We start from the raw sequence: 70,491 nt of genomic DNA, 5'->3' as shown, positions 1-70,491 counted from the left end.
AAAGCAAACCACGGCAGCTGTTCCCTGCCTGCCGAAGAAGCAAAGCGCCATAGCTGTTGGCCGCCTCGCAAACGAGCAAACCAGTGCATCTCTTCGCTGCCTTGCAAACTAACCAACGCCTGCGTCTCTTCACTGCCTCGCCAACAAGCACACCGCTCTATGTGTTTGCCGCCTGGCAAAAAAGCAAAGCACGGCCACTCTTCGCTGCCCGGCGAACACGCAGACCGCTGCGTCTCTTCGCTACCTCGCAAACAAGAAGACCGCTTCGTCTGTTCGCTCCCTCGCAAAGAAGCAAAGCGCTGCGTCACTTCGCTGTGTTGCGAGCAAGCAAGCTGCTGCATGTGTTCGCTGCCTCGCCAACTAACTAAGCGGTGCGTCTCTTCGCTGCCTCGCAGAAGAACTAACCTCTGTGCAGGTTCCCTGTCTCACAGACAAGCAGACTGCTGCGTCTGTTCACTGCCTCGCCAGCTAGCAAAGTGCCTCCTCGGTTCTCTTCCAGGCGAAAAGCCATCCGCGATGCCACTACGCCACCTGGTGCACAAGCAAAGTGCTGCATCTCTTCGCTGCCTCACAGAATGAGCAACCAGGGAGGATGTTCGCTGTCTCACAAACAAGCAGGCTGCTGAATCTCTTTGCTGCCTCGCCAACAAGCAAACCGGTGGACCTCTTCGCTGCCTAACGAACAAGCAAACCGCTGTATCTGTTCGCTGCCTGGCGAACAAGCACACCGCTGCGCCTCTTCACTGCCTGGCGAAAAAAGTACATTGTCACGTCTCTTCGCCACACGGCCAACTAACTACGCGCTGCTTTTCTTCGACGCCTCGCAAACAAGCACAGCGCTGCATCTCTTGGATGCCTCTCAAACTAACTCACGCCTTGTCTCTTTGCTCCCTCGCCATGAAGCAAACCGCTGCGTCTCTTCGCTGCCTGGCGAACAAGCACACCGCTGCGCCTCTTCACTGCCTGGCGAACAAGCACACCTTCGCGTCTCTTCGCCACACGGCCAACTAACTACGCGCTGCTTTTCTTCGACGCCTCGCAAACAAGCACAGCGCTGCATCTCTTGGATGCCTCGCAGACTAAGCAACCGCCTTGTCCCTTTGCTGCCTCGCCATGAAGCAAACCGCGATAGCTCTTCAGTGCCTCGCAAACTAGACGCTGCGTCTGTTCACTTCCTCGCAAAAAAGCAGACCGCTGCGTCTCTTCGCTGCCTCGCAGAAAGCAAACCACGGCAGCTGTTCCCTGCCTGCCGAAGAAGCAAAGCGCCATAGCTGTTGGCCGCCTCGCAAACGAGCAAACCAGTGCATCTCTTCGCTGCCTTGCAAACTAACCAACGCCTGCGTCTCTTCACTGCCTCGCCAACAAGCACACCGCTCTATGTGTTTGCAGCCTGGCAAAAAAGCAAAGCACGGCCACTCTTCGCTGCCCGGCGAACACGCAGACCGCTGCGTCTCTTCGCTACCTCGCAAACAAGAAGACCGCTTCGTCTGTTCGCTCCCTCGCAAAGAAGCAAAGCGCTGCGTCACTTCGCTGTGTTGCGAGCAAGCAAGCTGCTGCATGTGTTCGCTGCCTCGCCAACTAACTAAGCGGTGCGTCTCTTCGCTGCCTCGCAGAAGAACTAACCTCTGTGCAGGTTCCCTGTCTCACAGACAAGCAGACTGCTGCGTCTGTTCACTGCCTCGCCAGCTAGCAAAGTGCCTCCTCGGTTCTCTTCCAGGCGAAAAGCCATCCGCGATGCCACTACGCCACCTGGTGCACAAGCAAAGTGCTGCATCTCTTCGCTGCCTCACAGAATGAGCAACCAGGGAGGATGTTCGCTGTCTCACAAACAAGCAGGCTGCTGAATCTCTTTGCTGCCTCGCCAACAAGCAAACCGCTGCACCTCTTCGCTGCCTCACGAACAAGCAAACCGCTGTATCTGTTCGCTGCCTGGCGAACAAGCACACCGCTGCGCCTCTTCACTGCCTGGCGAAAAAAGTACATCGTCGCGTCTCTTCGCCACACGGCCAACTAACTACGCGCTGCTTTTCTTCGACGCCTCGCAAACAAGCACACCGCTGCATCTCTTGGATGCCTCTCAAAATAACTCACGCCTTGTCTCTTTGCTCCCTCGCCATGAAGCAAACCGCTGCGTCTCTTCGCTGCCTGGCGAACAAGCACACCGCTGCGCCTCTTCACTGCATCGCGAACAAGCACACCGTCGCGTCTCTTCGCCACACGGCCAACTAACTACGCGCTGCTTTTCTTCGACGCCTCGCAAACAAGCACACCGCTGCATCTCTTGGATGCCTCGCAAACTAACTCACGCCTTGTCTCTTTGCTCCCTCGCCATGAAGCAAACCGCTGCGTCTCTTCACTGCCTCGCCAACAAGCACACCGCTCTATGTGTTCGCCGCCTGGCAAACAAGCAAACCGCTGCGTCTCTTTGCTGCCTTGTGAACAAGCAAACCAAAGCGTCTCTTCGCTCCCTCGCCAACATACAAGCCGCTGCGTCTCTTCACTGCCTGGCGAACAAGAACACCGCTGCGTCTGTTTGCTGCCTCACGAACAAGCAAGCCGCTGCATCTGTTCGCCGCCTCGCCAACATACAAACCGCTGCGCCTCTTCACTGCCTGGCGAACAAGCACACCTTCGCGTCTCTTCGCCACACGGCCAACTAACTACGCGCTGCTTTTCTTCGACGCCTCGCAAACAAGCACAGCGCTGCATCTCTTGGATGCCTCGCAGACTAAGCAGCCGCCTTGTCCCTTTGCTGCCTCGCCATGAAGCAAACCGCGATAGCTCTTCAGTGCCTCGCAAACTAGACGCTGCGTCTGTTCACTTCCTCGCAAAAAAGCAGACCGCTGCGTCTCTTCGCTGCCTCGCAGAAAGCAAACCACGGCAGCTGTTCCCTGCCTGCCGAAGAAGCAAAGCGCCATAGCTGTTGGCCGCCTCGCAAACGAGCAAACCAGTGCATCTCTTCGCTGCCTTGCAAACTAACCAACGCCTGCGTCTCTTCACTGCCTCGCCAACAAGCACACCGCTCTATGTGTTTGCCGCCTGGCAAAAAAGCAAAGCACGGCCACTCTTCGCTGCCCGGCGAACACGCAGACCGCTTCGTCTGTTCGCTCCCTCGCAAAGAAGCAAAGCGCTGCGTCACTTCGCTCTGTTGCGAGCAAGCAAGCTGCTGCATGTGTTCGCTGCCTCGCCAACTAACTAAGCGGTGCGTCTCTTCGCTGCCTCGCAGAAGAACTAACCTCTGTGCAGGTTCCCTGTCTCACAGACAAGCAGACTGCTGCGTCTGTTCACTGCCTCGCCAGCTAGCAAAGTGCCTCCTCGGTTCTCTTCCAGGCGAAAAGCCATCCGCGATGCCACTACGCCACCTGGTGCACAAGCAAAGTGCTGCATCTCTTCGCTGCCTCACAGAATGAGCAACCAGGGAGGATGTTCGCTGTCTCACAAACAAGCAGGCTGCTGAATCTCTTTGCTGCCTCGCCAACAAGCAAACCGCTGCACCTCTTCGCTGCCTCACGAACAAGCAAACCGCTGTATCTGTTCGCTGCCTGGCGAACAAGCACACCGCTGCGCCTCTTCACTGCATCGCGAACAAGCACACCGTCGCGTCTGTTCGCCACACGGCCAACTAACTACGCGCTGCTTTTCTTCGACGCCTCGCAAACAAGCACACCGCTGCATCTCTTGGATGCCTCTCAAAATAACTCACGCCTTGTCTCTTTGCTCCCTCGCCATGAAGCAAACCGCTGCGTCTCTTCGCTGCCTGGCGAACAAGCACACCGCTGCGCCTCTTCACTGCATCGCGAACAAGCACACCGTCGCGTCTCTTCGCCACACGGCCAACTAACTACGCGCTGCTTTTCTTCGACGCCTCGCAAACAAGCACACCGCTGCATCTCTTGGATGCCTCGCAAACTAACTCACGCCTTGTCTCTTTGCTCCCTCGCCATGAAGCAAACCGCTGCGTCTCTTCACTGCCTCGCCAACAAGCACACCGCTCTATGTGTTCGCCGCCTGGCAAACAAGCAAACCGCTGCGTCTCTTCGCTGCCTTGTGAACAAGCAAACCAAAGCGTCTCTTCGCTCCCTCGCCAACATACAAGCCGCTGCGTCTCTTCACTGCCTGGCGAACAAGAACACCGCTGCGTCTGTTTGCTGCCTCACGAACAAGCAAGCCGCTGCATCTGTTCGCCGCCTCGCCAACATACAAACCGCTGCGCCTCTTCACTGCCTGGCGAACAAGCACACCGTCGCGTCTCTTCGCCACACGGCCAACTAACTACGCGCTTCTTTTCTTCGACGCCTCGCAAACAAGCACAGCGCTGCATCTCTTGGATGCCTCGCAGACTAAGCAACCGCCTTGTCCCTTTGCTGCCTCGCCATGAAGCAAACCGCGATAGCTCTTCAGTGCCTCGCAAACTAGACGCTGCGTCTGTTCACTTCCTCGCAAAAAAGCAGACCGCTGCGTCTCTTCGCTGCCTCGCAGAAAGCAAACCACGGCAGCTGTTCCCTGCCTGCCGAAGAAGCAAAGCGCCATAGCTGTTGGCCGCCTCGCAAACGAGCAAACCAGTGCATCTCTTCGCTGCCTTGCAAACTAACCAACGCCTGCGTCTCTTCACTGCCTCGCCAACAAGCACACCGCTCTATGTGTTTGCCGCCTGGCAAAAAAGCAAAGCACGGCCACTCTTCGCTGCCCGGCGAACACGCAGACCGCTGCGTCTCTTCGCTACCTCGCAAACAAGAAGACCGCTTCGTCTGTTCGCTCCCTCGCAAAGAAGCAAAGCGCTGCGTCACTTCGCTCTGTTGCGAGCAAGCAAGCTGCTGCATGTGTTCGCTGCCTCGCCAACTAACTAAGCGGTGCGTCTCTTCGCTGCCTCGCAGAAGAACTAACCTCTGTGCAGGTTCCCTGTCTCACAGACAAGCAGACTGCTGCGTCTGTTCACTGCCTCGCCAGCTAGCAAAGTGCCTCCTCGGTTCTCTTCCAGGCGAAAAGCCATCCGCGATGCCACTACGCCACCTGGTGCACAAGCAAAGTGCTGCATCTCTTCGCTGCCTCACAGAATGAGGAACCAGGGAGGATGTTCGCTGTCTCACAAACAAGCAGGCTGCTGAATCTCTTTGCTGCCTCGCCAACAAGCAAACCGGTGGACCTCTTCGCTGCCTAACGAACAAGCAAACCGCTGTATCTGTTCGCTGCCTGGCGAACAAGCACACCGCTGCGCCTCTTCACTGCCTGGCGAAAAAAGTACATCGTCACGTCTCTTCGCCACACGGCCAACTAACTACGCGCTGCTTTTCTTCGACGCCTCGCAAACAAGCACACCGCTGCATCTCTTGGATGCCTCTCAAACTAACTCACGCCTTGTCTCTTTGCTCCCTCGCCATGAAGCAAACCGCTGCGTCTCTTCGCTGCCTGGCGAACAAGCACACCGCTGCGCCTCTTCACTGCCTGGCGAACAAGCACACCTTCGCGTCTCTTCGCCACACGGCCAACTAACTACGCGCTGCTTTTCTTCGACGCCTCGCAAACAAGCACAGCGCTGCATCTCTTGGATGCCTCGCAGACTAAGCAACCGCCTTGTCCCTTTGCTGCCTCGCCATGAAGCAAACCGCGATAGCTCTTCAGTGCCTCGCAAACTAGACGCTGCGTCTGTTCACTTCCTCGCAAAAAAGCAGACCGCTGCGTCTCTTCGCTGCCTCGCAGAAAGCAAACCACGGCAGCTGTTCCCTGCCTGCCGAAGAAGCAAAGCGCCATAGCTGTTGGCCGCCTCGCAAACGAGCAAACCAGTGCATCTCTTCGCTGCCTTGCAAACTAACCAACGCCTGCGTCTCTTCACTGCCTCGCCAACAAGCACACCGCTCTATGTGTTTGCCGCCTGGCAAAAAAGCAAAGCACGGCCACTCTTCGCTGCCCGGCGAACACGCAGACCGCTTCGTCTGTTCGCTCCCTCGCAAAGAAGCAAAGCGCTGCGTCACTTCGCTCTGTTGCGAGCAAGCAAGCTGCTGCATGTGTTCGCTGCCTCGCCAACTAACTAAGCGGTGCGTCTCTTCGCTGCCTCGCAGAAGAACTAACCTCTGTGCAGGTTCCCTGTCTCACAGACAAGCAGACTGCTGCGTCTGTTCACTGCCTCGCCAGCTAGCAAAGTGCCTCCTCGGTTCTCTTCCAGGCGAAAAGCCATCCGCGATGCCACTACGCCACCTGGTGCACAAGCAAAGTGCTGCATCTCTTCGCTGCCTCACAGAATGAGCAACCAGGGAGGATGTTCGCTGTCTCACAAACAAGCAGGCTGCTGAATCTCTTTGCTGCCTCGCCAACAAGCAAACCGCTGCACCTCTTCGCTGCCTCACGAACAAGCAAACCGCTGTATCTGTTCGCTGCCTGGCGAACAAGCACACCGCTGCGCCTCTTCACTGCATCGCGAACAAGCACACCGTCGCGTCTGTTCGCCACACGGCCAACTAACTACGCGCTGCTTTTCTTCGACGCCTCGCAAACAAGCACACCGCTGCATCTCTTGGATGCCTCTCAAAATAACTCACGCCTTGTCTCTTTGCTCCCTCGCCATGAAGCAAACCGCTGCGTCTCTTCGCTGCCTGGCGAACAAGCACACCGCTGCGCCTCTTCACTGCATCGCGAACAAGCACACCGTCGCGTCTCTTCGCCACACGGCCAACTAACTACGCGCTGCTTTTCTTCGACGCCTCGCAAACAAGCACACCGCTGCATCTCTTGGATGCCTCGCAAACTAACTCACGCCTTGTCTCTTTGCTCCCTCGCCATGAAGCAAACCGCTGCGTCTCTTCACTGCCTCGCCAACAAGCACACCGCTCTATGTGTTCGCCGCCTGGCAAACAAGCAAACCGCTGCGTCTCTTCGCTGCCTTGTGAACAAGCAAACCAAAGCGTCTCTTCGCTCCCTCGCCAACATACAAGCCGCTGCGCCTCTTCACTGCCTGGCGAACAAGAACACCGCTGCGTCTGTTTGCTGCCTCACGAACAAGCAAGCCGCTGCATCTGTTCGCCGCCTCGCCAACATACAAACCGCTGCGCCTCTTCACTGCCTGGCGAACAAGCACACCTTCGCGTCTCTTCGCCACACGGCCAACTAACTACGCGCTGCTTTTCTTCGACGCCTCGCAAACAAGCACAGCGCTGCATCTCTTGGATGCCTCGCAGACTAAGCAACCGCCTTGTCCCTTTGCTGCCTCGCCATGAAGCAAACCGCGATAGCTCTTCAGTGCCTCGCAAACTAGACGCTGCGTCTGTTCACTTCCTCGCAAAAAAGCAGACCGCTGCGTCTCTTCGCTGCCTCGCAGAAAGCAAACCACGGCAGCTGTTCCCTGCCTGCCGAAGAAGCAAAGCGCCATAGCTGTTGGCCGCCTCGCAAACGAGCAAACCAGTGCATCTCTTCGCTGCCTTGCAAACTAACCAACGCCTGCGTCTCTTCACTGCCTCGCCAACAAGCACACCGCTCTATGTGTTTGCCGCCTGGCAAAAAAGCAAAGCACGGCCACTCTTCGCTGCCCGGCGAACACGCAGACCGCTGCGTCTCTTCGCTACCTCGCAAACAAGAAGACCGCTTCGTCTGTTCGCTCCCTCGCAAAGAAGCAAAGCGCTGCGTCACTTCGCTCTGTTGCGAGCAAGCAAGCTGCTGCATGTGTTCGCTGCCTCGCCAACTAACTAAGCGGTGCGTCTCTTCGCTGCCTCGCAGAAGAACTAACCTCTGTGCAGGTTCCCTGTCTCACAGACAAGCAGACTGCTGCGTCTGTTCACTGCCTCGCCAGCTAGCAAAGTGCCTCCTCGGTTCTCTTCCAGGCGAAAAGCCATCCGCGATGCCACTACGCCACCTGGTGCACAAGCAAAGTGCTGCATCTCTTCGCTGCCTCACAGAATGAGGAACCAGGGAGGATGTTCGCTGTCTCACAAACAAGCAGGCTGCTGAATCTCTTTGCTGCCTCGCCAACAAGCAAACCAGTGGACCTCTTCGCTGCCTAACGAACAAGCAAACCGCTGTATCTGTTCGCTGCCTGGCGAACAAGCACACCGCTGCGCCTCTTCACTGCCTGGCGAAAAAAGTACATCGTCACGTCTCTTCGCCACACGGCCAACTAACTACGCGCTGCTTTTCTTCGACGCCTCGCAAACAAGCACACCGCTGCATCTCTTGGATGCCTCTCAAACTAACTCACGCCTTGTCTCTTTGCTCCCTCGCCATGAAGCAAACCGCTGCGTCTCTTCGCTGCCTGGCGAACAAGCACACCTTCGCGTCTCTTCGCCACACGGCCAACTAACTACGCGCTGCTTTTCTTCGACGCCTCGCAAACAAGCACAGCGCTGCATCTCTTGGATGCCTCGCAGACTAAGCAGCCGCCTTGTCCCTTTGCTGCCTCGCCATGAAGCAAACCGCGATAGCTCTTCAGTGCCTCGCAAACTAGACGCTGCGTCTGTTCACTTCCTCGCAAAAAAGCAGACCGCTGCGTCTCTTCGCTGCCTCGCAGAAAGCAAACCACGGCAGCTGTTCCCTGCCTGCCGAAGAAGCAAAGCGCCATAGCTGTTGGCCGCCTCGCAAACGAGCAAACCAGTGCATCTCTTCGCTGCCTTGCAAACTAACCAACGCCTGCGTCTCTTCACTGCCTCGCCAACAAGCACACCGCTCTATGTGTTTGCCGCCTGGCAAAAAAGCAAAGCACGGCCACTCTTCGCTGCCCGGCGAACACGCAGACCGCTTCGTCTGTTCGCTCCCTCGCAAAGAAGCAAAGCGCTGCGTCACTTCGCTCTGTTGCGAGCAAGCAAGCTGCTGCATGTGTTCGCTGCCTCGCCAACTAACTAAGCGGTGCGTCTCTTCGCTGCCTCGCAGAAGAACTAACCTCTGTGCAGGTTCCCTGTCTCACAGACAAGCAGACTGCTGCGTCTGTTCACTGCCTCGCCAGCTAGCAAAGTGCCTCCTCGGTTCTCTTCCAGGCGAAAAGCCATCCGCGATGCCACTACGCCACCTGGTGCACAAGCAAAGTGCTGCATCTCTTCGCTGCCTCACAGAATGAGCAACCAGGGAGGATGTTCGCTGTCTCACAAACAAGCAGGCTGCTGAATCTCTTTGCTGCCTCGCCAACAAGCAAACCGCTGCACCTCTTCGCTGCCTCACGAACAAGCAAACCGCTGTATCTGTTCGCTGCCTGGCGAACAAGCACACCGCTGCGCCTCTTCACTGCATCGCGAACAAGCACACCGTCGCGTCTGTTCGCCACACGGCCAACTAACTACGCGCTGCTTTTCTTCGACGCCTCGCAAACAAGCACACCGCTGCATCTCTTGGATGCCTCTCAAAATAACTCACGCCTTGTCTCTTTGCTCCCTCGCCATGAAGCAAACCGCTGCGTCTCTTCGCTGCCTGGCGAACAAGCACACCGCTGCGCCTCTTCACTGCATCGCGAACAAGCACACCGTCGCGTCTCTTCGCCACACGGCCAACTAACTACGCGCTGCTTTTCTTCGACGCCTCGCAAACAAGCACACCGCTGCATCTCTTGGATGCCTCGCAAACTAACTCACGCCTTGTCTCTTTGCTCCCTCGCCATGAAGCAAACCGCTGCGTCTCTTCACTGCCTCGCCAACAAGCACACCGCTCTATGTGTTCGCCGCCTGGCAAACAAGCAAACCGCTGCGTCTCTTCGCTGCCTTGTGAACAAGCAAACCAAAGCGTCTCTTCGCTCCCTCGCCAACATACAAGCCGCTGCGTCTCTTCACTGCCTGGCGAACAAGAACACCGCTGCGTCTGTTTGCTGCCTCACGAACAAGCAAGCCGCTGCATCTGTTCGCCGCCTCGCCAACATACAAACCGCTGCGCCTCTTCACTGCCTGGCGAACAAGCACACCGTCGCGTCTCTTCGCCACACGGCCAACTAACTACGCGCTTCTTTTCTTCGACGCCTCGCAAACAAGCACAGCGCTGCATCTCTTGGATGCCTCGCAGACTAAGCAACCGCCTTGTCCCTTTGCTGCCTCGCCATGAAGCAAACCGCGATAGCTCTTCAGTGCCTCGCAAACTAGACGCTGCGTCTGTTCACTTCCTCGCAAAAAAGCAGACCGCTGCGTCTCTTCGCTGCCTCGCAGAAAGCAAACCACGGCAGCTGTTCCCTGCCTGCCGAAGAAGCAAAGCGCCATAGCTGTTGGCCGCCTCGCAAACGAGCAAACCAGTGCATCTCTTCGCTGCCTTGCAAACTAACCAACGCCTGCGTCTCTTCACTGCCTCGCCAACAAGCACACCGCTCTATGTGTTTGCCGCCTGGCAAAAAAGCAAAGCACGGCCACTCTTCGCTGCCCGGCGAACACGCAGACCGCTGCGTCTCTTCGCTACCTCGCAAACAAGAAGACCGCTTCGTCTGTTCGCTCCCTCGCAAAGAAGCAAAGCGCTGCGTCACTTCGCTCTGTTGCGAGCAAGCAAGCTGCTGCATGTGTTCGCTGCCTCGCCAACTAACTAAGCGGTGCGTCTCTTCGCTGCCTCGCAGAAGAACTAACCTCTGTGCAGGTTCCCTGTCTCACAGACAAGCAGACTGCTGCGTCTGTTCACTGCCTCGCCAGCTAGCAAAGTGCCTCCTCGGTTCTCTTCCAGGCGAAAAGCCATCCGCGATGCCACTACGCCACCTGGTGCACAAGCAAAGTGCTGCATCTCTTCGCTGCCTCACAGAATGAGCAACCAGGGAGGATGTTCGCTGTCTCACAAACAAGCAGGCTGCTGAATCTCTTTGCTGCCTCGCCAACAAGCAAACCGGTGGACCTCTTCGCTGCCTAACGAACAAGCAAACCGCTGTATCTGTTCGCTGCCTGGCGAACAAGCACACCGCTGCGCCTCTTCACTGCCTGGCGAAAAAAGTACATCGTCACGTCTCTTCGCCACACGGCCAACTAACTACGCGCTGCTTTTCTTCGACGCCTCGCAAACAAGCACACCGCTGCATCTCTTGGATGCCTCTCAAACTAACTCACGCCTTGTCTCTTTGCTCCCTCGCCATGAAGCAAACCGCTGCGTCTCTTCGCTGCCTGGCGAACAAGCACACCGCTGCGCCTCTTCACTGCCTGGCGAACAAGCACACCTTCGCGTCTCTTCGCCACACGGCCAACTAACTACGCGCTGCTTTTCTTCGACGCCTCGCAAACAAGCACAGCGCTGCATCTCTTGGATGCCTCGCAGACTAAGCAACCGCCTTGTCCCTTTGCTGCCTCGCCATGAAGCAAACCGCGATAGCTCTTCAGTGCCTCGCAAACTAGACGCTGCGTCTGTTCACTTCCTCGCAAAAAAGCAGACCGCTGCGTCTCTTCGCTGCCTCGCAGAAAGCAAACCACGGCAGCTGTTCCCTGCCTGCCGAAGAAGCAAAGCGCCATAGCTGTTGGCCGCCTCGCAAACGAGCAAACCAGTGCATCTCTTCGCTGCCTTGCAAACTAACCAACGCCTGCGTCTCTTCACTGCCTCGCCAACAAGCACACCGCTCTATGTGTTTGCCGCCTGGCAAAAAAGCAAAGCACGGCCACTCTTCGCTGCCCGGCGAACACGCAGACCGCTTCGTCTGTTCGCTCCCTCGCAAAGAAGCAAAGCGCTGCGTCACTTCGCTCTGTTGCGAGCAAGCAAGCTGCTGCATGTGTTCGCTGCCTCGCCAACTAACTAAGCGGTGCGTCTCTTCGCTGCCTCGCAGAAGAACTAACCTCTGTGCAGGTTCCCTGTCTCACAGACAAGCAGACTGCTGCGTCTGTTCACTGCCTCGCCAGCTAGCAAAGTGCCTCCTCGGTTCTCTTCCAGGCGAAAAGCCATCCGCGATGACACTACGCCACCTGGTGCACAAGCAAAGTGCTGCATCTCTTCGCTGCCTCACAGAATGAGCAACCAGGGAGGATGTTCGCTGTCTCACAAACAAGCAGGCTGCTGAATCTCTTTGCTGCCTCGCCAACAAGCAAACCGCTGCACCTCTTCGCTGCCTCACGAACAAGCAAACCGCTGTATCTGTTCGCTGCCTGGCGAACAAGCACACCGCTGCGCCTCTTCACTGCATCGCGAACAAGCACACCGTCGCGTCTGTTCGCCACACGGCCAACTAACTACGCGCTGCTTTTCTTCGACGCCTCGCAAACAAGCACACCGCTGCATCTCTTGGATGCCTCTCAAAATAACTCACGCCTTGTCTCTTTGCTCCCTCGCCATGAAGCAAACCGCTGCGTCTCTTCGCTGCCTGGCGAACAAGCACACCGCTGCGCCTCTTCACTGCATCGCGAACAAGCACACCGTCGCGTCTCTTCGCCACACGGCCAACTAACTACGCGCTGCTTTTCTTCGACGCCTCGCAAACAAGCACACCGCTGCATCTCTTGGATGCCTCGCAAACTAACTCACGCCTTGTCTCTTTGCTCCCTCGCCATGAAGCAAACCGCTGCGTCTCTTCACTGCCTCGCCAACAAGCACACCGCTCTATGTGTTCGCCGCCTGGCAAACAAGCAAACCGCTGCGTCTCTTCGCTGCCTTGTGAACAAGCAAACCAAAGCGTCTCTTCGCTCCCTCGCCAACATACAAGCCGCTGCGCCTCTTCACTGCCTGGCGAACAAGAACACCGCTGCGTCTGTTTGCTGCCTCACGAACAAGCAAGCCGCTGCATCTGTTCGCCGCCTCGCCAACATACAAACCGCTGCGCCTCTTCACTGCCTGGCGAACAAGCACACCGTCGCGTCTCTTCGCCACACGGCCAACTAACTACGCGCTTCTTTTCTTCGACGCCTCGCAAACAAGCACAGCGCTGCATCTCTTGGATGCCTCGCAGACTAAGCAACCGCCTTGTCCCTTTGCTGCCTCGCCATGAAGCAAACCGCGATAGCTCTTCAGTGCCTCGCAAACTAGACGCTGCGTCTGTTCACTTCCTCGCAAAAAAGCAGACCGCTGCGTCTCTTCGCTGCCTCGCAGAAAGCAAACCACGGCAGCTGTTCCCTGCCTGCCGAAGAAGCAAAGCGCCATAGCTGTTGGCCGCCTCGCAAACGAGCAAACCAGTGCATCTCTTCGCTGCCTTGCAAACTAACCAACGCCTGCGTCTCTTCACTGCCTCGCCAACAAGCACACCGCTCTATGTGTTTGCCGCCTGGCAAAAAAGCAAAGCACGGCCACTCTTCGCTGCCCGGCGAACACGCAGACCGCTGCGTCTCTTCGCTACCTCGCAAACAAGAAGACCGCTTCGTCTGTTCGCTCCCTCGCAAAGAAGCAAAGCGCTGCGTCACTTCGCTCTGTTGCGAGCAAGCAAGCTGCTGCATGTGTTCGCTGCCTCGCCAACTAACTAAGCGGTGCGTCTCTTCGCTGCCTCGCAGAAGAACTAACCTCTGTGCAGGTTCCCTGTCTCACAGACAAGCAGACTGCTGCGTCTGTTCACTGCCTCGCCAGCTAGCAAAGTGCCTCCTCGGTTCTCTTCCAGGCGAAAAGCCATCCGCGATGCCACTACGCCACCTGGTGCACAAGCAAAGTGCTGCATCTCTTCGCTGCCTCACAGAATGAGCAACCAGGGAGGATGTTCGCTGTCTCACAAACAAGCAGGCTGCTGAATCTCTTTGCTGCCTCGCCAACAAGCAAACCGGTGGACCTCTTCGCTGCCTAACGAACAAGCAAACCGCTGTATCTGTTCGCTGCCTGGCGAACAAGCACACCGCTGCGCCTCTTCACTGCCTGGCGAAAAAAGTACATCGTCACGTCTCTTCGCCACACGGCCAACTAACTACGCGCTGCTTTTCTTCGACGCCTCGCAAACAAGCACACCGCTGCATCTCTTGGATGCCTCTCAAACTAACTCACGCCTTGTCTCTTTGCTCCCTCGCCATGAAGCAAACCGCTGCGTCTCTTCGCTGCCTGGCGAACAAGCACACCGCTGCGCCTCTTCACTGCCTGGCGAACAAGCACACCTTCGCGTCTCTTCGCCACACGGCCAACTAACTACGCGCTGCTTTTCTTCGACGCCTCGCAAACAAGCACAGCGCTGCATCTCTTGGATGCCTCGCAGACTAAGCAACCGCCTTGTCCCTTTGCTGCCTCGCCATGAAGCAAACCGCGATAGCTCTTCAGTGCCTCGCAAACTAGACGCTGCGTCTGTTCACTTCCTCGCAAAAAAGCAGACCGCTGCGTCTCTTCGCTGCCTCGCAGAAAGCAAACCACGGCAGCTGTTCCCTGCCTGCCGAAGAAGCAAAGCGCCATAGCTGTTGGCCGCCTCGCAAACGAGCAAACCAGTGCATCTCTTCGCTGCCTTGCAAACTAACCAACGCCTGCGTCTCTTCACTGCCTCGCCAACAAGCACACCGCTCTATGTGTTTGCAGCCTGGCAAAAAAGCAAAGCACGGCCACTCTTCGCTGCCCGGCGAACACGCAGACCGCTGCGTCTCTTCGCTACCTCGCAAACAAGAAGACCGCTTCGTCTGTTCGCTCCCTCGCAAAGAAGCAAAGCGCTGCGTCACTTCGCTGTGTTGCGAGCAAGCAAGCTGCTGCATGTGTTCGCTGCCTCGCCAACTAACTAAGCGGTGCGTCTCTTCGCTGCCTCGCAGAAGAACTAACCTCTGTGCAGGTTCCCTGTCTCACAGACAAGCAGACTGCTGCGTCTGTTCACTGCCTCGCCAGCTAGCAAAGTGCCTCCTCGGTTCTCTTCCAGGCGAAAAGCCATCCGCGATGCCACTACGCCACCTGGTGCACAAGCAAAGTGCTGCATCTCTTCGCTGCCTCACAGAATGAGGAACCAGGGAGGATGTTCGCTGTCTCACAAACAAGCAGGCTGCTGAATCTCTTTGCTGCCTCGCCAACAAGCAAACCGGTGGACCTCTTCGCTGCCTCACGAACAAGCAAACCGCTGTATCTGTTCGCTGCCTGGCGAACAAGCACACCGCTGCGCCTCTTCACTGCCTGGCGAAAAAAGTACATCGTCGCGTCTCTTCGCCACACGGCCAACTAACTACGCGCTGCTTTTCTTCGACGCCTCGCAAACAAGCACACCGCTGCATCTCTTGGATGCCTCTCAAAATAACTCACTCCTTGTCTCTTTGCTCCCTCGCCATGAAGCAAACCGCTGCGTCTCTTCGCTGCCTGGCGAACAAGCACACCGCTGCGCCTCTTCACTGCATCGCGAACAAGCACACCGTCGCGTCTCTTCGCCACACGGCCAACTAACTACGCGCTGCTTTTCTTCGACGCCTCGCAAACAAGCACACCGCTGCATCTCTTGGATGCCTCGCAAACTAACTCACGCCTTGTCTCTTTGCTCCCTCGCCATGAAGCAAACCGCTGCGTCTCTTCACTGCCTCGCCAACAAGCACACCGCTCTATGTGTTCGCCGCCTGGCAAACAAGCAAACCGCTGCGTCTCTTTGCTGCCTTGTGAACAAGCAAACCAAAGCGTCTCTTCGCTCCCTCGCCAACATACAAGCCGCTGCGTCTCTTCACTGCCTGGCGAACAAGCACACCGCTGCGTCTGTTTGCTGCCTCACGAACAAGCAAGCCGCTGCATCTGTTCGCCGCCTCGCCAACATACAAACCGCTGCGCCTCTTCACTGCCTGGCGAACAAGCACACCTTCGCGTCTCTTCGCCACACGGCCAACTAACTACGCGCTGCTTTTCTTCGACGCCTCGCAAACAAGCACAGCGCTGCATCTCTTGGATGCCTCGCAGACTAAGCAACCGCCTTGTCCCTTTGCTGCCTCGCCATGAAGCAAACCGCGATAGCTCTTCAGTGCCTCGCAAACTAGACGCTGCGTCTGTTCACTTCCTCGCAAAAAAGCAGACCGCTGCGTCTCTTCGCTGCCTCGCAGAAAGCAAACCACGGCAGCTGTTCCCTGCCTGCCGAAGAAGCAAAGCGCCATAGCTGTTGGCCGCCTCGCAAACGAGCAAACCAGTGCATCTCTTCGCTGCCTTGCAAACTAACCAACGCCTGCGTCTCTTCACTGCCTCGCCAACAAGCACACCGCTCTATGTGTTTGCCGCCTGGCAAAAAAGCAAAGCACGGCCACTCTTCGCTGCCCGGCGAACACGCAGACCGCTGCGTCTCTTCGCTACCTCGCAAACAAGAAGACCGCTTCGTCTGTTCGCTCCCTCGCAAAGAAGCAAAGCGCTGCGTCACTTCGCTCTGTTGCGAGCAAGCAAGCTGCTGCATGTGTTCGCTGCCTCGCCAACTAACTAAGCGGTGCGTCTCTTCGCTGCCTCGCAGAAGAACTAACCTCTGTGCAGGTTCCCTGTCTCACAGACAAGCAGACTGCTGCGTCTGTTCACTGCCTCGCCAGCTAGCAAAGTGCCTCCTCGGTTCTCTTCCAGGCGAAAAGCCATCCGCGATGCCACTACGCCACCTGGTGCACAAGCAAAGTGCTGCATCTCTTCGCTGCCTCACAGAATGAGCAACCAGGGAGGATGTTCGCTGTCTCACAAACAAGCAGGCTGCTGAATCTCTTTGCTGCCTCGCCAACAAGCAAACCGGTGGACCTCTTCGCTGCCTAACGAACAAGCAAACCGCTGTATCTGTTCGCTGCCTGGCGAACAAGCACACCGCTGCGCCTCTTCACTGCCTGGCGAAAAAAGTACATCGTCACGTCTCTTCGCCACACGGCCAACTAACTACGCGCTGCTTTTCTTCGACGCCTCGCAAACAAGCACAGCGCTGCATCTCTTGGATGCCTCGCAGACTAAGCAACCGCCTTGTCCCTTTGCTGCCTCGCCATGAAGCAAACCGCGATAGCTCTTCAGTGCCTCGCAAACTAGACGCTGCGTCTGTTCACTTCCTCGCAAAAAAGCAGACCGCTGCGTCTCTTCGCTGCCTCGCAGAAAGCAAACCACGGCAGCTGTTCCCTGCCTGCCGAAGAAGCAAAGCGCCATAGCTGTTGGCCGCCTCGCAAACGAGCAAACCAGTGCATCTCTTCGCTGCCTTGCAAACTAACCAACGCCTGCGTCTCTTCACTGCCTCGCCAACAAGCACACCGCTCTATGTGTTTGCAGCCTGGCAAAAAAGCAAAGCACGGCCACTCTTCGCTGCCCGGCGAACACGCAGACCGCTGCGTCTCTTCGCTACCTCGCAAACAAGAAGACCGCTTCGTCTGTTCGCTCCCTCGCAAAGAAGCAAAGCGCTGCGTCACTTCGCTGTGTTGCGAGCAAGCAAGCTGCTGCATGTGTTCGCTGCCTCGCCAACTAACTAAGCGGTGCGTCTCTTCGCTGCCTCGCAGAAGAACTAACCTCTGTGCAGGTTCCCTGTCTCACAGACAAGCAGACTGCTGCGTCTGTTCACTGCCTCGCCAGCTAGCAAAGTGCCTCCTCGGTTCTCTTCCAGGCGAAAAGCCATCCGCGATGCCACTACGCCACCTGGTGCACAAGCAAAGTGCTGCATCTCTTCGCTGCCTCACAGAATGAGCAACCAGGGAGGATGTTCGCTGTCTCACAAACAAGCAGGCTGCTGAATCTCTTTGCTGCCTCGCCAACAAGCAAACCGCTGCACCTCTTCGCTGCCTCACGAACAAGCAAACCGCTGTATCTGTTCGCTGCCTGGCGAACAAGCACACCGCTGCGCCTCTTCACTGCCTGGCGAAAAAAGTACATCGTCGCGTCTCTTCGCCACACGGCCAACTAACTACGCGCTGCTTTTCTTCGACGCCTCGCAAACAAGCACACCGCTGCATCTCTTGGATGCCTCTCAAAATAACTCACGCCTTGTCTCTTTGCTCCCTCGCCATGAAGCAAACCGCTGCGTCTCTTCGCTGCCTGGCGAACAAGCACACCGCTGCGCCTCTTCACTGCATCGCGAACAAGCACACCTTCGCGTCTCTTCGCCACACGGCCAACTAACTACGCGCTGCTTTTCTTCGACGCCTCGCAAACAAGCACAGCGCTGCATCTCTTGGATGCCTCGCAGACTAAGCAACCGCCTTGTCCCTTTGCTGCCTCGCCATGAAGCAAACCGCGATAGCTCTTCAGTGCCTCGCAAACTAGACGCTGCGTCTGTTCACTTCCTCGCAAAAAAGCAGACCGCTGCGTCTCTTCGCTGCCTCGCAGAAAGCAAACCACGGCAGCTGTTCCCTGCCTGCCGAAGAAGCAAAGCGCCATAGCTGTTGGCCGCCTCGCAAACGAGCAAACCAGTGCATCTCTTCGCTGCCTTGCAAACTAACCAACGCCTGCGTCTCTTCACTGCCTCGCCAACAAGCACACCGCTCTATGTGTTTGCCGCCTGGCAAAAAAGCAAAGCACGGCCACTCTTCGCTGCCCGGCGAACACGCAGACCGCTGCGTCTCTTCGCTCCCTCGCAAAGAAGCAAAGCGCTGCGTCACTTCGCTCTGTTGCGAGCAAGCAAGCTGCTGCATGTGTTCGCTGCCTCGCCAACTAACTAAGCGGTGCGTCTCTTCGCTGCCTCGCAGAAGAACTAACCTCTGTGCAGCTTCCCTGTCTCACAGACAAGCAGACTGCTGCGTCTGTTCACTGCCTCGCCAGCTAGCAAAGTGCCTCCTCGGTTCTCTTCCAGGCGAAAAGCCATCCGCGATGCCACTACGCCACCTGGTGCACAAGCAAAGTGCTGCATCTCTTCGCTGCCTCACAGAATGAGCAACCAGGGAGGATGTTCGCTGTCTCACAAACAAGCAGGCTGCTGAATCTCTTTGCTGCCTCGCCAACAAGCAAACCGGTGGACCTCTTCGCTGCCTAACGAACAAGCAAACCGCTGTATCTGTTCGCTGCCTGGCGAACAAGCACACCGCTGCGCCTCTTCACTGCCTGGCGAAAAAAGTACATCGTCGCGTCTCTTCGCCACACGGCCAACTAACTACGCGCTGCTTTTCTTCGACGCCTCGCAAACAAGCACACCGCTGCATCTCTTGGATGCCTCTCAAACTAACTCACGCCTTGTCTCTTTGCTCCCTCGCCATGAAGCAAACCGCTGCGTCTCTTCGCTGCCTGGCGAACAAGCACACCGCTGCGCCTCTTCACTGCATCGCGAACAAGCACACCGTCGCGTCTCTTCGCCACACGGCCAACTAACTACGCGCTGCTTTTCTTCGACGCCTCGCAAACAAGCACACCGCTGCATCTCTTGGATGCCTCGCAAACTAACTCACGCCTTGTCTCTTTGCTCCCTCGCCATGAAGCAAACCGCTGCGTCTCTTCACTGCCTCGCCAACAAGCACACCGCTCTATGTGTTCGCCGCCTGGCAAACAAGCAAACCGCTGCGTCTCTTCGCTGCCTTGTGAACAAGCAAACCAAAGCGTCTCTTCGCTCCCTCGCCAACATACAAGCCGCTGCGTCTCTTCACTGCCTGGCGAACAAGAACACCGCTGCGTCTGTTTGCTGCCTCACGAACAAGCAAGCCGCTGCATCTGTTCGCCGCCTCGCCAACATACAAACCGCTGCGTCTCTTCGCTGCCTGGCGAACAAGCACACCGCTGCGCCTCTTCACTGCCTGGCGAACAAGCACACCTTCGCGTCTCTTCGCCACACGGCCAACTAACTACGCGCTGCTTTTCTTCGACGCCTCGCAAACAAGCACAGCGCTGCATCTCTTGGATGCCTCGCAGACTAAGCAACCGCCTTGTCCCTTTGCTGCCTCGCCATGAAGCAAACCGCGATAGCTCTTCAGTGCCTCGCAAACTAGACGCTGCGTCTGTTCACTTCCTCGCAAAAAAGCAGACCGCTGCGTCTCTTCGCTGCCTCGCAGAAAGCAAACCACGGCAGCTGTTCCCTGCCTGCCGAAGAAGCAAAGCGCCATAGCTGTTGGCCGCCTCGCAAACGAGCAAACCAGTGCATCTCTTCGCTGCCTTGCAAACTAACCAACGCCTGCGTCTCTTCACTGCCTCGCCAACAAGCACACCGCTCTATGTGTTTGCCGCCTGGCAAAAAAGCAAAGCACGGCCACTCTTCGCTGCCCGGCGAACACGCAGACCGCTGCGTCTCTTCGCTACCTCGCAAACAAGAAGACCGCTTCGTCTGTTCGCTCCCTCGCAAAGAAGCAAAGCGCTGCGTCACTTCGCTGTGTTGCGAGCAAGCAAGCTGCTGCATGTGTTCGCTGCCTCGCCAACTAACTAAGCGGTGCGTCTCTTCGCTGCCTCGCAGAAGAACTAACCTCTGTGCAGGTTCCCTGTCTCACAGACAAGCAGACTGCTGCGTCTGTTCACTGCCTCGCCAGCTAGCAAAGTGCCTCCTCGGTTCTCTTCCAGGCGAAAAGCCATCCGCGATGCCACTACGCCACCTGGTGCACAAGCAAAGTGCTGCATCTCTTCGCTGCCTCACAGAATGAGCAACCAGGGAGGATGTTCGCTGTCTCACAAACAAGCAGGCTGCTGAATCTCTTTGCTGCCTCGCCAACAAGCAAACCGCTGTATCTGTTCGCCGCCTCGCCAACATACAAACCGCTGCGTCTCTTCGCTGCCTGGCGAACAAGCACACCGCTGCGCCTCTTCACTGCATCGCGAAAAAAGTACATCGTCGCGTCTCTTCGCCACACGGCCAACTAACTACGCGCTGCTTTTCTTCGACGCCTCGCAAACAAGCACACCGCTGCATCTCTTGGATGCCTCTCAAAATAACTGACGCCTTGTCTCTTTGCTCCCTCGCCATGAAGCAAACCGCTGCGTCTCTTCGCTGCCTGGCGAACAAGCACACCGCTGCGCCTCTTCACTGCATCGCGAACAAGCACACCGTCGCGTCTCTTCGCCACACGGCCAACTAACTACGCGCTGCTTTTCTTCGACGCCTCGCAAACAAGCACACCGCTGCATCTCTTGGATGCCTCGCAAACTAACTCACGCCTTGTCTCTTTGCTCCCTCGCCATGAAGCAAACCGCTGCGTCTCTTCACTGCCTCGCCAACAAGCACACCGCTCTATGTGTTCGCCGCCTGGCAAACAAGCAAACCGCTGCGTCTCTTCGCTGCCTTGTGAACAAGCAAACCAAAGCGTCTCTTCGCTCCCTCGCCAACATACAAGCCGCTGCGTCTCTTCACTGCCTGGCGAACAAGCACACCGCTGCGTCTGTTTGCTGCCTCACGAACAAGCAAGCCGCTGCATCTGTTCGCCGCCTCGCCAACATACAAACCGCTGCGTCTCTTCGCTGCCTGGCGAACAAGCACACCGCTGCGCCTCTTCACTGCCTGGCGAACAAGCACACCTTCGCGTCTCTTCGCCACACGGCCAACTAACTACGCGCTGCTTTTCTTCGACGCCTCGCAAACAAGCACAGCGCTGCATCTCTTGGATGCCTCGCAGACTAAGCAACCGCCTTGTCCCTTTGCTGCCTCGCCATGAAGCAAACCGCGATAGCTCTTCAGTGCCTCGCAAACTAGACGCTGCGTCTGTTCACTTCCTCGCAAAAAAGCAGACCGCTGCGTCTCTTCGCTGCCTCGCAGAAAGCAAACCACGGCAGCTGTTCCCTGCCTGCCGAAAAAGCAAAGCGCCATAGCTGTTGGCCGCCTCGCAAACGAGCAAACCAGTGCATCTCTTCGCTGCCTTGCAAACTAACCAACGCCTGCGTCTCTTCACTGCCTCGCCAACAAGCACACCGCTCTATGTGTTTGCCGCCTGGCAAAAAAGCAAAGCACGGCCACTCTTCGCTGCCCGGCGAACACGCAGACCGCTGCGTCTCTTCGCTACCTCGCAAACAAGAAGACCGCTTCGTCTGTTCGCTCCCTCGCAAAGAAGCAAAGCGCTGCGTCACTTCGCTGTGTTGCGAGCAAGCAAGCTGCTGCATGTGTTCGCTGCCTCGCCAACTAACTAAGCGGTGCGTCTCTTCGCTGCCTCGCAGAAGAACTAACCTCTGTGCAGGTTCCCTGTCTCACAGACAAGCAGACTGCTGCGTCTGTTCACTGCCTCGCCAGCTAGCAAAGTGCCTCCTCGGTTCTCTTCCAGGCGAAAAGCCATCCGCGATGCCACTACGCCACCTGGTGCACAAGCAAAGTGCTGCATCTCTTCGCTGCCTCACAGAATGAGCAACCAGGGAGGATGTTCGCTGTCTCACAAACAAGCAGGCTGCTGAATCTCTTTGCTGCCTCGCCAACAAGCAAACGGCTGTATCTGTTCGCCGCCTCGCCAACATACAAACCGCTGCGTCTCTTCGCTGCCTGGCGAACAAGCACACCGCTGCGCCTCTTCACTGCCTGGCGAAAAAAGTACATCGTCGCGTCTCTTCGCCACACGGCCAACTAACTACGCGCTGCTTTTCTTCGACGCCTCGCAAACAAGCACACCGCTGCATCTCTTGGATGCCTCTCAAAATAACTCACGCCTTGTCTCTTTGCTCCCTCGCCATGAAGCAAACCGCTGCGTCTCTTCGCTGCCTGGCGAACAAGCACACCGCTGCGCCTCTTCACTGCATCGCGAACAAGCACACCGTCGCGTCTCTTCGCCACACGGCCAACTAACTACGCGCTGCTTTTCTTCGACGCCTCGCAAACAAGCACACCGCTGCATCTCTTGGATGCCTCGCAAACTAACTCACGCCTTGTCTCTTTGCTCCCTCGCCATGAAGCAAACCGCTGCGTCTCTTCACTGCCTCGCCAACAAGCACACCGCTCTATGTGTTCGCCGCCTGGCAAACAAGCAAACCGCTGCGTCTCTTCGCTGCCTTGTGAACAAGCAAACCAAAGCGTCTCTTCGCTCCCTCGCCAACATACAAGCCGCTGCGTCTCTTCACTGCCTGGCGAACAAGAACACCGCTGCGTCTGTTTGCTGCCTCACGAACAAGCAAGCCGCTGCATCTGTTCGCCGCCTCGCCAACATACAAACCGCTGCGTCTCTTCGCTGCCTGGCGAACAAGCACACCGCTGCGCCTCTTCACTGCCTGGCGAACAAGCACACCTTCGCGTCTCTTCGCCACACGGCCAACTAACTACGCGCTGCTTTTCTTCGACGCCTCGCAAACAAGCACAGCGCTGCATCTCTTGGATGCCTCGCAGACTAAGCAACCGCCTTGTCCCTTTGCTGCCTCGCCATGAAGCAAACCGCGATAGCTCTTCAGTGCCTCGCAAACTAGACGCTGCGTCTGTTCACTTCCTCGCAAAAAAGCAGACCGCTGCGTCTCTTCGCTGCCTCGCAGAAAGCAAACCACGGCAGCTGTTCCCTGCCTGCCGAAGAAGCAAAGCGCCATAGCTGTTGGCCGCCTCGCAAACGAGCAAACCAGTGCATCTCTTCGCTGCCTTGCAAACTAACCAACGCCTGCGTCTCTTCACTGCCTCGCCAACAAGCACACCGCTCTATGTGTTTGCCGCCTGGCAAAAAAGCAAAGCACGGCCACTCTTCGCTGCCCGGCGAACACGCAGACCGCTGCGTCTCTTCGCTACCTCGCAAACAAGAAGACCGCTTCGTCTGTTCGCTCCCTCGCAAAGAAGCAAAGCGCTGCGTCACTTCGCTCTGTTGCGAGCAAGCAAGCTGCTGCATGTGTTCGCTGCCTCGCCAACTAACTAAGCGGTGCGTCTCTTCGCTGCCTCGCAGAAGAACTAACCTCTGTGCAGGTTCCCTGTCTCACAGACAAGCAGACTGCTGCGTCTGTTCACTGCCTCGCCAGCTAGCAAAGTGCCTCCTCGGTTCTCTTCCAGGCGAAAAGCCATCCGCGATGCCACTACGCCACCTGGTGCACAAGCAAAGTGCTGCATCTCTTCGCTGCCTCACAGAATGAGCAACCAGGGAGGATGTTCGCTGTCTCACAAACAAGCAGGCTGCTGAATCTCTTTGCTGCCTCGCCAACAAGCAAACCGCTGCACCTCTTCGCTGCCTCACGAACAAGCAAACCGCTGTATCTGTTCGCTGCCTGGCGAACAAGCACACCGCTGCGCCTCTTCACTGCCTGGCGAAAAAAGTACATCGTCGCGTCTCTTCGCCACACGGCCAACTAACTACGCGCTGCTTTTCTTCGACGCCTCGCAAACAAGCACACCGCTGCATCTCTTGGATGCCTCTCAAAATAACTCACGCCTTGTCTCTTTGCTCCCTCGCCATGAAGCAAACCGCTGCGTCTCTTCGCTGCCTGGCGAACAAGCACACCGCTGCGCCTCTTCACTGCATCGCGAACAAGCACACCGTCGCGTCTCTTCGCCACACGGCCAACTAACTACGCGCTGCTTTTCTTCGACGCCTCGCAAACAAGCACAGCGCTGCATCTCTTGGATGCCTCGCAGACTAAGCAACCGCCTTGTCCCTTTGCTGCCTCGCCATGAAGCAAACCGCGATAGCTCTTCAGTGCCTCGCAAACTAGACGCTGCGTCTGTTCACTTCCTCGCAAAAAAGCAGACCGCTGCGTCTCTTCGCTGCCTCGCAGAAAGCAAACCACGGCAGCTGTTCCCTGCCTGCCGAAGAAGCAAAGCGCCATAGCTGTTGGCCGCCTCGCAAACGAGCAAACCAGTGCATCTCTTCGCTGCCTTGCAAACTAACCAACGCCTGCGTCTCTTCACTGCCTCGCCAACAAGCACACCGCTCTATGTGTTTGCCGCCTGGCAAAAAAGCAAAGCACGGCCACTCTTCGCTGCCCGGCGAACACGCAGACCGCTGCGTCTCTTCGCTACCTTGCAAAGAAGCAAAGCGCTGCATCACTTTGCTCTGTTGCGAGCAAGCAAGCTGCTGCATGTGTTCGCTGCCTCGCCAACTAACTAAGCGGTGCGTCTCTTCGCTGCCTCGCAGAAGAACTAACCTCTGTGCAGCTTCCCTGTCTCACAGACAAGCAGACTGCTGCGTCTGTTCACTGCCTCGCCAGCTAGCAAAGTGCCTCCTCGGTTCTCTTCCAGGCGAAAAGCCATCCGCGATGCCACTACGCCACCTGGTGCACAAGCAAAGTGCTGCATCTCTTCGCTGCCTCACAGAATGAGCAACCAGGGAGGATGTTCGCTGTCTCACAAACAAGCAGGCTGCTGAATCTCTTTGCTGCCTCGCCAACAAGCAAACCGCTGCACCTCTTCGCTGCCTCACGAACAAGCAAACCGCTGTATCTGTTCGCTGCCTGGCGAACAAGCACACCGCTGCGCCTCTTCACTGCATCGCGAACAAGCACACCGTCGCGTCTCTTCGCCACACGGCCAACTAACTACGCGCTGCTTTTCTTCGACGCCTCGCAAACAAGCACACTGCTGCATCTCTTGGATGCCTCGCAAACTAACTCACGCCTTGTCTCTTTGCTCCCTCGCCATGAAGCAAACCGCTGCGTCTCTTCACTGCCTCGCCAACAAGCACACCGCTCTGTGTGTTCGCAGCCTGGCAAACAAGCAAACCGCTGCGTCTCTTCGCTGCCTTGTGAACAAGCAAACCAAAGCGTCTCTTCGCTCCCTCGCCAACATACAAGCCGCTGCGCCTCTTCACTGCCTGGCGAACAAGCACACCTTCGCGTCTCTTCGCCACACGGTCAACTAACTACGCGCTGCTTTTCTTCGACGCCTCGCAAACAAGCACAGCGCTGCATCTCTTGGATGCCTCGCAGACTAAGCAACCGCCTTGTCCCTTTGCTGCCTCGCCATGAAGCAAACCGCGATAGCTCTTCAGTGCCTCGCAAACTAGACGCTGCGTCTGTTCACTTCCTCGCAAAAAAGCAGACCGCTGCGTCTCTTCGCTGCCTCGCAGAAAGCAAACCACGGCAGCTGTTCCCTGCCTGCCGAAGAAGCAAAGCGCCATAGCTGTTGGCCGCCTCGCAAACGAGCAAACCAGTGCATCTCTTCGCTGCCTTGCAAACTAACCAACGCCTGCGTCTCTTCACTGCCTCGCCAACAAGCACACCGCTCTATGTGTTTGCCGCCTGGCAAAAAAGCAAAGCACGGCCACTCTTCGCTGCCCGGCGAACACGCAGACCGCTGCGTCTCTTCGCTACCTCGCAAAGAAGCAAAGCGCTGCATCACTTTGCTCTGTTGCGAGCAAGCAAGCTGCTGCATGTGTTCGCTGCCTCGCCAACTAACTAAGCGGTGCGTCTCTTCGCTGCCTCGCAGAAGAACTAACCTCTGTGCAGGTTCCCTGTCTCACAGACAAGCAGACTGCTGCGTCTGTTCACTGCCTCGCCAGCTAGCAAAGTGCCTCCTCGGTTCTCTTCCAGGCGAAAAGCCATCCGCGATGCCACTACGCCACCTGGTGCACAAGCAAAGTGCTGCATCTCTTCGCTGCCTCACAGAATGAGCAACCAGGGAGGATGTTCGCTGTCTCACAAACAAGCAGGCTGCTGAATCTCTTTGCTGCCTCGCCAACAAGCAAACCGGTGGACCTCTTCGCTGCCTCACGAACAAGCAAACCGCTGTATCTGTTCGCTGCCTGGCGAACAAGCACACCGCTGCGCCTCTTCACTGCATCGCGAACAAGCACACCGTCGCGTCTCTTCGCCACACGGCCAACTAACTACGCGCTGCTTTTCTTCGACGCCTCGCAAACAAGCACACTGCTGCATCTCTTGGATGCCTCGCAAACTAACTCACGCCTTGTCTCTTTGCTGCCTCGCCATGAAGCAAACCGCTGCGTCTCTTCACTGCCTCGCCAACAAGCACACCGCTCTGTGTGTTCGCAGCCTGGCAAACAAGCAAACCGCTGCGTCTCTTCGCTGCCTCGTGAACAAGCAAACCAAAGCGTCTCTTCGCTCCCTCGCCAACATACAAGCCGCTGCGCCTCTTCACTGCCTGGCGAACAAGCACACCTTCGCGTCTCTTCGCCACACGGTCAACTAACTACGCGCTGCTTTTCTTCGACGCCTCGCAAACAAGCACAGCGCTGCATCTCTTGGATGCCTCGCAGACTAAGCAACCGCCTTGTCCCTTTGCTGCCTCGCCATGAAGCAAACCGCGATAGCTCTTCAGTGCCTCGCAAACTAGACGCTGCGTCTGTTCACTTCCTCGCAAAAAAGCAGACCGCTGCGTCTCTTCGCTGCCTCGCAGAAAGCAAACCACGGCAGCTGTTCCCTGCCTGCCGAAGAAGCAAAGCGCCATAGCTGTTGGCCGCCTCGCAAACGAGCAAACCAGTGCATCTCTTCGCTGCCTTGCAAACTAACCAACGCCTGCGTCTCTTCACTGCCTCGCCAACAAGCACACCGCTCTATGTGTTTGCCGCCTGGCAAAAAAGCAAAGCACGGCCACTCTTCGCTGCCCGGCGAACACGCAGACCGCTTCGTCTGTTCGCTCCCTCGCAAAGAAGCAAAGCGCTGCGTCACTTCGCTCTGTTGCGAGCAAGCAAGCTGCTGCATGTGTTCGCTGCCTCGCCAACTAACTAAGCGGTGCGTCTCTTCGCTGCCTCGCAGAAGAACTAACCTCTGTGCAGGTTCCCTGTCTCACAGACAAGCAGACTGCTGCGTCTGTTCACTGCCTCGCCAGCTAGCAAAGTGCCTCCTCGGTTCTCTTCCAGGCGAAAAGCCATCCGCGATGCCACTACGCCACCTGGTGCACAAGCAAAGTGCTGCATCTCTTCGCTGCCTCACAGAATGAGCAACCAGGGAGGATGTTCGCTGTCTCACAAACAAGCAGGCTGCTGAATCTCTTTGCTGCCTCGCCAACAAGCAAACCGCTGCACCTCTTCGCTGCCTCACGAACAAGCAAACCGCTGTATCTGTTCGCTGCCTGGCGAACAAGCACACCGCTGCGCCTCTTCACTGCATCGCGAACAAGCACACCGTCGCGTCTGTTCGCCACACGGCCAACTAACTACGCGCTGCTTTTCTTCGACGCCTCGCAAACAAGCACACCGCTGCATCTCTTGGATGCCTCTCAAAATAACTCACGCCTTGTCTCTTTGCTCCCTCGCCATGAAGCAAACCGCTGCGTCTCTTCGCTGCCTGGCGAACAAGCACACCGCTGCGCCTCTTCACTGCATCGCGAACAAGCACACCGTCGCGTCTCTTCGCCACACGGCCAACTAACTACGCGCTGCTTTTCTTCGACGCCTCGCAAACAAGCACACCGCTGCATCTCTTGGATGCCTCGCAAACTAACTCACGCCTTGTCTCTTTGCTCCCTCGCCATGAAGCAAACCGCTGCGTCTCTTCACTGCCTCGCCAACAAGCACACCGCTCTATGTGTTCGCCGCCTGGCAAACAAGCAAACCGCTGCGTCTCTTCGCTGCCTTGTGAACAAGCAAACCAAAGCGTCTCTTCGCTCCCTCGCCAACATACAAGCCGCTGCGTCTCTTCACTGCCTGGCGAACAAGAACACCGCTGCGTCTGTTTGCTGCCTCACGAACAAGCAAGCCGCTGCATCTGTTCGCCGCCTCGCCAACATACAAACCGCTGCGTCTCTTCGCTGCCTGGCGAACAAGCACACCGCTGCGCCTCTTCACTGCCTGGCGAACAAGCACACCTTCGCGTCTCTTCGCCACACGGCCAACTAACTACGCGCTGCTTTTCTTCGACGCCTCGCAAACAAGCACAGCGCTGCATCTCTTGGATGCCTCGCAGACTAACCAACCGCCTTGTCCCTTTGCTGCCTCGCCATGAAGCAAACCGCGATAGCTCTTCAGTGCCTCGCAAACTAGACGCTGCGTCTGTTCACTTCCTCGCAAAAAAGCAGACCGCTGCGTCTCTTCGCTGCCTCGCAGAAAGCAAACCACGGCAGCTGTTCCCTGCCTGCCGAAGAAGCAAAGCGCCATAGCTGTTGGCCGCCTCGCAAACGAGCAAACCAGTGCATCTCTTCGCTGCCTTGCAAACTAACCAACGCCTGCGTCTCTTCACTGCCTCGCCAACAAGCACACCGCTCTATGTGTTTGCCGCCTGGCAAAAAAGCAAAGCACGGCCACTCTTCGCTGCCCGGCGAACACGCAGACCGCTGCGTCTCTTCGCTACCTCGCAAACAAGAAGACCGCTTCGTCTGTTCGCTCCCTCGCAAAGAAGCAAAGCGCTGCGTCACTTCGCTGTGTTGCGAGCAAGCAAGCTGCTGCATGTGTTCGCTGCCTCGCCAACTAACTAAGCGGTGCGTCTCTTCGCTGCCTCGCAGAAGAACTAACCTCTGTGCAGGTTCCCTGTCTCACAGACAAGCAGACTGCTGCGTCTGTTCACTGCCTCGCCAGCTAGCAAAGTGCCTCCTCGGTTCTCTTCCAGGCGAAAAGCCATCCGCGATGCCACTACGCCACCTGGTGCACAAGCAAAGTGCTGCATCTCTTCGCTGCCTCACAGAATGAGCAACCAGGGAGGATGTTCGCTGTCTCACAAACAAGCAGGCTGCTGAATCTCTTTGCTGCCTCGCCAACAAGCAAACCGCTGTATCTGTTCGCCGCCTCGCCAACATACAAACCGCTGCGTCTCTTCGCTGCCTGGCGAACAAGCACACCGCTGCGCCTCTTCACTGCATCGCGAAAAAAGTACATCGTCGCGTCTCTTCGCCACACGGCCAACTAACTACGCGCTGCTTTTCTTCGACGCCTCGCAAACAAGCACACCGCTGCATCTCTTGGATGCCTCTCAAAATAACTCACGCCTTGTCTCTTTGCTCCCTCGCCATGAAGCAAACCGCTGCGTCTCTTCGCTGCCTGGCGAACAAGCACACCGCTGCGCCTCTTCACTGCATCGCGAACAAGCACACCGTCGCGTCTCTTCGCCACACGGCCAACTAACTACGCGCTGCTTTTCTTCGACGCCTCGCAAACAAGCACACCGCTGCATCTCTTGGATGCCTCGCAAACTAACTCACGCCTTGTCTCTTTGCTCCCTCGCCATGAAGCAAACCGCTGCGTCTCTTCACTGCCTCGCCAACAAGCACACCGCTCTATGTGTTCGCCGCCTGGCAAACAAGCAAACCGCTGCGTCTCTTCGCTGCCTTGTGAACAAGCAAACCAAAGCGTCTCTTCGCTCCCTCGCCAACATACAAGCCGCTGCGTCTCTTCACTGCCTGGCGAACAAGAACACCGCTGCGTCTGTTTGCTGCCTCACGAACAAGCAAGCCGCTGCATCTGTTCGCCGCCTCGCCAACATACAAACCGCTGCGTCTCTTCGCTGCCTGGCGAACAAGCACACCGCTGCGCCTCTTCACTGCATCGCGAACAAGCACACCTTCGCGTCTCTTCGCCACACGGCCAACTAACTACGCGCTGCTTTTCTTCGACGCCTCGCAAACAAGCACAGCGCTGCATCTCTTGGATGCCTCGCAGACTAAGCAACCGCCTTGTCCCTTTGCTGCCTCGCCATGAAGCAAACCGCGATAGCTCTTCAGTGCCTCGCAAACTAGACGCTGCGTCTGTTCACTTCCTCGCAAAAAAGCAGACCGCTGCGTCTCTTCGCTGCCTCGCAGAAAGCAAACCACGGCAGCTGTTCCCTGCCTGCCGAAGAAGCAAAGCGCCATAGCTGTTGGCCGCCTCGCAAACGAGCAAACCAGTGCATCTCTTCGCTGCCTTGCAAACTAACCAACGCCTGCGTCTCTTCACTGCCTCGCCAACAAGCACACCGCTCTATGTGTTTGCCGCCTGGCAAAAAAGCAAAGCACGGCCACTCTTCGCTGCCCGGCGAACACGCAGACCGCTGCGTCTCTTCGCTACCTCGCAAACAAGAAGACCGCTTCGTCTGTTCGCTCCCTCGCAAAGAAGCAAAGCGCTGCGTCACTTCGCTCTGTTGCGAGCAAGCAAGCTGCTGCATGTGTTCGCTGCCTCGCCAACTAACTAAGCGGTGCGTCTCTTCGCTGCCTCGCAGAAGAACTAACCTCTGTGCAGGTTCCCTGTCTCACAGACAAGCAGACTGCTGCGTCTGTTCACTGCCTCGCCAGCTAGCAAAGTGCCTCCTCGGTTCTCTTCCAGGCGAAAAGCCATCCGCGATGCCACTACGCCACCTGGTGCACAAGCAAAGTGCTGCATCTCTTCGCTGCCTCACAGAATGAGCAACCAGGGAGGATGTTCGCTGTCTCACAAACAAGCAGGCTGCTGAATCTCTTTGCTGCCTCGCCAACAAGCAAACCGGTGGACCTCTTCGCTGCCTCACGAACAAGCAAACCGCTGTATCTGTTCGCTGCCTGGCGAACAAGCACACCGCTGCGCCTCTTCACTGCCTGGCGAAAAAAGTACATCGTCGCGTCTCTTCGCCACACGGCCAACTAACTACGCGCTGCTTTTCTTCGACGCCTCGCAAACAAGCACACCGCTGCATCTCTTGGATGCCTCTCAAAATAACTCACGCCTTGTCTCTTTGCTCCCTCGCCATGAAGCAAACCGCTGCGTCTCTTCGCTGCCTGGCGAACAAGCACACCGCTGCGCCTCTTCACTGCATCGCGAACAAGCACACCGTCGCGTCTCTTCGCCACACGGCCAACTAACTACGCGCTGCTTTTCTTCGACGCCTCGCAAACAAGCACAGCGCTGCATCTCTTGGATGCCTCGCAGACTAAGCAACCGCCTTGTCCCTTTGCTGCCTCGCCATGAAGCAAACCGCGATAGCTCTTCAGTGCCTCGCAAACTAGACGCTGCGTCTGTTCACTTCCTCGCAAAAAAGCAGACCGCTGCGTCTCTTCGCTGCCTCGCAGAAAGCAAACCACGGCAGCTGTTCCCTGCCTGCCGAAGAAGCAAAGCGCCATAGCTGTTGGCCGCCTCGCAAACGAGCAAACCAGTGCATCTCTTCGCTGCCTTGCAAACTAACCAACGCCTGCGTCTCTTCACTGCCTCGCCAACAAGCACACCGCTCTATGTGTTTGCCGCCTGGCAAAAAAGCAAAGCACGGCCACTCTTCGCTGCCCGGCGAACACGCAGACCGCTGCGTCTCTTCGCTACCTTGCAAAGAAGCAAAGCGCTGCATCACTTTGCTCTGTTGCGAGCAAGCAAGCTGCTGCATGTGTTCGCTGCCTCGCCAACTAACTAAGCGGTGCGTCTCTTCGCTGCCTCGCAGAAGAACTAACCTCTGTGCAGCTTCCCTGTCTCACAGACAAGCAGACTGCTGCGTCTGTTCACTGCCTCGCCAGCTAGCAAAGTGCCTCCTCGGTTCTCTTCCAGGCGAAAAGCCATCCGCGATGCCACTACGCCACCTGGTGCACAAGCAAAGTGCTGCATCTCTTCGCTGCCTCACAGAATGAGCAACCAGGGAGGATGTTCGCTGTCTCACAAACAAGCAGGCTGCTGAATCTCTTTGCTGCCTCGCCAACAAGCAAACCGCTGCACCTCTTCGCTGCCTCACGAACAAGCAAACCGCTGTATCTGTTCGCTGCCTGGCGAACAAGCACACCGCTGCGCCTCTTCACTGCATCGCGAACAAGCACACCGTCGCGTCTCTTCGCCACACGGCCAACTAACTACGCGCTGCTTTTCTTCGACGCCTCGCAAACAAGCACACTGCTGCATCTCTTGGATGCCTCGCAAACTAACTCACGCCTTGTCTCTTTGCTCCCTCGCCATGAAGCAAACCGCTGCGTCTCTTCACTGCCTCGCCAACAAGCACACCGCTCTGTGTGTTCGCAGCCTGGCAAACAAGCAAACCGCTGCGTCTCTTCGCTGCCTTGTGAACAAGCAAACCAAAGCGTCTCTTCGCTCCCTCGCCAACATACAAGCCGCTGCGCCTCTTCACTGCCTGGCGAACAAGCACACCTTCGCGTCTCTTCGCCACACGGTCAACTAACTACGCGCTGCTTTTCTTCGACGCCTCGCAAACAAGCACAGCGCTGCATCTCTTGGATGCCTCGCAGACTAAGCAACCGCCTTGTCCCTTTGCTGCCTCGCCATGAAGCAAACCGCGATAGCTCTTCAGTGCCTCGCAAACTAGACGCTGCGTCTGTTCACTTCCTCGCAAAAAAGCAGACCGCTGCGTCTCTTCGCTGCCTCGCAGAAAGCAAACCACGGCAGCTGTTCCCTGCCTGCCGAAGAAGCAAAGCGCCATAGCTGTTGGCCGCCTCGCAAACGAGCAAACCAGTGCATCTCTTCGCTGCCTTGCAAACTAACCAACGCCTGCGTCTCTTCACTGCCTCGCCAACAAGCACACCGCTCTATGTGTTTGCCGCCTGGCAAAAAAGCAAAGCACGGCCACTCTTCGCTGCCCGGCGAACACGCAGACCGCTGCGTCTCTTCGCTACCTCGCAAAGAAGCAAAGCGCTGCATCACTTTGCTCTGTTGCGAGCAAGCAAGCTGCTGCATGTGTTCGCTGCCTCGCCAACTAACTAAGCGGTGCGTCTCTTCGCTGCCTCGCAGAAGAACTAACCTCTGTGCAGGTTCCCTGTCTCACAGACAAGCAGACTGCTGCGTCTGTTCACTGCCTCGCCAGCTAGCAAAGTGCCTCCTCGGTTCTCTTCCAGGCGAAAAGCCATCCGCGATGCCACTACGCCACCTGGTGCACAAGCAAAGTGCTGCATCTCTTCGCTGCCTCACAGAATGAGCAACCAGGGAGGATGTTCGCTGTCTCACAAACAAGCAGGCTGCTGAATCTCTTTGCTGCCTCGCCAACAAGCAAACCGGTGGACCTCTTCGCTGCCTCACGAACAAGCAAACCGCTGTATCTGTTCGCTGCCTGGCGAACAAGCACACCGCTGCGCCTCTTCACTGCATCGCGAACAAGCACACCGTCGCGTCTCTTCGCCACACGGCCAACTAACTACGCGCTGCTTTTCTTCGACGCCTCGCAAACAAGCACACTGCTGCATCTCTTGGATGCCTCGCAAACTAACTCACGCCTTGTCTCTTTGCTGCCTCGCCATGAAGCAAACCGCTGCGTCTCTTCACTGCCTCGCCAACAAGCACACCGCTCTGTGTGTTCGCAGCCTGGCAAAAAAGCAAACCGCTGCGTCTCTTCGCTGCCTCGTGAACAAGCAAACCAAAGCGTCTCTTCGCTCCCTCGCCAACATACAAGCCGCTGCGCCTCTTCACTGCCTGGCGAACAAGCACACCTTCGCGTCTCTTCGCCACACGGTCAACTAACTACGCGCTGCTTTTCTTCGACGCCTCGCAAACAAGCACAGCGCTGCATCTCTTGGATGCCTCGCAGACTAAGCAACCGCCTTGTCCCTTTGCTGCCTCGCCATGAAGCAAACCGCGATAGCTCTTCAGTGCCTCGCAAACTAGACGCTGCGTCTGTTCACTTCCTCGCAAAAAAGCAGACCGCTGCGTCTCTTCGCTGCCTCGCAGAAAGCAAACCACGGCAGCTGTTCCCTGCCTGCCGAAGAAGCAAAGCGCCATAGCTGTTGGCCGCCTCGCAAACGAGCAAACCAGTGCATCTCTTCGCTGCCTTGCAAACTAACCAACGCCTGCGTCTCTTCACTGCCTCGCCAACAAGCACACCGCTCTATGTGTTTGCCGCCTGGCAAAAAAGCAAAGCACGGCCACTCTTCGCTGCCCGGCGAACACGCAGACCGCTGCGTCTCTTCGCTACCTTGCAAAGAAGCAAAGCGCTGCATCACTTTGCTCTGTTGCGAGCAAGCAAGCTGCTGCATGTGTTCGCTGCCTCGCCAACTAACTAAGCGGTGCGTCTCTTCGCTGCCTCGCAGAAGAACTAACCTCTGTGCAGCTTCCCTGTCTCACAGACAAGCAGACTGCTGCGTCTGTTCACTGCCTCGCCAGCTAGCAAAGTGCCTCCTCGGTTCTCTTCCAGGCGAAAAGCCATCCGCGATGCCACTACGCCACCTGGTGCACAAGCAAAGTGCTGCATCTCTTCGCTGCCTCACAGAATGAGCAACCAGGGAGGATGTTCGCTGTCTCACAAACAAGCAGGCTGCTGAATCTCTTTGCTGCCTCGCCAACAAGCAAACCGGTGGACCTCTTCGCTGCCTCACGAACAAGCAAACCGCTGTATCTGTTCGCTGCCTGGCGAACAAGCACACCGCTGCGCCTCTTCACTGCTTCGCGAACAAGCACACCGTCGCGTCTCTTCGCCACACGGCCAACTAACTACGCGCTGCTTTTCTTCGACGCCTCGCAAACAAGCACACCGCTGCATCTCTTGGATGCCTCGCAAACTAACTCACGCCTTGTCTCTTTGCTGCCTCGCCATGAAGCAAACCGCTGCGTCTCTTCACTGCCTCGCCAACAAGCACACCGCTCTGTGTGTTCGCAGCCTGGCAAACAAGCAAACCGCTGCGTCTCTTCGCTGCCTCGTGAACAAGCAAACCAAAGCGTCTCTTCGCTCCCTCGCCAACATACAAGCCGCTGCGCCTCTTCACTGCCTGGCGAACAAGCACACCTTCGCGTCTCTTCGCCACACGGTCAACTAACTACGCGCTGCTTTTCTTCGACGCCTCGCAAACAAGCACAGCGCTGCATCTCTTGGATGCCTCGCAGACTAAGCAACCGCCTTGTCCCTTTGCTGCCTCGCCATGAAGCAAACCGCGATAGCTCTTCAGTGCCTCGCAAACTAGACGCTGCGTCTGTTCACTTCCTCGCAAAAAAGCAGACCGCTGCGTCTCTTCGCTGCCTCGCAGAAAGCAAACCACGGCAGCTGTTCCCTGCCTGCCGAAGAAGCAAAGCGCCATAGCTGTTGGCCGCCTCGCAAACGAGCAAACCAGTGCATCTCTTCGCTGCCTTGCAAACTAACCAACGCCTGCGTCTCTTCACTGCCTCGCCAACAAGCACACCGCTCTATGTGTTTGCCGCCTGGCAAAAAAGCAAAGCACGGCCACTCTTCGCTGCCCGGCGAACACGCAGACCGCTGCGTCTCTTCGCTACCTCGCAAACAAGAAGACCGCTTCGTCTGTTCGCTCCCTCGCAAAGAAGCAAAGCGCTGCGTCACTTCGCTGTGTTGCGAGCAAGCAAGCTGCTGCATGTGTTCGCTGCCTCGCCAACTAACTAAGCGGTGCGTCTCTTCGCTGCCTCGCAGAAGAACTAACCTCTGTGCAGGTTCCCTGTCTCACAGACAAGCAGACTGCTGCGTCTGTTCACTGCCTCGCCAGCTAGCAAAGTGCCTCCTCGGTTCTCTTCCAGGCGAAAAGCCATCCGCGATGCCACTACGCCACCTGGTGCACAAGCAAAGTGCTGCATCTCTTCGCTGCCTCACAGAATGAGCAACCAGGGAGGATGTTCGCTGTCTCACAAACAAGCAGGCTGCTGAATCTCTTTGCTGCCTCGCCAACAAGAAAACCGCTGCACCTCTTCGCTGCCTCACGAACAAGCAAACCGCTGTATCTGTTCGCTGCCTGGCGAACAAGCACACCGCTGCGCCTCTTCACTGCCTGGCGAAAAAAGTACATCGTCGCGTCTCTTCGCCACACGGCCAACTAACTACGCGCTGCTTTTCTTCGACGCCTCGCAAACAAGCACACCGCTGCATCTCTTGGATGCCTCTCAAAATAACTCACGCCTTGTCTCTTTGCTCCCTCGCCATGAAGCAAACCGCTGCGTCTCTTCGCTGCCTGGCGAACAAGCACACCGCTGCGCCTCTTCACTGCATCGCGAACAAGCACACCGTCGCGTCTCTTCGCCACACGGCCAACTAACTACGCGCTGCTTTTCTTCGACGCCTCGCAAACAAGCACAGCGCTGCATCTCTTGGATGCCTCGCAGACTAAGCAACCGCCTTGTCCCTTTGCTGCCTCGCCATGAAGCAAACCGCGATAGCTCTTCAGTGCCTCGCAAACTAGACGCTGCGTCTGTTCACTTCCTCGCAAAAAAGCAGACCGCTGCGTCTCTTCGCTGCCTCGCAGAAAGCAAACCACGGCAGCTGTTCCCTGCCTGCCGAAGAAGCAAAGCGCCATAGCTGTTGGCCGCCTCGCAAACGAGCAAACCAGTGCATCTCTTCGCTGCCTTGCAAACTAACCAACGCCTGCGTCTCTTCACTGCCTCGCCAACAAGCACACCGCTCTATGTGTTTGCCGCCTGGCAAAAAAGCAAAGCACGGCCACTCTTCGCTGCCCGGCGAACACGCAGACCGCTGCGTCTCTTCGCTACCTTGCAAAGAAGCAAAGCGCTGCATCACTTTGCTCTGTTGCGAGCAAGCAAGCTGCTGCATGTGTTCGCTGCCTCGCCAACTAACTAAGCGGTGCGTCTCTTCGCTGCCTCGCAGAAGAACTAACCTCTGTGCAGCTTCCCTGTCTCACAGACAAGCAGACTGCTGCGTCTGTTCACTGCCTCGCCAGCTAGCAAAGTGCCTCCTCGGTTCTCTTCCAGGCGAAAAGCCATCCGCGATGCCACTACGCCACCTGGTGCACAAGCAAAGTGCTGCATCTCTTCGCTGCCTCACAGAATGAGCAACCAGGGAGGATGTTCGCTGTCTCACAAACAAGCAGGCTGCTGAATCTCTTTGCTGCCTCGCCAACAAGCAAACCGGTGGACCTCTTCGCTGCCTCACGAACAAGCAAACCGCTGTATCTGTTCGCTGCCTGGCGAACAAGCACACCGCTGCGCCTCTTCACTGCTTCGCGAACAAGCACACCGTCGCGTCTCTTCGCCACACGGCCAACTAACTACGCGCTGCTTTTCTTCGACGCCTCGCAAACAAGCACACCGCTGCATCTCTTGGATGCCTCGCAAACTAACTCACGCCTTGTCTCTTTGCTGCCTCGCCATGAAGCAAACCGCTGCGTCTCTTCACTGCCTCGCCAACAAGCACACCGCTCTGTGTGTTCGCAGCCTGGCAAACAAGCAAACCGCTGCGTCTCTTCGCTGCCTCGTGAACAAGCAAACCAAAGCGTCTCTTCGCTCCCTCGCCAACATACAAGCCGCTGCGCCTCTTCACTGCCTGGCGAACAAGCACACCTTCGCGTCTCTTCGCCACACGGTCAACTAACTACGCGCTGCTTTTCTTCGACGCCTCGCAAACAAGCACAGCGCTGCATCTCTTGGATGCCTCGCAGACTAAGCAACCGCCTTGTCCCTTTGCTGCCTCGCCATGAAGCAAACCGCGATAGCTCTTCAGTGCCTCGCAAACTAGACGCTGCGTCTGTTCACTTCCTCGCAAAAAAGCAGACCGCTGCGTCTCTTCGCTGCCTCGCAGAAAGCAAACCACGGCAGCTGTTCCCTGCCTGCCGAAGAAGCAAAGCGCCATAGCTGTTGGCCGCCTCGCAAACGAGCAAACCAGTGCATCTCTTCGCTGCCTTGCAAACTAACCAACGCCTGCGTCTCTTCACTGCCTCGCCAACAAGCACACCGCTCTATGTGTTTGCCGCCTGGCAAAAAAGCAAAGCACGGCCACTCTTCGCTGCCCGGCGAACACGCAGACCGCTGCGTCTCTTCGCTACCTCGCAAACAAGAAGACCGCTTCGTCTGTTCGCTCCCTCGCAAAGAAGCAAAGCGCTGCGTCACTTCGCTGTGTTGCGAGCAAGCAAGCTGCTGCATGTGTTCGCTGCCTCGCCAACTAACTAAGCGGTGCGTCTCTTCGCTGCCTCGCAGAAGAACTAACCTCTGTGCAGGTTCCCTGTCTCACAGACAAGCAGACTGCTGCGTCTGTTCACTGCCTCGCCAGCTAGCAAAGTGCCTCCTCGGTTCTCTTCCAGGCGAAAAGCCATCCGCGATGCCACTACGCCACCTGGTGCACAAGCAAAGTGCTGCATCTCTTCGCTGCCTCACAGAATGAGCAACCAGGGAGGATGTTCGCTGTCTCACAAACAAGCAGGCTGCTGAATCTCTTTGCTGCCTCGCCAACAAGAAAACCGCTGCACCTCTTCGCTGCCTCACGAACAAGCAAACCGCTGTATCTGTTCGCTGCCTGGCGAACAAGCACACCGCTGCGCCTCTTCACTGCCTGGCGAAAAAAGTACATCGTCGCGTCTCTTCGCCACACGGCCAACTAACTACGCGCTGCTTTTCTTCGACGCCTCGCAAACAAGCACACCGCTGCATCTCTTGGATGCCTCGCAAAATAACTCACGCCTTGTCTCTTTGCTCCCTCGCCATGAAGCAAACCGCTGCGTCTCTTCGCTGCCTGGCGAACAAGCACACCGCTGCGCATCTTCACTGCATCGCGAACAAGCACACCGTCGCGTCTCTTCGCCACACGGCCAACTAACTACGCGCTGCTTTTCTTCGACGCCTCGCAAACAAGCACAGCGCTGCATCTCTTGGATGCCTCGCAGACTAAGCAACCGCCTTGTCCCTTTGCTGCCTCGCCATGAAGCAAACCGCGATAGCTCTTCAGTGCCTCGCAAACTAGACGCTGCGTCTGTTCACTTCCTCGCAAAAAAGCAGACCGCTGCGTCTCTTCGCTGCCTCGCAGAAAGCAAACCACGGCAGCTGTTCCCTGCCTGCCGAAGAAGCAAAGCGCCATAGCTGTTGGCCGCCTCGCAAACGAGCAAACCAGTGCATCTCTTCGCTGCCTTGCAAACTAACCAACGCCTGCGTCTCTTCACTGCCTCGCCAACAAGCACACCGCTCTATGTGTTTGCCGCCTGGCAAAAAAGCAAAGCACGGCCACTCTTCGCTGCCCGGCGAACACGCAGACCGCTGCGTCTCTTCGCTACCTTGCAAAGAAGCAAAGCGCTGCATCACTTTGCTCTGTTGCGAGCAAGCAAGCTGCTGCATGTGTTCGCTGCCTCGCCAACTAACTAAGCGGTGCGTCTCTTCGCTGCCTCGCAGAAGAACTAACCTCTGTGCAGCTTCCCTGTCTCACAGACAAGCAGACTGCTGCGTCTGTTCACTGCCTCGCCAGCTAGCAAAGTGCCTCCTCGGTTCTCTTCCAGGCGAAAAGCCATCCGCGATGCCACTACGCCACCTGGTGCACAAGCAAAGTGCTGCATCTCTTCGCTGCCTCACAGAATGAGCAACCAGGGAGGATGTTCGCTGTCTCACAAACAAGCAGGCTGCTGAATCTCTTCGCTGCCTCACGAACAAGCAAACCGCTGTATCTGTTCGCTGCCTGGCGAACAAGCACACCGCTGCGCCTCTTCACTGCATCGCGAACAAGCACACCGTCGCGTCTCTTCGCCACACGGCCAACTAACTACGCGCTGCTTTTCTTCGACGCCTCGCAAACAAGCACACCGCTGCATCTCTTGGATGCCTCGCAAACTAACTCACGCCTTGTCTCTTTGCTCCCTCGCCATGAAGCAAACCGCTGCGTCTCTTCACTGCCTCGCCAACAAGCACACCGCTCTGTGTGTTCGCAGCCTGGCAAACAAGCAAACCGCTGCGTCTCTTCGCTGCCTCGTGAACAAGCAAACCAAAGCGTCTCTTCGCTCCCTCGCCAACATACAAGCCGCTGCGCCTCTTCACTGCCTGGCGAACAAGCACACCTTCGCGTCTCTTCGCCACACGGTCAACTAACTACGCGCTGCTTTTCTTCGACGCCTCGCAAACAAGCACAGCGCTGCATCTCTTGGATGCCTCGCAGACTAAGCAACCGCCTTGTCCCTTTGCTGCCTCGCCATGAAGCAAACCGCGATAGCTCTTCAGTGCCTCGCAAACTAGACGCTGCGTCTGTTCACTTCCTCGCAAAAAAGCAGACCGCTGCGTCTCTTCGCTGCCTCGCAGAAAGCAAACCACGGCAGCTGTTCCCTGCCTGCCGAAGAAGCAAAGCGCCATAGCTGTTGGCCGCCTCGCAAACGAGCAAACCAGTGCATCTCTTCGCTGCCTTGCAAACTAACCAACGCCTGCGTCTCTTCACTGCCTCGCCAACAAGCACACCGCTCTATGTGTTTGCCGCCTGGCAAAAAAGCAAAGCACGGCCACTCTTCGCTGCCCGGCGAACACGCAGACCGCTGCGTCTCTTCGCTACCTCGCAAAGAAGCAAAGCGCTGCATCACTTTGCTCTGTTGCGAGCAAGCAAGCTGCTGCATGTGTTCGCTGCCTCGCCAACTAACTAAGCGGTGCGTCTCTTCGCTGCCTCGCAGAAGAACTAACCTCTGTGCAGGTTCCCTGTCTCACAGACAAGCAGACTGCTGCGTCTGTTCACTGCCTCGCCAGCTAGCAAAGTGCCTCCTCGGTTCTCTTCCAGGCGAAAAGCCATCCGCGATGCCACTACGCCACCTGGTGCACAAGCAAAGTGCTGCATCTCTTCGCTGCCTCACAGAATGAGCAACCAGGGAGGATGTTCGCTGTCTCACAAACAAGCAGGCTGCTGAATCTCTTTGCTGCCTCGCCAACAAGCAAACCGCTGCACCTCTTCGCTGCCTCACGAACAAGCAAACCGCTGTATCTGTTCGCTGCCTGGCGAACAAGCACACCGCTGCGCCTCTTCACTGCTTCGCGAACAAGCACACCGTCGCGTCTCTTCGCCACACGGCCAACTAACTACGCGCTGCTTTTCTTCGACGCCTCGCAAACAAGCACACTGCTGCATCTCTTGGATGCCTCGCAAACTAACTCACGCCTTGTCTCTTTGCTGCCTCGCCATGAAGCAAACCGCTGCGTCTCTTCACTGCCTCGCCAACAAGCACACCGCTCTGTGTGTTCGCAGCCTGGCAAACAAGCAAACCGCTGCGTCTCTTCGCTGCCTCGTGAACAAGCAAACCAAAGCGTCTCTTCGCTCCCTCGCCAACATACAAGCCGCTGCGCCTCTTCACTGCCTGGCGAACAAGCACACCTTCGCGTCTCTTCGCCACACGGTCAACTAACTACGCGCTGCTTTTCTTCGACGCCTCGCAAACAAGCACAGCGCTGCATCTCTTGGATGCCTCGCAGACTAAGCAACCGCCTTGTCCCTTTGCTGCCTCGCCATGAAGCAAACCGCGATAGCTCTTCAGTGCCTCGCAAACTAGACGCTGCGTCTGTTCACTTCCTCGCAAAAAAGCAGACCGCTGCGTCTCTTCGCTGCCTCGCAGAAAGCAAACCACGGCAGCTGTTCCCTGCCTGCCGAAGAAGCAAAGCGCCATAGCTGTTGGCCGCCTCGCAAACGAGCAAACCAGTGCATCTCTTCGCTGCCTTGCAAACTAACCAACGCCTGCGTCTCTTCACTGCCTCGCCAACAAGCACACCGCTCTATGTGTTTGCCGCCTGGCAAAAAAGCAAAGCACGGCCACTCTTCGCTGCCCGGCGAACACGCAGACCGCTGCGTCTCTTCGCTACCTTGCAAAGAAGCAAAGCGCTGCATCACTTTGCTCTGTTGCGAGCAAGCAAGCTGCTGCATGTGTTCGCTGCCTCGCCAACTAACTAAGCGGTGCGTCTCTTCGCTGCCTCGCAGAAGAACTAACCTCTGTGCAGCTTCCCTGTCTCACAGACAAGCAGACTGCTGCGTCTGTTCACTGCCTCGCCAGCTAGCAAAGTGCCTCCTCGGTTCTCTTCCAGGCGAAAAGCCATCCGCGATGCCACTACGCCACCTGGTGCACAAGCAAAGTGCTGCATCTCTTCGCTGCCTCACAGAATGAGCAACCAGGGAGGATGTTCGCTGTCTCACAAACAAGCAGGCTGCTGAATCTCTTTGCTGCCTCGCCAACAAGCAAACCGCTGCACCTCTTCGCTGCCTCACGAACAAGCAAACCGCTGTATCTGTTCGCTGCCTGGCGAACAAGCACACCGCTGCGCCTCTTCACTGCTTCGCGAACAAGCACACCGTCGCGTCTCTTCGCCACACGGCCAACTAACTACGCGCTGCTTTTCTTCGACGCCTCGCAAACAAGCACACTGCTGCATCTCTTGGATGCCTCGCAAACTAACTCACGCCTTGTCTCTTTGCTGCCTCGCCATGAAGCAAACCGCTGCGTCTCTTCACTGCCTCGCCAACAAGCACACCGCTCTGTGTGTTCGCAGCCTGGCAAACAAGCAAACCGCTGCGTCTCTTCGCTGCCTCGTGAACAAGCAAACCAAAGCGTCTCTTCGCTCCCTCGCCAACATACAAGCCGCTGCGCCTCTTCACTGCCTGGCGAACAAGCACACCTTCGCGTCTCTTCGCCACACGGTCAACTAACTACGCGCTGCTTTTCTTCGACGCCTCGCAAACAAGCACAGCGCTGCATCTCTTGGATGCCTCGCAGACTAAGCAACCGCCTTGTCCCTTTGCTGCCTCGCCATGAAGCAAACCGCGATAGCTCTTCAGTGCCTCGCAAACTAGACGCTGCGTCTGTTCACTTCCTCGCAAAAAAGCAGACCGCTGCGTCTCTTCGCTGCCTCGCAGAAAGCAAACCACGGCAGCTGTTCCCTGCCTGCCGAAGAAGCAAAGCGCCATAGCTGTTGGCCGCCTCGCAAACGAGCAAACCAGTGCATCTCTTCGCTGCCTTGCAAACTAACCAACGCCTGCGTCTCTTCACTGCCTCGCCAACAAGCACACCGCTCTATGTGTTTGCCGCCTGGCAAAAAAGCAAAGCACGGCCACTCTTCGCTGCCCGGCGAACACGCAGACCGCTGCGTCTCTTCGCTACCTTGCAAAGAAGCAAAGCGCTGCATCACTTTGCTCTGTTGCGAGCAAGCAAGCTGCTGCATGTGTTCGCTGCCTCGCCAACTAACTAAGCGGTGCGTCTCTTCGCTGCCTCGCAGAAGAACTAACCTCTGTGCAGCTTCCCTGTCTCACAGACAAGCAGACTGCTGCGTCTGTTCACTGCCTCGCCAGCTAGCAAAGTGCCTCCTCGGTTCTCTTCCAGGCGAAAAGCCATCCGCGATGCCACTACGCCACCTGGTGCACAAGCAAAGTGCTGCATCTCTTCGCTGCCTCACAGAATGAGCAACCAGGGAGGATGTTCGCTGTCTCACAAACAAGCAGGCTGCTGAATCTCTTTGCTGCCTCGCCAACAAGCAAACCGGTGGACCTCTTCGCTGCCTCACGAACAAGCAAACCGCTGTATCTGTTCGCTGCCTGGCGAACAAGCACACCGCTGCGCCTCTTCACTGCTTCGCGAACAAGCACACCTTCGCGTCTCTTCGCCACACGGTCAACTAACTACGCGCTGCTTTTCTTCGACGCCTCGCAAACAAGCACAGCGCTGCATCTCTTGGATGCCTCGCAGACTAAGCAACCGCCTTGTCCCTTTGCTGCCTCGCCATGAAGCAAACCGCGATAGCTCTTCAGTGCCTCGCAAACTAGACGCTGCGTCTGTTCACTTCCTCGCAAAAAAGCAGACCGCTGCGTCTCTTCGCTGCCTCGCAGAAAGCAAACCACGGCAGCTGTTCCCTGCCTGCCGAAGAAGCAAAGCGCCATAGCTGTTGGCCGCCTCGCAAACGAGCAAACCAGTGCATCTCTTCGCTGCCTTGCAAACTAACCAACGCCTGCGTCTCTTCACTGCCTCGCCAACAAGCACACCGCTCTATGTGTTTGCCGCCTGGCAAAAAAGCAAAGCACGGCCACTCTTCGCTGCCCGGCGAACACGCAGACCGCTGCGTCTCTTCGCTACCTCGCAAACAAGAAGACCGCTTCGTCTGTTCGCTCCCTCGCAAAGAAGCAAAGCGCTGCGTCACTTCGCTGTGTTGCGAGCAAGCAAGCTGCTGCATGTGTTCGCTGCCTCGCCAACTAACTAAGCGGTGCGTCTCTTCGCTGCCTCGCAGAAGAACTAACCTCTGTGCAGGTTCCCTGTCTCACAGACAAGCAGACTGCTGCGTCTGTTCACTGCCTCGCCAGCTAGCAAAGTGCCTCCTCGGTTCTCTTCCAGGCGAAAAGCCATCCGCGATGCCACTACGCCACCTGGTGCACAAGCAAAGTGCTGCATCTCTTCGCTGCCTCACAGAATGAGCAACCAGGGAGGATGTTCGCTGTCTCACAAACAAGCAGGCTGCTGAATCTCTTTGCTGCCTCGCCAACAAGAAAACCGCTGCACCTCTTCGCTGCCTCACGAACAAGCAAACCGCTGTATCTGTTCGCTGCCTGGCGAACAAGCACACCGCTGCGCCTCTTCACTGCCTGGCGAAAAAAGTACATCGTCGCGTCTCTTCGCCACACGGCCAACTAACTACGCGCTGCTTTTCTTCGACGCCTCGCAAACAAGCACACCGCTGCATCTCTTGGATGCCTCGCAAAATAACTCACGCCTTGTCTCTTTGCTCCCTCGCCATGAAGCAAACCGCTGCGTCTCTTCGCTGCCTGGCGAACAAGCACACCGCTGCGCATCTTCACTGCATCGCGAACAAGCACACCGTCGCGTCTCTTCGCCACACGGCCAACTAACTACGCGCTGCTTTTCTTCGACGCCTCGCAAACAAGCACAGCGCTGCATCTCTTGGATGCCTCGCAGACTAAGCAACCGCCTTGTCCCTTTGCTGCCTCGCCATGAAGCAAACCGCGATAGCTCTTCAGTGCCTCGCAAACTAGACGCTGCGTCTGTTCACTTCCTCGCAAAAAAGCAGACCGCTGCGTCTCTTCGCTGCCTCGCAGAAAGCAAACCACGGCAGCTGTTCCCTGCCTGCCGAAGAAGCAAAGCGCCATAGCTGTTGGCCGCCTCGCAAACGAGCAAACCAGTGCATCTCTTCGCTGCCTTGCAAACTAACCAACGCCTGCGTCTCTTCACTGCCTCGCCAACAAGCACACCGCTCTATGTGTTTGCCGCCTGGCAAAAAAGCAAAGCACGGCCACTCTTCGCTGCCCGGCGAACACGCAGACCGCTGCGTCTCTTCGCTACCTTGCAAAGAAGCAAAGCGCTGCATCACTTTGCTCTGTTGCGAGCAAGCAAGCTGCTGCATGTGTTCGCTGCCTCGCCAACTAACTAAGCGGTGCGTCTCTTCGCTGCCTCGCAGAAGAACTAACCTCTGTGCAGCTTCCCTGTCTCACAGACAAGCAGACTGCTGCGTCTGTTCACTGCCTCGCCAGCTAGCAAAGTGCCTCCTCGGTTCTCTTCCAGGCGAAAAGCCATCCGCGATGCCACTACGCCACCTGGTGCACAAGCAAAGTGCTGCATCTCTTCGCTGCCTCACAGAATGAGCAACCAGGGAGGATGTTCGCTGTCTCACAAACAAGCAGGCTGCTGAATCTCTTCGCTGCCTCACGAACAAGCAAACCGCTGTATCTGTTCGCTGCCTGGCGAACAAGCACACCGCTGCGCCTCTTCACTGCATCGCGAACAAGCACACCGTCGCGTCTCTTCGCCACACGGCCAACTAACTACGCGCTGCTTTTCTTCGACGCCTCGCAAACAAGCACACCGCTGCATCTCTTGGATGCCTCGCAAACTAACTCACGCCTTGTCTCTTTGCTCCCTCGCCATGAAGCAAACCGCTGCGTCTCTTCACTGCCTCGCCAACAAGCACACCGCTCTGTGTGTTCGCAGCCTGGCAAACAAGCAAACCGCTGCGTCTCTTCGCTGCCTCGTGAACAAGCAAACCAAAGCGTCTCTTCGCTCCCTCGCCAACATACAAGCCGCTGCGCCTCTTCACTGCCTGGCGAACAAGCACACCTTCGCGTCTCTTCGCCACACGGTCAACTAACTACGCGCTGCTTTTCTTCGACGCCTCGCAAACAAGCACAGCGCTGCATCTCTTGGATGCCTCGCAGACTAAGCAACCGCCTTGTCCCTTTGCTGCCTCGCCATGAAGCAAACCGCGATAGCTCTTCAGTGCCTCGCAAACTAGACGCTGCGTCTGTTCACTTCCTCGCAAAAAAGCAGACCGCTGCGTCTCTTCGCTGCCTCGCAGAAAGCAAACCACGGCAGCTGTTCCCTGCCTGCCGAAGAAGCAAAGCGCCATAGCTGTTGGCCGCCTCGCAAACGAGCAAACCAGTGCATCTCTTCGCTGCCTTGCAAACTAACCAACGCCTGCGTCTCTTCACTGCCTCGCCAACAAGCACACCGCTCTATGTGTTTGCCGCCTGGCAAAAAAGCAAAGCACGGCCACTCTTCGCTGCCCGGCGAACACGCAGACCGCTGCGTCTCTTCGCTACCTCGCAAAGAAGCAAAGCGCTGCATCACTTTGCTCTGTTGCGAGCAAGCAAGCTGCTGCATGTGTTCGCTGCCTCGCCAACTAACTAAGCGGTGCGTCTCTTCGCTGCCTCGCAGAAGAACTAACCTCTGTGCAGGTTCCCTGTCTCACAGACAAGCAGACTGCTGCGTCTGTTCACTGCCTCGCCAGCTAGCAAAGTGCCTCCTCGGTTCTCTTCCAGGCGAAAAGCCATCCGCGATGCCACTACGCCACCTGGTGCACAAGCAAAGTGCTGCATCTCTTCGCTGCCTCACAGAATGAGCAACCAGGGAGGATGTTCGCTGTCTCACAAACAAGCAGGCTGCTGAATCTCTTTGCTGCCTCGCCAACAAGCAAACCGCTGCACCTCTTCGCTGCCTCACGAACAAGCAAACCGCTGTATCTGTTCGCTGCCTGGCGAACAAGCACACCGCTGCGCCTCTTCACTGCTTCGCGAACAAGCACACCGTCGCGTCTCTTCGCCACACGGCCAACTAACTACGCGCTGCTTTTCTTCGACGCCTCGCAAACAAGCACACTGCTGCATCTCTTGGATGCCTCGCAAACTAACTCACGCCTTGTCTCTTTGCTGCCTCGCCATGAAGCAAACCGCTGCGTCTCTTCACTGCCTCGCCAACAAGCACACCGCTCTGTGTGTTCGCAGCCTGGCAAACAAGCAAACCGCTGCGTCTCTTCGCTGCCTCGTGAACAAGCAAACCAAAGCGTCTCTTCGCTCCCTCGCCAACATACAAGCCGCTGCGCCTCTTCACTGCCTGGCGAACAAGCACACCTTCGCGTCTCTTCGCCACACGGTCAACTAACTACGCGCTGCTTTTCTTCGACGCCTCGCAAACAAGCACAGCGCTGCATCTCTTGGATGCCTCGCAGACTAAGCAACCGCCTTGTCCCTTTGCTGCCTCGCCATGAAGCAAACCGCGATAGCTCTTCAGTGCCTCGCAAACTAGACGCTGCGTCTGTTCACTTCCTCGCAAAAAAGCAGACCGCTGCGTCTCTTCGCTGCCTCGCAGAAAGCAAACCACGGCAGCTGTTCCCTGCCTGCCGAAGAAGCAAAGCGCCATAGCTGTTGGCCGCCTCGCAAACGAGCAAACCAGTGCATCTCTTCGCTGCCTTGCAAACTAACCAACGCCTGCGTCTCTTCACTGCCTCGCCAACAAGCACACCGCTCTATGTGTTTGCCGCCTGGCAAAAAAGCAAAGCACGGCCACTCTTCGCTGCCCGGCGAACACGCAGACCGCTGCGTCTCTTCGCTACCTTGCAAAGAAGCAAAGCGCTGCATCACTTTGCTCTGTTGCGAGCAAGCAAGCTGCTGCATGTGTTCGCTGCCTCGCCAACTAACTAAGCGGTGCGTCTCTTCGCTGCCTCGCAGAAGAACTAACCTCTGTGCAGCTTCCCTGTCTCACAGACAAGCAGACTGCTGCGTCTGTTCACTGCCTCGCCAGCTAGCAAAGTGCCTCCTCGGTTCTCTTCCAGGCGAAAAGCCATCCGCGATGCCACTACGCCACCTGGTGCACAAGCAAAGTGCTGCATCTCTTCGCTGCCTCACAGAATGAGCAACCAGGGAGGATGTTCGCTGTCTCACAAACAAGCAGGCTGCTGAATCTCTTTGCTGCCTCGCCAACAAGCAAACCGCTGCACCTCTTCGCTGCCTCACGAACAAGCAAACCGCTGTATCTGTTCGCTGCCTGGCGAACAAGCACACCGCTGCGCCTCTTCACTGCTTCGCGAACAAGCACACCGTCGCGTCTCTTCGCCACACGGCCAACTAACTACGCGCTGCTTTTCTTCGACGCCTCGCAAACAAGCACACTGCTGCATCTCTTGGATGCCTCGCAAACTAACTCACGCCTTGTCTCTTTGCTGCCTCGCCATGAAGCAAACCGCTGCGTCTCTTCACTGCCTCGCCAACAAGCACACCGCTCTGTGTGTTCGCAGCCTGGCAAACAAGCAAACCGCTGCGTCTCTTCGCTGCCTCGTGAACAAGCAAACCAAAGCGTCTCTTCGCTCCCTCGCCAACATACAAGCCGCTGCGCCTCTTCACTGCCTGGCGAACAAGCACACCTTCGCGTCTCTTCGCCACACGGTCAACTAACTACGCGCTGCTTTTCTTCGACGCCTCGCAAACAAGCACAGCGCTGCATCTCTTGGATGCCTCGCAGACTAAGCAACCGCCTTGTCCCTTTGCTGCCTCGCCATGAAGCAAACCGCGATAGCTCTTCAGTGCCTCGCAAACTAGACGCTGCGTCTGTTCACTTCCTCGCAAAAAAGCAGACCGCTGCGTCTCTTCGCTGCCTCGCAGAAAGCAAACCACGGCAGCTGTTCCCTGCCTGCCGAAGAAGCAAAGCGCCATAGCTGTTGGCCGCCTCGCAAACGAGCAAACCAGTGCATCTCTTCGCTGCCTTGCAAACTAACCAACGCCTGCGTCTCTTCACTGCCTCGCCAACAAGCACACCGCTCTATGTGTTTGCCGCCTGGCAAAAAAGCAAAGCACGGCCACTCTTCGCTGCCCGGCGAACACGCAGACCGCTGCGTCTCTTCGCTACCTTGCAAAGAAGCAAAGCGCTGCATCACTTTGCTCTGTTGCGAGCAAGCAAGCTGCTGCATGTGTTCGCTGCCTCGCCAACTAACTAAGCGGTGCGTCTCTTCGCTGCCTCGCAGAAGAACTAACCTCTGTGCAGCTTCCCTGTCTCACAGACAAGCAGACTGCTGCGTCTGTTCACTGCCTCGCCAGCTAGCAAAGTGCCTCCTCGGTTCTCTTCCAGGCGAAAAGCCATCCGCGATGCCACTACGCCACCTGGTGCACAAGCAAAGTGCTGCATCTCTTCGCTGCCTCACAGAATGAGCAACCAGGGAGGATGTTCGCTGTCTCACAAACAAGCAGGCTGCTGAATCTCTTTGCTGCCTCGCCAACAAGCAAACCGGTGGACCTCTTCGCTGCCTCACGAACAAGCAAACCGCTGTATCTGTTCGCTGCCTGGCGAACAAGCACACCGCTGCGCCTCTTCACTGCTTCGCGAACAAGCACACCTTCGCGTCTCTTCGCCACACGGTCAACTAACTACGCGCTGCTTTTCTTCGACGCCTCGCAAACAAGCACAGCGCTGCATCTCTTGGATGCCTCGCAGACTAAGCAACCGCCTTGTCCCTTTGCTGCCTCGCCATGAAGCAAACCGCGATAGCTCTTCAGTGCCTCGCAAACTAGACGCTGCGTCTGTTCACTTCCTCGCAAAAAAGCAGACCGCTGCGTCTCTTCGCTGCCTCGCAGAAAGCAAACCACGGCAGCTGTTCCCTGCCTGCCGAAGAAGCAAAGCGCCATAGCTGTTGGCCGCCTCGCAAACGAGCAAACCAGTGCATCTCTTCGCTGCCTTGCAAACTAACCAACGCCTGCGTCTCTTCACTGCCTCGCCAACAAGCACACCGCTCTATGTGTTTGCCGCCTGGCAAAAAAGCAAAGCACGGCCACTCTTCGCTGCCCGGCGAACACGCAGACCGCTGCGTCTCTTCGCTACCTTGCAAAGAAGCAAAGCGCTGCATCACTTTGCTCTGTTGCGAGCAAGCAAGCTGCTGCATGTGTTCGCTGCCTCGCCAACTAACTAAGCGGTGCGTCTCTTCGCTGCCTCGCAGAAGAACTAACCTCTGTGCAGCTTCCCTGTCTCACAGACAAGCAGACTGCTGCGTCTGTTCACTGCCTCGCCAGCTAGCAAAGTGCCTCCTCGGTTCTCTTCCAGGCGAAAAGCCATCCGCGATGCCACTACGCCACCTGGTGCACAAGCAAAGTGCTGCATCTCTTCGCTGCCTCACAGAATGAGCAACCAGGGAGGATGTTCGCTGTCTCACAAACAAGCAGGCTGCTGAATCTCTTTGCTGCCTCGCCAACAAGCAAACCGGTGGACCTCTTCGCTGCCTCACGAACAAGCAAACCGCTGTATCTGTTCGCTGCCTGGCGAACAAGCACACCGCTGCGCCTCTTCACTGCATCGCGAACAAGCACACCGTCGCGTCTCTTCGCCACACGGCCAACTAACTACGCGCTGCTTTTCTTCGACGCCTCGCAAACAAGCACACTGCTGCATCTCTTGGATGCCTCGCAAACTAACTCACGCCTTGTCTCTTTGCTGCCTCGCCATGAAGCAAACCGCTGCGTCTCTTCACTGCCTCGCCAACAAGCACACCGCTCTGTGTGTTCGCAGCCTGGCAAACAAGCAAACCGCTGCGTCTCTTCGCTGCCTCGTGAACAAGCAAACCAAAGCGTCTCTTCGCTCCCTCGCCAACATACAAGCCGCTGCGCCTCTTCACTGCCTGGCGAACAAGCACACCTTCGCGTCTCTTCGCCACACGGTCAACTAACTACGCGCTGCTTTTCTTCGACGCCTCGCAAACAAGCACAGCGCTGCATCTCTTGGATGCCTCGCAGACTAAGCAACCGCCTTGTCCCTTTGCTGCCTCGCCATGAAGCAAACCGCGATAGCTCTTCAGTGCCTCGCAAACTAGACGCTGCGTCTGTTCACTTCCTCGCAAAAAAGCAGACCGCTGCGTCTCTTCGCTGCCTCGCAGAAAGCAAACCACGGCAGCTGTTCCCTGCCTGCCGAAGAAGCAAAGCGCCATAGCTGTTGGCCGCCTCGCAAACGAGCAAACCAGTGCATCTCTTCGCTGCCTTGCAAACTAACCAACGCCTGCGTCTCTTCACTGCCTCGCCAACAAGCACACCGCTCTATGTGTTTGCCGCCTGGCAAAAAAGCAAAGCACGGCCACTCTTCGCTGCCCGGCGAACACGCAGACCGCTGCGTCTCTTCGCTACCTCGCAAAGAAGCAAAGCGCTGCATCACTTTGCTCTGTTGCGAGCAAGCAAGCTGCTGCATGTGTTCGCTGCCTCGCCAACTAACTAAGCGGTGCGTCTCTTCGCTGCCTCGCAGAAGAACTAACCTCTGTGCAGGTTCCCTGTCTCACAGACAAGCAGACTGCTGCGTCTGTTCACTGCCTCGCCAGCTAGCAAAGTGCCTCCTCGGTTCTCTTCCAGGCGAAAAGCCATCCGCGATGCCACTACGCCACCTGGTGCACAAGCAAAGTGCTGCATCTCTTCGCTGCCTCACAGAATGAGCAACCAGGGAGGATGTTCGCTGTCTCACAAACAAGCAGGCTGCTGAATCTCTTTGCTGCCTCGCCAACAAGCAAACCGGTGGACCTCTTCGCTGCCTCACGAACAAGCAAACCGCTGTATCTGTTCGCTGCCTGGCGAACAAGCACACCGCTGCGCCTCTTCACTGCATCGCGAACAAGCACACCGTCGCGTCTCTTCGCCACACGGCCAACTAACTACGCGCTGCTTTTCTTCGACGCCTCGCAAACAAGCACACTGCTGCATCTCTTGGATGCCTCGCAAACTAACTCACGCCTTGTCTCTTTGCTGCCTCGCCATGAAGCAAACCGCTGCGTCTCTTCACTGCCTCGCCAACAAGCACACCGCTCTGTGTGTTCGCAGCCTGGCAAACAAGCAAACCGCTGCGTCTCTTCGCTGCCTCGTGAACAAGCAAACCAAAGCGTCTCTTCGCTCCCTCGCCAACATACAAGCCGCTGCGCCTCTTCACTGCCTGGCGAACAAGCACACCTTCGCGTCTCTTCGCCACACGGTCAACTAACTACGCGCTGCTTTTCTTCGACGCCTCGCAAACAAGCACAGCGCTGCATCTCTTGGATGCCTCGCAGACTAAGCAACCGCCTTGTCCCTTTGCTGCCTCGCCATGAAGCAAACCGCGATAGCTCTTCAGTGCCTCGCAAACTAGACGCTGCGTCTGTTCACTTCCTCGCAAAAAAGCAGACCGCTGCGTCTCTTCGCTGCCTCGCAGAAAGCAAACCACGGCAGCTGTTCCCTGCCTGCCGAAGAAGCAAAGCGCCATAGCTGTTGGCCGCCTCGCAAACGAGCAAACCAGTGCATCTCTTCGCTGCCTTGCAAACTAACCAACGCCTGCGTCTCTTCACTGCCTCGCCAACAAGCACACCGCTCTATGTGTTTGCCGCCTGGCAAAAAAGCAAAGCACGGCCACTCTTCGCTGCCCGGCGAACACGCAGACCGCTGCGTCTCTTCGCTACCTTGCAAAGAAGCAAAGCGCTGCATCACTTTGCTCTGTTGCGAGCAAGCAAGCTGCTGCATGTGTTCGCTGCCTCGCCAACTAACTAAGCGGTGCGTCTCTTCGCTGCCTCGCAGAAGAACTAACCTCTGTGCAGCTTCCCTGTCTCACAGACAAGCAGACTGCTGCGTCTGTTCACTGCCTCGCCAGCTAGCAAAGTGCCTCCTCGGTTCTCTTCCAGGCGAAAAGCCATCCGCGATGCCACTACGCCACCTGGTGCACAAGCAAAGTGCTGCATCTCTTCGCTGCCTCACAGAATGAGCAACCAGGGAGGATGTTCGCTGTCTCACAAACAAGCAGGCTGCTGAATCTCTTTGCTGCCTCGCCAACAAGCAAACCGGTGGACCTCTTCGCTGCCTCACGAACAAGCAAACCGCTGTATCTGTTCGCTGCCTGGCGAACAAGCACACCGCTGCGCCTCTTCACTGCTTCGCGAACAAGCACACCGTCGCGTCTCTTCGCCACACGGCCAACTAACTACGCGCTGCTTTTCTTCGACGCCTCGCAAACAAGCACACTGCTGCATCTCTTGGATGCCTCGCAAACTAACTCACGCCTTGTCTCTTTGCTGCCTCGCCATGAAGCAAACCGCTGCGTCTCTTCACTGCCTCGCCAACAAGCACACCGCTCTGTGTGTTCGCAGCCTGGCAAACAAGCAAACCGCTGCGTCTCTTCGCTGCCTCGTGAACAAGCAAACCAAAGCGTCTCTTCGCTCCCTCGCCAACATACAAGCCGCTGCGCCTCTTCACTGCCTGGCGAACAAGCACACCTTCGCGTCTCTTCGCCACACGGTCAACTAACTACGCGCTGCTTTTCTTCGACGCCTCGCAAACAAGCACAGCGCTGCATCTCTTGGATGCCTCGCAGACTAAGCAACCGCCTTGTCCCTTTGCTGCCTCGCCATGAAGCAAACCGCGATAGCTCTTCAGTGCCTCGCAAACTAGACGCTGCGTCTGTTCACTTCCTCGCAAAAAAGCAGACCGCTGCGTCTCTTCGCTGCCTCGCAGAAAGCAAACCACGGCAGCTGTTCCCTGCCTGCCGAAGAAGCAAAGCGCCATAGCTGTTGGCCGCCTCGCAAACGAGCAAACCAGTGCATCTCTTCGCTGCCTTGCAAACTAACCAACGCCTGCGTCTCTTCACTGCCTCGCCAACAAGCACACCGCTCTATGTGTTTGCCGCCTGGCAAAAAAGCAAAGCACGGCCACTCTTCGCTGCCCGGCGAACACGCAGACCGCTGCGTCTCTTCGCTACCTTGCAAAGAAGCAAAGCGCTGCATCACTTTGCTCTGTTGCGAGCAAGCAAGCTGCTGCATGTGTTCGCTGCCTCGCCAACTAACTAAGCGGTGCGTCTCTTCGCTGCCTCGCAGAAGAACTAACCTCTGTGCAGCTTCCCTGTCTCACAGACAAGCAGACTGCTGCGTCTGTTCACTGCCTCGCCAGCTAGCAAAGTGCCTCCTCGGTTCTCTTCCAGGCGAAAAGCCATCCGCGATGCCACTACGCCACCTGGTGCACAAGCAAAGTGCTGCATCTCTTCGCTGCCTCACAGAATGAGCAACCAGGGAGGATGTTCGCTGTCTCACAAACAAGCAGGCTGCTGAATCTCTTTGCTGCCTCGCCAACAAGCAAACCGGTGGACCTCTTCGCTGCCTCACGAACAAGCAAACCGCTGTATCTGTTCGCTGCCTGGCGAACAAGCACACCGCTGCGCCTCTTCACTGCATCGCGAACAAGCACACCGTCGCGTCTCTTCGCCACACGGCCAACTAACTACGCGCTGCTTTTCTTCGACGCCTCGCAAACAAGCACACTGCTGCATCTCTTGGATGCCTCGCAAACTAACTCACGCCTTGTCTCTTTGCTCCCTCGCCATGAAGCAAACCGCTGCGTCTCTTCACTGCCTCGCCAACAAGCACACCGCTCTGTGTGTTCGCAGCCTGGCAAACAAGCAAACCGCTGCGTCTCTTCGCTGCCTTGTGAACAAGCAAACCAAAGCGTCTCTTCGCTCCCTCGCCAACATACAAGCCGCTGCGCCTCTTCACTGCCTGGCGAACAAGCACACCTTCGCGTCTCTTCGCCACACGGTCAACTAACTACGCGCTGCTTTTCTTCGACGCCTCGCAAACAAGCACAGCGCTGCATCTCTTGGATGCCTCGCAGACTAAGCAACCGCCTTGTCCCTTTGCTGCCTCGCCATGAAGCAAACCGCGATAGCTCTTCAGTGCCTCGCAAACTAGACGCTGCGTCTGTTCACTTCCTCGCAAAAAAGCAGACCGCTGCGTCTCTTCGCTGCCTCGCAGAAAGCAAACCACGGCAGCTGTTCCCTGCCTGCCGAAGAAGCAAAGCGCCATAGCTGTTGGCCGCCTCGCAAACGAGCAAACCAGTGCATCTCTTCGCTGCCTTGCAAACTAACCAACGCCTGCGTCTCTTCACTGCCTCGCCAACAAGCACACCGCTCTATGTGTTTGCCGCCTGGCAAAAAAGCAAAGCACGGCCACTCTTCGCTGCCCGGCGAACACGCAGACCGCTGCGTCTCTTCGCTACCTCGCAAACAAGAAGACCGCTTCGTCTGTTCGCTCCCTCGCAAAGAAGCAAAGCGCTGCGTCACTTCGCTGTGTTGCGAGCAAGCAAGCTGCTGCATGTGTTCGCTGCCTCGCCAACTAACTAAGCGGTGCGTCTCTTCGCTGCCTCGCAGAAGAACTAACCTCTGTGCAGGTTCCCTGTCTCACAGACAAGCAGACTGCTGCGTCTGTTCACTGCCTCGCCAGCTAGCAAAGTGCCTCCTCGGTTCTCTTCCAGGCGAAAAGCCATCCGCGATGCCACTACGCCACCTGGTGCACAAGCAAAGTGCTGCATCTCTTCGCTGCCTCACAGAATGAGCAACCAGGGAGGATGTTCGCTGTCTCACAAACAAGCAGGCTGCTGAATCTCTTTGCTGCCTCGCCAACAAGAAAACCGCTGCACCTCTTCGCTGCCTCACGAACAAGCAAACCGCTGTATCTGTTCGCTGCCTGGCGAACAAGCACACCGCTGCGCCTCTTCACTGCCTGGCGAAAAAAGTACATCGTCGCGTCTCTTCGCCACACGGCCAACTAACTACGCGCTGCTTTTCTTCGACGCCTCGCAAACAAGCACACCGCTGCATCTCTTGGATGCCTCTCAAAATAACTCACGCCTTGTCTCTTTGCTCCCTCGCCATGAAGCAAACCGCTGCGTCTCTTCGCTGCCTGGCGAACAAGCACACCGCTGCGCCTCTTCACTGCATCGCGAACAAGCACACCGTCGCGTCTCTTCGCCACACGGCCAACTAACTACGCGCTGCTTTTCTTCGACGCCTCGCAAACAAGCACAGCGCTGCATCTCTTGGATGCCTCTCAAAATAACTCACGCCTTGTCTCTTTGCTCCCTCGCCATGAAGCAAACCGCTGCGTCTCTTCGCTGCCTGGCGAACAAGCACACCGCTGCGCCTCTTCACTGCATCGCGAACAAGCACACCGTCGCGTCTCTTCGCCACACGGCCAACTAACTACGCGCTGCTTTTCTTCGACGCCTCGCAAACAAGCACACTGCTGCATCTCTTGGATGCCTCGCAAACTAACTCACGCCTTGTCTCTTTGCTGCCTCGCCATGAAGCAAACCGCTGCGTCTCTTCACTGCCTCGCCAACAAGCACACCGCTCTGTGTGTTCGCAGCCTGGCAAACAAGCAAACCGCTGCGTCTCTTCGCTGCCTTGTGAACAAGCAAACCAAAGCGTCTCTTCGCTCCCTCGCCAACATACAAGCCGCTGCGCCTCTTCACTGCCTGGCGAACAAGCACACCTTCGCGTCTCTTCGCCACACGGTCAACTAACTACGCGCTGCTTTTCTTCGACGCCTCGCAAACAAGCACAGCGCTGCATCTCTTGGATGCCTCGCAGACTAAGCAACCGCCTTGTCCCTTTGCTGCCTCGCCATGAAGCAAACCGCGATAGCTCTTCAGTGCCTCGCAAACTAGACGCTGCGTCTGTTCACTTCCTCGCAAAAAAGCAGACCGCTGCGTCTCTTCGCTGCCTCGCAGAAAGCAAACCACGGCAGCTGTTCCCTGCCTGCCGAAGAAGCAAAGCGCCATAGCTGTTGGCCGCCTCGCAAACGAGCAAACCAGTGCATCTCTTCGCTGCCTTGCAAACTAACCAACGCCTGCGTCTCTTCACTGCCTCGCCAACAAGCACACCGCTCTATGTGTTCGCCGCCTGGCAAACAAGCAAACCGCTGCGTCTCTTCGCTGCCTTGTGAACAAGCAAACCAAAGCGTCTCTTCGCTCCCTCGCCAACATACAAGCCGCTGCGTCTCTTCACTGCCTGGCGAACAAGAACACCGCTGCGTCTGTTTGCTGCCTCACGAACAAGCAAGCCGCTGCATCTGTTCGCCGCCTCGCCAACATACAAACCGCTGCGTCTCTTCGCTGCCTGGCGAACAAGCACACCGCTGCGCCTCTTCACTGCATCGCGAACAAGCACACCTTCGCGTCTCTTCGCCACACGGCCAACTAACTACGCGCTGCTTTTCTTCGACGCCTCGCAAACAAGCACAGCGCTGCATCTCTTGGATGCCTCGCAGACTAAGCAACCGCCTTGTCCCTTTGCTGCCTCGCCATGAAGCAAACCGCGATAGCTCTTCAGTGCCTCGCAAACTAGACGCTGCGTCTGTTCACTTCCTCGCAAAAAAGCAGACCGCTGCGTCTCTTCGCTGCCTCGCAGAAAGCAAACCACGGCAGCTGTTCCCTGCCTGCCGAAGAAGCAAAGCGCCATAGCTGTTGGCCGCCTCGCAAACGAGCAAACCAGTGCATCTCTTCGCTGCCTTGCAAACTAACCAACGCCTGCGTCTCTTCACTGCCTCGCCAACAAGCACACCGCTCTATGTGTTTGCCGCCTGGCAAAAAAGCAAAGCACGGCCACTCTTCGCTGCCCGGCGAACACGCAGACCGCTGCGTCTCTTCGCTACCTCGCAAACAAGAAGACCGCTTCGTCTGTTCGCTCCCTCGCAAAGAAGCAAAGCGCTGCGTCACTTCGCTGTGTTGCGAGCAAGCAAGCTGCTGCATGTGTTCGCTGCCTCGCCAACTAACTAAGCGGTGCGTCTCTTCGCTGCCTCGCAGAAGAACTAACCTCTGTGCAGGTTCCCTGTCTCACAGACAAGCAGACTGCTGCGTCTGTTCACTGCCTCGCCAGCTAGCAAAGTGCCTCCTCGGTTCTCTTCCAGGCGAAAAGCCATCCGCGATGCCACTACGCCACCTGGTGCACAAGCAAAGTGCTGCATCTCTTCGCTGCCTCACAGAATGAGCAACCAGGGAGGATGTTCGCTGTCTCACAAACAAGCAGGCTGCTGAAACTCTTTGCTGCCTCGCCAACAAGCAAACCGCTGCACCTCTTCGCTGCCTCACGAACAAGCAAACCGCTGTATCTGTTCGCTGCCTGGCGAACAAGCACACCGCTGCGCCTCTTCACTGCCTGGCGAAAAAAGTACATCGTCGCGTCTCTTCGCCACACGGCCAACTAACTACACGCTGCTTTTCTTCGACGCCTCGCAAACAAGCACACCGCTGCATCTCTTGGATGCCTCTCAAAATAACTCACGCCTTGTCTCTTTGCTCCCTCGCCATGAAGCAAACCGCTGCGTCTCTTCGCTGCCTGGCGAACAAGCACACCGCTGCGCCTCTTCACTGCATCGCGAACAAGCACACCGTCGCGTCTCTTCGCCACACGGCCAACTAACTACGCGCTGCTTTTCTTCGACGCCTCGCAAACAAGCACACCGCTGCATCTCTTGGATGCCTCGCAAACTAACTCACGCCTTGTCTCTTTGCTCCCTCGCCATGAAGCAAGCCGCTGCGTCTCTTCACTGCCTCGCCAACAAGCACACCGCTCTATGTGTTCGCCGCCTGGCAAACAAGCAAACTGCTGCGTCTCTTCGCTGCCTTGTGAACAAGCAAACCAAAGCGTCTCTTCGCTCCCTCGCCAACATACAAGCCGCTGCGTCTCTTCACTGCCTGGCGAACAAGCACACCGCTGCGTCTGTTTGCTGCCTCACGAACAAGCAAACCGCTGTATCTGTTCGCCGCCTCGCCAACATACAAACCGCTGCGTCTCTTCGCTGCCTGGCGAACAAGCACACCGCTGCGCCTCTTCACTGCCTGGCGAAAAAAGTACACCGTCGCGTCTCTTCGCCACACGGCCAACTAACTACGCGCTGCTTTTCTTCGACGCCTCGCAAACAAGCACACCGCTGCATCTCTTGGATGCCTCTCAAAATAACTCACGCCTTGTCTCTTTGCTGCCTCGCCATGAAGCAAACCGCTGCGTCTCTTCGCTGCCTGGCGAACAAGCACACCGCTGCGCCTCTTCACTGCATCGCGAACAAGCACACCGTCGCGTCTCTTCGCCACACGGCCAACTAACTACGCGCTGCTTTTCTTCGACGCCTCGCAAACAAGCACAGCGCTGCATCTCTTGGATGCCTCGCAGACTAAGCAACCGCCTTGTCCCTTTGCTGCCTCGCCATGAAGCAAACCGCGATAGCTCTTCAGTGCCTCGCAAACTAGACGCTGCGTCTGTTCACTTCCTCGCAAAAAAGCAGACCGCTGCGTCTCTTCGCTGCCTCGCCAACAAGCACACCGCTCTATGTGTTTGCCGCCTGGCAAAAAAGCAAAGCACGGCCACTCTTCGCTGCCCGGCGAACACGCAGACCGCTGCGTCTCTTCGCTACCTCGCAAAGAAGCAAAGCGCTGCGTCACTTCGCTGTGTTGCGAGCAAGCAAGCTGCTGCATGTGTTCGCTGCCTCGCCAACTAACTAAGCGGTGCGTCTCTTCGCTGCCTCGCAGAAGAACTAACCTCTGTGCAGCTTCCCTGTCTCACAGACAAGCAGACTGCTGCGTCTGTTCACTGCCTCGCCAGCTAGCAAAGTGCCTCCTCGGTTCTCTTCCAGGCGAAAAGCCATCCGCGATGCCACTACGCCACCTGGTGCACAAGCAAAGTGCTGCATCTCTTCGCTGCCTCACAGAATGAGCAACCAGGGAGGATGTTCGCTGTCTCACAAACAAGCAGGCTGCTGAATCTCTTTGCTGCCTCGCCAACAAGCAAACCGGTGGACCTCTTCGCTGCCTCACGAACAAGCAAACCGCTGTATCTGTTCGCTGCCTGGCGAACAAGCACACCGCTGCGCCTCTTCACTGCCTGGCGAAAAAAGTACATCGTCGCGTCTCTTCGCCACACGGCCAACTAACTACGCGCTGCTTTTCTTCGACGCCTCGCAAACAAGCACACCGCTGCATCTCTTGGATGCCTCTCAAAATAACTCACGCCTTGTCTCTTTGCTCCCTCGCCATGAAGCAAACCGCTGCGTCTCTTCGCTGCCTGGCGAACAAGCACACCGCTGCGCCTCTTCACTGCATCGCGAACAAGCACACCGTCGCGTCTCTTCGCCACACGGCCAACTAACTACGCGCTGCTTTTCTTCGACGCCTCGCAAACAAGCACAGCGCTGCATCTCTTGGATGCCTCGCAGACTAAGCAACCGCCTTGTCCCTTTGCTGCCTCGCCATGAAGCAAACCGCGATAGCTCTTCAGTGCCTCGCAAACTAGACGCTGCGTCTGTTCACTTCCTCGCAAAAAAGCAGACCGCTGCGTCTCTTCGCTGCCTCGCAGAAAGCAAACCACGGCAGCTGTTCCCTGCCTGCCGAAGAAGCAAAGCGCCATAGCTGTTGGCCGCCTCGCAAACGAGCAAACCAGTGCATCTCTTCGCTGCCTTGCAAACTAACCAACGCCTGCGTCTCTTCACTGCCTCGCCAACAAGCACACCGCTCTATGTGTTTGCCGCCTGGCAAAAAAGCAAAGCACGGCCACTCTTCGCTGCCCGGCGAACACGCAGACCGCTGCGTCTCTTCGCTACCTCGCAAAGAAGCAAAGCGCTGCATCACTTTGCTCTGTTGCGAGCAAGCAAGCTGCTGCATGTGTTCGCTGCCTCGCCAACTAACTAAGCGGTGCGTCTCTTCGCTGCCTCGCAGAAGAACTAACCTCTGTGCAGGTTCCCTGTCTCACAGACAAGCAGACTGCTGCGTCTGTTCACTGCCTCGCCAGCTAGCAAAGTGCCTCCTCGGTTCTCTTCCAGGCGAAAAGCCATCCGCGATGACACTACGCCACCTGGTGCACAAGCAAAGTGCTGCATCTCTTCGCTGCCTCACAGAATGAGCAACCAGGGAGGATGTTCGCTGTCTCACAAACAAGCAGGCTGCTGAATCTCTTTGCTGCCTCGCCAACAAGCAAACCGCTGCACCTCTTCGCTGCCTCACGAACAAGCAAACCGCTGTATCTGTTCGCTGCCTGGCGAACAAGCACACCGCTGCGCCTCTTCACTGCATCGCGAACAAGCACACCGTCGCGTCTCTTCGCCACACGGCCAACTAACTACGCGCTGCTTTTCTTCGACGCCTCGCAAACAAGCACACTGCTGCATCTCTTGGATGCCTCGCAAACTAACTCACGCCTTGTCTCTTTGCTGCCTCGCCATGAAGCAAACCGCTGCGTCTCTTCACTGCCTCGCCAACAAGCACACCGCTCTGTGTGTTCGCAGCCTGGCAAACAAGCAAACCGCTGCGTCTCTTCGCTGCCTCGTGAACAAGCAAACCAAAGCGTCTCTTCGCTCCCTCGCCAACATACAAGCCGCTGCGCCTCTTCACTGCCTGGCGAACAAGCACACCGTCGCGTCTCTTCGCCACACGGTCAACTAACTACGCGCTGCTTTTCTTCGACGCCTCGCAAACAAGCACAGCGCTGCATCTCTTGGATGCCTCGCAGACTAAGCAACCGCCTTGTCCCTTTGCTGCCTCGCCATGAAGCAAACCGCGATAGCTCTTCAGTGCCTCGCAAACTAGACGCTGCGTCTGTTCACTTCCTCGCAAAAAAGCAGACCGCTGCGTCTCTTCGCTGCCTCGCAGAAAGCAAACCACGGCAGCTGTTCCCTGCCTGCCGAAGAAGCAAAGCGCCATAGCTGTTGGCCGCCTCGCAAACGAGCAAACCAGTGCATCTCTTCGCTGCCTTGCAAACTAACCAACGCCTGCGTCTCTTCACTGCCTCGCCAACAAGCACACCGCTCTATGTGTTTGCCGCCTGGCAAAAAAGCAAAGCACGGCCACTCTTCGCTGCCCGGCGAACACGCAGACCGCTGCGTCTCTTCGCTACCTTGCAAAGAAGCAAAGCGCTGCATCACTTTGCTCTGTTGCGAGCAAGCAAGCTGCTGCATGTGTTCGCTGCCTCGCCAACTAACTAAGCGGTGCGTCTCTTCGCTGCCTCGCAGAAGAACTAACCTCTGTGCAGGTTCCCTGTCTCACAGACAAGCAGACTGCTGCGTCTGTTCACTGCCTCGCCAGCTAGCAAAGTGCCTCCTCGGTTCTCTTCCAGGCGAAAAGCCATCCGCGATGCCACTACGCCACCTGGTGCACAAGCAAAGTGCTGCATCTCTTCGCTGCCTCACAGAATGAGCAACCAGGGAGGATGTTCGCTGTCTCACAAACAAGCAGGCTGCTGAATCTCTTTGCTGCCTCGCCAACAAGCAAACCGGTGGACCTCTTCGCTGCCTCACGAACAAGCAAACCGCTGTATCTGTTCGCTGCCTGGCGAACAAGCACACCGCTGCGCCTCTTCACTGCCTGGCGAAAAAAGTACATCGTCGCGTCTCTTCGCCACACGGCCAACTAACTACGCGCTGCTTTTCTTCGACGCCTCGCAAACAAGCACACTGCTGCATCTCTTGGATGCCTCGCAAACTAACTCACGCCTTGTCTCTTTGCTGCCTCGCCATGAAGCAAACCGCTGCGTCTCTTCACTGCCTCGCCAACAAGCACACCGCTCTGTGTGTTCGCAGCCTGGCAAACAAGCAAACCGCTGCGTCTCTTCGCTGCCTTGTGAACAAGCAAACCAAAGCGTCTCTTCGCTCCCTCGCCAACATACAAGCCGCTGCGCCTCTTCACTGCCTGGCGAACAAGCACACCTTCGCGTCTCTTCGCCACACGGTCAACTAACTACGCGCTGCTTTTCTTCGACGCCTCGCAAACAAGCACAGCGCTGCATCTCTTGGATGCCTCGCAGACTAAGCAACCGCCTTGTCCCTTTGCTGCCTCGCCATGAAGCAAACCGCGATAGCTCTTCAGTGCCTCGCAAACTAGACGCTGCGTCTGTTCACTTCCTCGCAAAAAAGCAGACCGCTGCGTCTCTTCGCTGCCTCGCAGAAAGCAAACCACGGCAGCTGTTCCCTGCCTGCCGAAGAAGCAAAGCGCCATAGCTGTTGGCCGCCTCGCAAACGAGCAAACCAGTGCATCTCTTCGCTGCCTTGCAAACTAACCAACGCCTGCGTCTCTTCACTGCCTCGCCAACAAGCACACCGCTCTATGTGTTCGCCGCCTGGCAAACAAGCAAACCGCTGCGTCTCTTCGCTGCCTTGTGAACAAGCAAACCAAAGCGTCTCTTCGCTCCCTCGCCAACATACAAGCCGCTGCGTCTCTTCACTGCCTGGCGAACAAGAACACCGCTGCGTCTGTTTGCTGCCTCACGAACAAGCAAGCCGCTGCATCTGTTCGCCGCCTCGCCAACATACAAACCGCTGCGTCTCTTCGCTGCCTGGCGAACAAGCACACCGCTGCGCCTCTTCACTGCATCGCGAACAAGCACACCTTCGCGTCTCTTCGCCACACGGCCAACTAACTACGCGCTGCTTTTCTTCGACGCCTCGCAAACAAGCACAGCGCTGCATCTCTTGGATGCCTCGCAGACTAAGCAACCGCCTTGTCCCTTTGCTGCCTCGCCATGAAGCAAACCGCGATAGCTCTTCAGTGCCTCGCAAACTAGACGCTGCGTCTGTTCACTTCCTCGCAAAAAAGCAGACCGCTGCGTCTCTTCGCTGCCTCGCAGAAAGCAAACCACGGCAGCTGTTCCCTGCCTGCCGAAGAAGCAAAGCGCCATAGCTGTTGGCCGCCTCGCAAACGAGCAAACCAGTGCATCTCTTCGCTGCCTTGCAAACTAACCAACGCCTGCGTCTCTTCACTGCCTCGCCAACAAGCACACCGCTCTATGTGTTTGCCGCCTGGCAAAAAAGCAAAGCACGGCCACTCTTCGCTGCCCGGCGAACACGCAGACCGCTGCGTCTCTTCGCTACCTCGCAAACAAGAAGACCGCTTCGTCTGTTCGCTCCCTCGCAAAGAAGCAAAGCGCTGCGTCACTTCGCTGTGTTGCGAGCAAGCAAGCTGCTGCATGTGTTCGCTGCCTCGCCAACTAACTAAGCGGTGCGTCTCTTCGCTGCCTCGCAGAAGAACTAACCTCTGTGCAGGTTCCCTGTCTCACAGACAAGCAGACTGCTGCGTCTGTTCACTGCCTCGCCAGCTAGCAAAGTGCCTCCTCGGTTCTCTTCCAGGCGAAAAGCCATCCGCGATGCCACTACGCCACCTGGTGCACAAGCAAAGTGCTGCATCTCTTCGCTGCCTCACAGAATGAGCAACCAGGGAGGATGTTCGCTGTCTCACAAACAAGCAGGCTGCTGAAACTCTTTGCTGCCTCGCCAACAAGCAAACCGCTGCACCTCTTCGCTGCCTCACGAACAAGCAAACCGCTGTATCTGTTCGCTGCCTGGCGAACAAGCACACCGCTGCGCCTCTTCACTGCATCGCGAACAAGCACACCGTCGCGTCTCTTCGCCACACGGCCAACTAACTACGCGCTGCTTTTCTTCGACGCCTCGCAAACAAGCACACCGCTGCATCTCTTGGATGCCTCTCAAAATAACTCACGCCTTGTCTCTTTGCTCCCTCGCCATGAAGCAAACCGCTGCGTCTCTTCGCTGCCTGGCGAACAAGCACACCGCTGCGCCTCTTCACTGCATCGCGAACAAGCACACCGTCGCGTCTCTTCGCCACACGGCCAGCTAACTACGCGCTGCTTTTCTTCGACGCCTCGCAAACAAGCACAGCGCTGCATCTCTTGGATGCCTCGCAGACTAAGCAACCGCCTTGTCCCTTTGCTGCCTCGCCATGAAGCAAACCGCGATAGCTCTTCAGTGCCTCGCAAACTAGACGCTGCGTCTGTTCACTTCCTCGCAAAAAAGCAGACCGCTGCGTCTCTTCGCTGCCTCGCCAACAAGCACACCGCTCTATGTGTTTGCCGCCTGGCAAAAAAGCAAAGCACGGCCACTCTTCGCTGCCCGGCGAACACGCAGACCGCTGCGTCTCTTCGCTACCTCGCAAAGAAGCAAAGCGCTGCGTCACTTCGCTGTGTTGCGAGCAAGCAAGCTGCTGCATGTGTTCGCTGCCTCGCCAACTAACTAAGCGGTGCGTCTCTTCGCTGCCTCGCAGAAGAACTAACCTCTGTGCAGCTTCCCTGTCTCACAGACAAGCAGACTGCTGCGTCTGTTCACTGCCTCGCCAGCTAGCAAAGTGCCTCCTCGGTTCTCTTCCAGGCGAAAAGCCATCCGCGATGCCACTACGCCACCTGGTGCACAAGCAAAGTGCTGCATCTCTTCGCTGCCTCACAGAATGAGCAACCAGGGAGGATGTTCGCTGTCTCACAAACAAGCAGGCTGCTGAATCTCTTTGCTGCCTCGCCAACAAGCAAACCGGTGGACCTCTTCGCTGCCTCACGAACAAGCAAACCGCTGTATCTGTTCGCTGCCTGGCGAACAAGCACACCGCTGCGCCTCTTCACTGCCTGGCGAAAAAAGTACATCGTCGCGTCTGTTCGCCACACGGCCAACTAACTACGCGCTGCTTTTCTTCGACGCCTCGCAAACAAGCACAGCGCTGCATCTCTTGGATGCCTCGCAGACTAAGCAACCGCCTTGTCCCTTTGCTGCCTCGCCATGAAGCAAACCGCGATAGCTCTTCAGTGCCTCGCAAACTAGACGCTGCGTCTGTTCACTTCCTCGCAAAAAAGCAGACCGCTGCGTCTCTTCGCTGCCTCGCAGAAAGCAAACCACGGCAGCTGTTCCCTGCCTGCCGAAGAAGCAAAGCGCCATAGCTGTTGGCCGCCTCGCAAACGAGCAAACCAGTGCATCTCTTCGCTGCCTTGCAAACTAACCAACGCCTGCGTCTCTTCACTGCCTCGCCAACAAGCACACCGCTCTATGTGTTTGCCGCCTGGCAAAAAAGCAAAGCACGGCCACTCTTCGCTGCCCGGCGAACACGCAGACCGCTGCGTCTCTTCGCTACCTTGCAAAGAAGCAAAGCGCTGCATCACTTTGCTCTGTTGCGAGCAAGCAAGCTGCTGCATGTGTTCGCTGCCTCGCCAACTAACTAAGCGGTGCGTCTCTTCGCTGCCTCGCAGAAGAACTAACCTCTGTGCAGGTTCCCTGTCTCACAGACAAGCAGACTGCTGCGTCTGTTCACTGCCTCGCCAGCTAGCAAAGTGCCTCCTCGGTTCTCTTCCAGGCGAAAAGCCATCCGCGATGCCACTACGCCACCTGGTGCACAAGCAAAGTGCTGCATCTCTTCGCTGCCTCACAGAATGAGCAACCAGGGAGGATGTTCGCTGTCTCACAAACAAGCAGGCTGCTGAATCTCTTTGCTGCCTCGCCAACAAGCAAACCGGTGGACCTCTTCGCTGCCTCACGAACAAGCAAACCGCTGTATCTGTTCGCTGCCTGGCGAACAAGCACACCGCTGCGCCTCTTCACTGCCTGGCGAAAAAAGTACATCGTCGCGTCTCTTCGCCACACGGCCAACTAACTACGCGCTGCTTTTCTTCGACGCCTCGCAAACAAGCACACCGCTGCATCTCTTGGATGCCTCGCAAAATAACTCACGCCTTGTCTCTTTGCTCCCTCGCCATGAAGCAAACCGCTGCGTCTCTTCGCTGCCTGGCGAACAAGCACACCGCTGCGCCTCTTCACTGCCTGGCGAACAAGCACACCGTCGCGTCTCTTCGCCACACGGCCAACTAACTACGCGCTGCTTTTCTTCGACGCCTCGCAAACAAGCACAGCGCTGCATCTCTTGGATGCCTCGCAGACTAAGCAACCGCCTTGTCCCTTTGCTGCCTCGCCATGAAGCAAACCGCGATAGCTCTTCAGTGCCTCGCAAACTAGACGCTGCGTCTGTTCACTTCCTCGCAAAAAAGCAGACCGCTGCGTCTCTTCGCTGCCTCGCAGAAAGCAAACCACGGCAGCTGTTCCCTGCCTGCCGAAGAAGCAAAGCGCCATAGCTGTTGGCCGCCTCGCAAACGAGCAAACCAGTGCATCTCTTCGCTGCCTTGCAAACTAACCAACGCCTGCGTCTCTTCACTGCCTCGCCAACAAGCACACCGCTCTATGTGTTTGCCGCCTGGCAAAAAAGCAAAGCACGGCCACTCTTCGCTGCCCGGCGAACACGCAGACCGCTGCGTCTCTTCGCTACCTCGCAAAGAAGCAAAGCGCTGCGTCACTTCGCTGTGTTGCGAGCAAGCAAGCTGCTGCATGTGTTCGCTGCCTCGCCAACTAACTAAGCGGTGCGTCTCTTCGCTGCCTCGCAGAAGAACTAACCTCTGTGCAGCTTCCCTGTCTCACAGACAAGCAGACTGCTGCGTCTGTTCACTGCCTCGCCAGCTAGCAAAGTGCCTCCTCGGTTCTCTTCCAGGCGAAAAGCCATCCGCGATGCCACTACGCCACCTGGTGCACAAGCAAAGTGCTGCATCTCTTCGCTGCCACACAGAATGAGGAACCAGGGAGGATGTTCGCTGTCTCAGAAACAAGCAAGCTGCTGAATCTCTTTGCTGCCTCGCCAACAAGCAAACCGGTGGACCTCTTCGCTGCCTCACGAACAAGCAAACCGCTGTATCTGTTCGCTGCCTGGCGAACAAGCACACCGCTGCGCCTCTTCACTGCATCGCGAACAAGCACACCGTCGCGTCTCTTCGCCACACGGCCAACTAACTACGCGCTGCTTTTCTTCGACGCCTCGCAAACAAGCACACCGCTGCATCTCTTGGATGCCTCTCAAACTAACTCACGCCTTGTCTCTTTGCTCCCTCGCCATGAAGCAAGCCGCTGCGTCTCTTCACTGCCTCGCCAACAAGCACACCGCTCTATGTGTTCGCAGCCTGGCAAACAAGCAAACCGCTGCGTCTCTTCGCTGCCTTGTGAACAAGCAAACCAAAGCGTCTCTTCGCTCCCTCGCCAACATACAAGCCGCTGCGTCTCTTCACTGCCTGGCGAACAAGCACACCGCTGCGTCTGTTTGCTGCCTCACGAACAAACAAACCGCTGTATCTGTTCGCCGCCTGGCCAACATACAAACCGCTGCGTCTCTTCGCTGCCTGGCGAACAAGCACACCGCTGCGCCTCTTCACTGCATCGCGAACAAGCACACCGTCGCGTCTCTTCGCCACACGGCCAACTAACTACGCGCTGCTTTTCTTCGACGCCTCGCAAACAAGCACACCGCTGCATCTCTTGGATGCCTCGCAAACTAACTCACGCCTTGTCTCTTTGCTGCCTCGCCTTGAAGCAAGCCGCTGCGTCTCTTCACTGCCTCGCCAACAAGCACACCGCTCTATGTGTTCGCAGCCTGGCAAACAAGCAAACCGCTGCGTCTCTTCGCTGCCTTGTGAACAAGCAAACCAAACCGTCTCTTCGCTCCCTCGCCAACATACAAGCCGCTGCGTCTCTTCACTGCCTGGCGAACAAGCACACCGCTGCGTCTGTTTGCTGCCTCACGAACAAGCAAACCGCTGTATCTGTTCGCCGCCTCGCCAACATACAAACCGCTGCGTCTCTTCGCTGCCTGGCGAACAAGCACACCGCTGCGCCTCTTCACTGCCTGGCGAAAAAAGTACACCGTCGCGTCTCTTCGCCACACGGCCAACTAACTACGCGCTGCTTTTCTTCGACGCCTCGCAAACAAGCACACCGCTGCATCTCTTGGATGCCTCTCAAAATAACTCACGCCTTGTCTCTTTGCTCCCTCGCCATGAAGCAAACCGCTGCGTCTCTTCGCTGCCTGGCGAACAAGCACACCGCTGCGCCTCTTCACTGCATCGCGAACAAGCACACCGTCGCGTCTCTTCGCCACACGGCCAACTAACTACGCGCTGCTTTTCTTCGACGCCTCGCAAACAAGCACAGCGCTGCATCTCTTGGATGCCTCGCAGACTAAGCAACCGCCTTGTCCCTTTGCTGCCTCGCCATGAAGCAAACCGCGATAGCTCTTCAGTGCCTCGCAAACTAGACGCTGCGTCTGTTCACTTCCTCGCAAAAAAGCAGACCGCTGCGTCTCTTCGCTGCCTCGCAGAAAGCAAACCACGGCAGCTGTTCCCTGCCTGCCGAAGAAGCAAAGCGCCATAGCTGTTGGCCGCCTCGCAAACGAGCAAACCAGTGCATCTCTTCGCTGCCTTGCAAACTAACCAACGCCTGCGTCTCTTCACTGCCTCGCCAACAAGCACACCGCTCTATGTGTTTGCCGCCTGGCAAAAAAGCAAAGCACGGCCACTCTTCGCTGCCCGGCGAACACGCAGACCGCTTCGTCTGTTCGCTCCCTCGCAAAGAAGCAAAGCGCTGCGTCACTTCGCTGTGTTGCGAGCAAGCAAGCTGCTGCATGTGTTCGCTGCCTCGCCAACTAACTAAGCGGTGCGTCTCTTCGCTGCCTCGCAGAAGAACTAACCTCTGTGCAGCTTCCCTGTCTCACAGACAAGCAGACTGCTGCGTCTGTTCACTGCCTCGCCAGCTAGCAAAGTGCCTCCTCGGTTCTCTTCCAGGTGAAAAGCCATCCGCGATGCCACTACGCCACCTGGTGCACAAGCAAAGTGCTGCATCTCTTCGCTGCCACACAGAATGAGGAACCAGGGAGGATGTTCGCTGTCTCAGAAACAAGCAAGCTGCTGAATCTCTTTGCTGCCTCGCCAACAAGCAAACCGGTGGACCTCTTCGCTGCCTCACGAACAAGCAAACCGCTGTATCTGTTCGCTGCCTGGCGAACAAGCACACCGCTGCGCCTCTTCACTGCATCGCGAACAAGCACACCGTCGCGTCTCTTCGCCACACGGCCAACTAACTACGCGCTGCTTTTCTTCGACGCCTCACAAACAAGCACACCGCTGCATCTCTTGGATGCCTCTCAAACTAACTCACGCCTTGTCTCTTTGCTCCCTCGCCATGAAGCAAGCCGCTGCGTCTCTTCACTGCCTCGCCAACAAGCACACCGCTCTATGTGTTCGCAGCCTGGCAAACAAGCAAACCGCTGCGTCTCTTCGCTGCCTTGTGAACAAGCAAACCAAAGCGTCTCTTCGCTCCCTCGCCAACATACAAGCCGCTGCGTCTCTTCACTGCCTGGCGAACAAGCACACCGCTGCGTCTGTTTGCTGCCTCACGAACAAACAAACCGCTGTATCTGTTCGCCGCCTGGCCAACATACAAACCGCTGCGTCTCTTCGCTGCCTGGCGAACAAGCACACCGCTGCGCCTCTTCACTGCATCGCGAACAAGCACACCGTCGCGTCTCTTCGCCACACGGCCAACTAACTACGCGCTGCTTTTCTTCGACGCCTCGCAAACAAGCACACCGCTGCATCTCTTGGATGCCTCGCAGACTAAGCAGCCGCCTTGTCCCTTTGCTGCCTCGCCATGAAGCAAACCGCGATAGCTCTTCAGTGCCTCGCAAACTAGACGCTGCGTCTGTTCACTTCCTCGCAAAAAAGCAGACCGCTGCGTCTCTTCGCTGCCTCGCAGAAAGCAAACCACGGCAGCTGTTCCCTGCCTGCCGAAGAAGCAAAGCGCCATAGCTGTTGGCCGCCTCGCAAACGAGCAAACCAGTGCATCTCTTCGCTGCCTTGCAAACTAACCAACGCCTGCGTCTCTTCACTGCCTC

Source organism: Apteryx mantelli, unplaced genomic scaffold (assembly GCF_036417845.1).
Source record: "Apteryx mantelli isolate bAptMan1 unplaced genomic scaffold, bAptMan1.hap1 HAP1_SCAFFOLD_50, whole genome shotgun sequence".
Lineage (NCBI taxonomy): Eukaryota > Metazoa > Chordata > Aves > Apterygiformes > Apterygidae > Apteryx > Apteryx mantelli.
This window is presented reverse-complemented; position numbering follows the sequence as displayed.